At 44.9% G+C, this 72,089-nt stretch overlaps 2 protein-coding genes across 2 annotated transcripts; one reads left to right on the plus strand and one right to left on the minus strand.

The window, feature by feature from the left end:
- Positions 1 to 5,579: 5,579 nt before the first annotated feature.
- Positions 5,580 to 9,408, minus strand: LOC138674200 (uncharacterized). Its single transcript, XM_069762109.1, has 2 exons — positions 8,253 to 9,408; positions 5,580 to 5,791 (listed from the first exon to the last, which is right to left on the minus strand). The coding sequence occupies exons 1-2, from the start codon at positions 8,991 to 8,993 to the stop codon at positions 5,777 to 5,779; spliced, it is 756 nt and encodes a 251-aa protein (XP_069618210.1). The 5' UTR covers positions 8,994 to 9,408; the 3' UTR covers positions 5,580 to 5,776.
- A 2,969-nt stretch (positions 9,409 to 12,377) lies between these two features.
- LOC138674201 (uncharacterized) lies at positions 12,378 to 16,219 on the plus strand. The gene is made up of 2 exons (XM_069762110.1): positions 12,378 to 13,528; positions 15,991 to 16,219. The coding sequence occupies exons 1-2, from the start codon at positions 12,788 to 12,790 to the stop codon at positions 16,003 to 16,005; spliced, it is 756 nt and encodes a 251-aa protein (XP_069618211.1). The 5' UTR covers positions 12,378 to 12,787; the 3' UTR covers positions 16,006 to 16,219.
- The last annotated feature ends 55,870 nt before the right edge of the window (positions 16,220 to 72,089 follow it).

Below are 72,089 nucleotides of genomic sequence, written 5' to 3' on the forward strand. Positions count from 1 at the left end.
GCCTCTGATACTGGTGTCGGAGCTGTACTTTCCCAGGTGAGGGACGGAGTCGAACACCCGGTCCTCTATCTCAGTCGGAAACTGAATGTACATGAGCAGAGGTATGCGGTGGTTGAAAAAGAGTGCCTAGCCATTAAATGGGCTCTCGACTCCCTCAAGTATTACCTGGCTGGTAGGAAGTTTAGGCTGGTCACAGACCATGCCCCTCTCAAGTGGATGCACCTCCACAAGGACCGTAATAGTCGGGTAACCCGGTGGTTCCTTGCCCTGCAGGCTTACTCTTTTACGGTGGAGCACCGACCTGGGGTGCAGATGGGGAACGCCGATGCCCTATCCCGAGTGCACTGTTTCAAAAGTGTTGTTGCTCGACCGGAGTGGTCTGAGCAAGGGGGGGGGATATGTAAGACTCATGCTGGTGTGGTAGATGGAGGCAGGTATATCTCGCCCAGGTGTTTGTCCTATGTGAATTAGGCCACTCAGTATCTTCAGAGTGCTAATGGGTTAATGATTGCAGGAATAAAAGATGACCAGCTGGGTGTTTCCAGTGTCTGCCTGGGGCACACAGATTGCCTGCCTGTGTGGGACAAACGTGAGTGAAGAGCTCTGCTCAAGATCTGTGTGATGTTAGCTGGGTGGGAGAAGCCCCCCCAGTTGTTGAGATAGCAACGTATTTGTTTAGTTAGTGCCGGACAGGCTAGGATTTATTTTTATGTTTTGTTTTTTGTGTTGCTTTCACGTTAATAAATCTGACCTGAGGTCAGCCTGCTCAGAAACCTGCTGTACGCCTCAGATTCAATGCACAAACCACGTGTCCTTTGACCCCAGCAAAGGCGATCCCAGAGTGTTTTGTCACAGTATGTATGTAGTATGTATGTATGTAGTATGTATGTATGTATTTATTATGTATGTAGTATGTTGTATGTATGTATGTTTTATGTATGTAGTATGTTGTATGTATGTTTATGTATGTAGTATGTATGTAGTATGTATGTAGTATGTATGTAGTATGTATGTAGTATGTATGTTGTATGTGTGTAGTATGTATGTTATATGTATGTAGTATGTATGCATGTAGTATGTCTTATGTTGTATGTATGTAGTATGTATGTAGTATGTTGTATGTATGTATATATGTAGTATGTATGTTGTGTGTATGTAGTATGTTGTATGTAGTATGTAGTATGCATGCTTGTGTTTTTTTTTCATTCAACACATTAGCCGGATGATGGGACTACTACTGTCCCATCATTGGCTGATGTGTCAATCACTATCATTGCAGCAAGCATAGCCCGATGGGACTTGTAGTCCCATTGGACGATGCCTGCACACACACACAAAGACCCCCAAGAGGCCCGCACAGACCCCCGACAGGCCCCCACAGACCCCCGACTCGCCCACACAGACCCCCCGGCAGCCCGCACAGACCCCCGACAGGCCCGCACAGACCCACGGCAGGCATGCACAGACCCCCGGCAGACCCGCACAGACCTCCGGCAGCCCGCACAGACCCCCGACAGGCCCGCATAGACCCCCGACAGGCCCGCACAGACCCCCGGCAGGCCCGCACAGACCCCTGACAGGCCCGCACAGACCCCTGGCAGCCCGCACAGACCCCTGGCAGGCCCGAACAGACCCCCGGCAGGCCAGCACAGACTCCTGGCAGACCCGAACAGACCCCCGGGAGTACCTCACAGACCCCGGACAGGCACGCACAGACCCCCGGCAGCCTGAACAGACCCCCGGCAGGCCCGCACAGACTCCTGACAGGCCCGCACAGACCCCTGGCAGCCCGCACAGACCCCTGAGAGGCCCGCACAGACCCCCGACTGTCCCGCACAGACCCTGCCCGCACACACAGACATGCACAGTGTCCACCCACGCAGCGCCCTTACTCCGCCCACACTCTTCCCCCCTCCCAAACTGTAGTGTTTCTCCTCAGCTAAACCGCAGATCTTTTTTGCATTTGTGGTTTTGCTGCTGAAGTGCCCGACTCAATGCAAGTCAATGGGTGCAGAAACGCTGCAGTTACACATAAAGCATTGACATGCTGCAGAAAAAACAATGCTGCGTTTCCGCGCGTTTTTTTCGCAGCATATGCACAGTGGATTTGGTTTTCCATAGGTTTACATGGTACTGTAGACCGCATGGAAAACTGCTGCAGATCCGCAGCATCAAAAATGCTGCGGATCCGCGGTAAAAACCGCAACGTATAAACATGGCCTTATAGTGCCTGATCACAGCAAATCACAGTCATGCCAGTAGTTAAAATGCCTACTAGCATTTCAGGATGTACCCACACTTCACAGGCCCTTCATTGGGTGGTTCATGTGAAAATCACAACCATTGTGCAAAAAAAAAATACGCACTTCCGATTTCCGATCACATTCAAAGATCGGAATCGGGATTTGGAATTCCGATCATAGTGAAAATCGGTATATTTCTGATTTTACATGATTGAATCGAGCAACCCTAATGGGGACCTTAACTTCATGTGACAAATCAGGCAAACCAACGACCATTTTAAAAAGTTAAACACAGCTTTAGGTCTCCTTCACACATCCTTGTGATTCCTGTTCAGAAAAATCCAGTACGGGTGAAATCCATGGTTTGTGTCCAAGTGCAATCCGTAAGCACATATGTGAAATTCGTGTGTGACATCTGTGTATTCGCTTGCTGTCCGTGTTTCACAGCCATGTGCCGTTCGTGTGACACCTACCAACACTTGGGAAGAAGCAGTGCAGTTTGCGCTGTTCCCAGGCAATAGCTGCTGGGGCGCTCTTCTTTTCCGGCGGGACCCTTCCTCTGCATCCCTTGTAGGTGAGCTTGACCACAGTACCTGTTACCCATGGTATACTATGCGCTATATATATTATCTATGGCAAAGTGTCACTGGCTGTCATAATGCCTGTAGATAGGCTTAGCCACAGTGCTTGTTACCTTATTATGCACCATATATTACCTTTAGCTTAGTGCCACTATCTGCCATAATACCGCTTCAGATATATGTGTGTTGAGGCTTCCTAGTACTTGTTTATACGGGGTCCTTTTTTTACCCCCTGATTACTACCGATATATGCAGCATGGGATTTGCAGGGGATGGTTCTCCCCCCCGTGCTTGACTGGATTGCACTTTATATGGAATTGTTCCTGTATTTTATCTTTTTGTATTTAAATAAAGATATGTGTTTATAAAATAATACCTAGATTGTATGCTCCTCCTTTTTCTCCTTTTTGAAAATAGCTGCTGAAGGCAGTGATCATCATTGTCGACTGGACTATATTAGATCAATCCGATCAGGCTACAATGATGAGAGTTGTATTCATCACCAGCTCTGTACCTCCTGTGTAAAACACAAAATGATATTAAAAAAATGGAGCGGGCTCTCTCATAATTTTCATAGCCAGTAAAGGGAAAGTACACAGCTAATGTTAATAATCTAGGAAAAGGGACAATATCCCAAAAGGTTTACAGGCTATTAATAACAGCTCACAGCTGTTTGCTTAGCCTTTACTGGTGAATTCACAGAGGACCCCAGAAAAAAAGTTATGTAGGGTCCCACTATGAATTCAAACCAGCAAAGGCTGAACAGACAGATGTGGGTTGACATTAAAAGCCTGGGAAGGGGCCAGAGATATTGCTGCTCCTCCCAGGCTACCAACATCAGCTCTCAGCCACCCAAGAAATGCACATCCATAAGATGCACCAAATCTGGTGCTTAGTCTCGCTCTTCCCACTTGCCACCACCACAGGGCAGGCGAGAAGAGCAAGGCAAAGTACCAGTATTGGTACATCTAATAGTTGTGACTTTTCTGGAGCTGTGGTGGGCTGCTATTTTTAAGCCGTGAGGGCCAAAATCTATGAGAAAACCAGCCCCAGCTGGCTGGTTGTCAAATATGGGGGAGGGAACACACATCATTTTTTTAAGTTGTTTATTTAAATAATTAAAAAAACAGCATGGGACCCCTCCATTCTTGATTGCAGCCCAAAGCTGTCAGTTTTGTCTGCGCTACTTATCAAAAATAGAAAAGACCCCACGTAATTTTTTTAATCTATTTATTTATAAATTAATTCTTCCATCAGTGGCATCTGCTCTTGCTGTTATCAGCAACAGCAGGCATAGGCTGATGAGAGTAGTACTATCTCATCAACAGACGCCTGTGACCTGCGCTAAACTTTTTACTGCCGGTCACAGCTGCTGGCTCACGCTGTCATCTGACAGTGTGGGAGATGGAGCTCTGTGACCAGCGGAAATAATCTTACTGCTGATCAGAGCCACCGGTGTTTCTTGCACTGTCATGCAGATGACAGCATGGGAAACACCCAATGTTTTTAGTGCTGAACCCAATCTGTAACACGGAGTTCCTGGAGAAGTCCATGTTTGGTGTCTGTGCCCGATCACTAGCTGTTCGGTGTAGACCACCAACTTTACTGTTCAGGTTCACCAGTCTCTACCCATTATTAACCCAATAAGTAAGTTTTGAAATAAACACACAGCAAGAATAAAATCCTTTATTTTAATTAAAATGCAACAACCTGTTTTACAACTTTATTTAAAAATTTTGAAAAGTTAGTCTCATCTTTATGCATAAAAATCATTGGAACCCATGTCCCCTGAAAAAAACAAAAATAATAAACAACCATATCCTTCACCTGTCTAATGTAAAGATATCCTATACTCTTTATTTCATGCTGTAATCCATCTCTGTGACATCTAGTTTTCAAACTGAATAGTTAAATAGAACCCGGCACTCAACTTGAGTCAAACTGGTGGTATTTTATTTCGTAGTATGAAAAACGTTTCGGCCTGGTCTGGCCTTCGTCAGTTACTACAATATTATAAAGAAAAGGAATGATACATACATCCGTGACTACATCTGTAAATACATCCGTAAGTACATGCAGTGTGAAATAAATCAATTAACCAAACAGAAAAAAGAAAAAACAGAATAAACAACAAAAGTATATACAATGTGTCAATTGGTCATGATATGGCGATGTGAAAAACAAATATTGGTAAGAGCCATCTAGTATATCCCAGCCCCCCCAGATGGTGAGTAAAATGTGAAGAGCAAGATAACACCAACCGTACCGTACTAAGAAGCGTTTAGGAGAACCGCTGAGGAAATGCTACTGTAAGCGAGGTAAATCGCAGGGAAATCCCTGCAGGTAAAAGAAAAGGGCCTATAATATGGGTTACCAGCGAAAATCTGCTGTAGTAAAACAGTGCCAAAGGTGTAAGGGGCCCCACTAAGTGTTAATACCTTAGGAGATGTCTGTCTCCGATCAATGCCGCGGCTGCGGGCTGTGGAGGAAGAGGGGGTGATGTCAGCGTACATGCAGAATGGCATACTGGCCAGGCAATGTGTGATGCTAAGCGACGACATCGCTCCTAAGAGCGGGGGCTGAGAGGAGGGTAAGGCGGTTACCTGTAGTAGAGGCGGGTCAGGACGCGGTGTCCACCGCTGTCAAGGAGGATGCCCGAGTGAAGGGACGCCAGTGCGGCGTTCCTTATGTGTGCGCCCGCCAAACCGGATGTGACGTACCCGGAAGTGACCGCTTGTTGTGGCCTGTGATGGACAGGAGAGAGCCGGCCAATCGTATGACTCCCCTGAGGGGGGGGGCGGGACAAAACGAGGTGTGCACTGTGTTTACAAAACAGATGAGCGACCTCAGCTAGTATGGACACGGTGATGGTGGTGCTGAAAAGGTGGGGGTGATGGTAGTTCATATCCTAAGAGCTGTGACCCCGTGGATTGGCAGGAGAGTCCTGGTGGTTCAATATAGACGGCTCTAGGAAGACAGATAAATATATTAGAGACATAGACATGATGAGAATACAATGATGATTAAATGAAGTCATGATAAGTATACAGTTATTGCAATTAGCACCCTAGATAGAGAGTACATATAAATGCATAAATACCCACTAGAAATATTCTGAGGTGAGAGCCCATAAGATAGAAACGGACCCGTGGGATTTAAGTAAAGGAGACAAGGTCGTAGTCCCTATTTAGACCTTTGGGGTGTAAGGTATCCAAAGTATGGATCCAGAAAGCCTCCCTACGTTTTAGGGAGGCTAATCTATCACCCCCCCGTCTGGGCGCTGAGACCTGCTCAATTACTTGAAACATGAGCTGGGAAATGTTGTGGCCTTTAGATATAAAATGTTGTGGAATGGGTAGGAGCGTGTTGCCACACCTAATCGTGGACTTATGCTTAGAGATCCGTTCCCGAATGGATCGGGTTGTCTCTCCCACATAGAGCATGCCGCAGGGGCATTTGATGAGGTAAACCACATAGGCCGAGTCGCAGTTAAAGTAGTTCTTAATAGGAAAGGCCCTACCAGAACGTGGATGGTGAAATGAGCTGCCCTTGAGAACATTATTGCATTGGGTGCAGTGGAGACAGGGGAAGGTGCCGAGACGGGGATTCTGAAGGAACCGTTGGATGGGTGCCCTTTTGTCTGGTCCTATATCAGCTCTTACGAGTGTATCTCTTAAGTTACGTGGTCTCCTAAAGCACGGTAGAAAAGGTTCCCTGAACTCTGGTACGTCTGGATGGGCAGTACTGAGTAGATGCCAGTGTTGGCGTATATTTTTATGGAGGATATATGCAAAAGGGTGGAAGGAATGGACGAATGGAATACGATTCTTTGACTTCGATCTGTTGTTTGGGCCGGATGTCCGAGATTCTTGAAGGAACGAGCTAGGTTAACCTCGTGCCTGAAACTTGGCTTCCATTTCTAATACTCTCTGTGATCGTAACTCATTATCCGAGACTATGCGGGTTACCCGTTGTATTTGGGATTTAGGAATTGCTTTTTTGATGGCGTGGGGGTGTAAACTGTCAAAATGCAATAGGCTGTTCCGGTCGGTGTTCTTTATGTGGATATCGGTGCTTAATCTGCCAGTGTGGTCTTTAATGACCATAGTGTCCAGAAAATTCATTCTGTGTAGGTCATGAGTCATGGTAAAGGAGATACCAGGCCAAGCAGTGTTAAGAAAATCCACAAAGGACCGGAAGGACTCCAACGTGCCGCCCCAGACGCAGAAAATATCGTCTATGTAGCGTTTCCAGAGTAAAACGTTCTCTCTGAAACGCAAGTCAGGGTAGATGGCACTCTCTTCGAAATCCGCCATATAGCAATTGGCGTAGGGGGGCGCCACGTTGGAGCCCATAGCGGTCCCCCGTATCTGTAAGTAATATTGGTCCTGGAACAAGAAGTGATTTGAATCCAGAACCAGTGTGAGTAATTCCACCACCAAGTCGATTTGTAACTTGTGTGTCCCTGTGGTTGATAGGAGTTTCCTAATGGAATTGATACCTTCCCCATGTGGGATGGAAGTGTATAAATCTTTTACGTCCAGTGATGCCAATATGGCGTCAGCTGGTACTCTATCCAGGTCCCGTATTATGCCCAGGAAGGCCCCTGTATCCAGCAAGAATGATCTGGTGGACTGGATATGTGGGGTTAGAATTTTTTCTAGGAAAATAGCTATTGGGGACAATATAGAGTTAGTGGCTGCCACTATTGGTCGTCCAGGGGGATGTTCAAGGTTCTTATGGATTTTAGGAAGTGTGTAAAAAACTGGGGTAACCGGATGTTCATTGGTGAGGTAATTGCAAGTTTTGAGGTCTAGGACCCCTAGCGTCGTGTATTCCTGTAATATGCCCGAGATTCTACTTCTAATGGTATGGATGGGGTTGGAATCCAATTTCTGGTATATGGTGGTATTGTCCAGCTGTCTCCTAATTTCTTTTAAGTAATCACTCTTATCCATGATCACAATGGCGCCCCCCTTGTCTGCTGGTTTAATTATTATGCTGGAGTCAGATTGAAGTGATTGTAGCGACTGGCGTTCACTTACCGTTAAATTGGGGGGATAGTAAAGGTGTCCCATTTCAACCTCCCCCCGAAGTGACTGGAAAGAATTCTGGATGAACATTATAAATGTCTCTAGGGCGTGAGAGCCCCGTGGGGGTCTGAATGGGCTCTTATTGCGTAAACCTAAACTTTCTGCTGATAGAAGTTGAGGCGCTACGGGGGGTCGTAGAGTGTGTACCATGTTGTTCTGTGGATCAGAAAAATAGACTTTTAACCGTAAGGACCTGAAGAACCTTTGTAGGTCCATGTCCAGGTCGAAGGTCCGATAGCGGTAGGTGGGACAGAAGGAGAGTCCTTTCTGTAGGACGCTGCAGTCCGATGGGCCCAGGGTTCTGGAGGAAATGTTCACAATTAGAGACTCAGTACCTGAGAACGTGTGATCCGTGTGAGGTCTGTGTCTCTGCCGAAATCTCTGACTCCTCCGCGTCCTCTTTTTCTGCCTCGTTGGGTGCGTGGACCTAAAAAACGGGACGTGCTGGGAATGGAAGAGCTCCTGTCTTGCTCCGATCCTGAAGTGGAGTAGTCCGTGGAGGAGCGGTGTCCAGTTCTTACGTTGGAGCGAGAGGAGGAATAGTTGTCCTGCCATCTGTACACCCTTTTGGCCTCGTAGTCCTCGGTGTCTCGGGCGAATTTCAATCGCTTCCTGTTCTCGATATCTCTACGGTGTTGTTCAGTCTTCGTCTTGATTTCCGATTTCAGTTGGTTCAGCTCCTCTGGGGTACCTGTGGATGAAAGCTGGATCTCAATAGCCTTGACCCGTTCTGAGCTGGCCTCGATCTCTTTTTGTAAGTGTTCTATGGTGAGAGTGATTAGATCTAGGGAGCACTTATTTAAAATGTGTTCAAATTTAGTGCAGTATTCCGGAGAATCCCGGAAAAGTGTGGGGCGTAGTGGAACCCTCAGGCCCCTCGGAATACGTTGTACCCGTAGGTACTCGGACAGCGTGGCGCAGTGGAGTTCAATGTTAATATGGTGCCTTACTTCTCGTTCCAGATCTCGTCCCCTCGTCTCACGGGGTGCAGTTTTGAGAAAGTCACAAGGATATACAGAGTGGGATAGGATACTAGTGGTCTCCTCTACATTGTAGGAGAAGGTATTGGTGGACATGACCAGGTGTGCGTGCCAACACGTATGGGAATAGTTACAGAGAATCAAAAGACGTGGGCACAGCTACTTAGGTGCACGGGTAGGTTCCCAAGCCGTATACATATAGATAAATAGAACCCGGCACTCAACTTGAGTCAAACTGGTGGTATTTTATTTCGTAGTATGAAAAACGTTTCGGCCTGGTCTGGCCTTCGTCAGTTACTACAATATTATAAAGAAAAGGAATGATACATACATCCGTGACTACATCTGTAAATACATCCGTAAGTACATGCAGTGTGAAATAAATCAATTAACCAAACAGAAAAAAGAAAAAACAGAATAAACAACAAAAGTATATACAATGTGTCAATTGGTCATGATATGGCGATGTGAAAAACAAATATTGGTAAGAGCCATCTAGTATATCCCAGCCCTCCCAGATGGTGAGTAAAATGTGAAGAGCAAGATAACACCAACCGTACCGTACTAAGAAGCGTTTAGGAGAACCGCTGAGGAAATGCTACTGTAAGCGAGGTAAATCGCAGGGAAATCCCTGCAGGTAAAAGAAAAGGGCCTATAATATGGGTTACCAGCGAAAATCTGCTGTAGTAAAACAGTGCCAAAGGTGTAAGGGGCCCCACTAAGTGTTAATACCTTAGGAGATGTCTGTCTCCGATCAATGCCGCGGCTGCGGGCTGTGGAGGAAGAGGGGGTGATGTCAGCGTACATGCAGAATGGCATACTGGCCAGGCAATGTGTGATGCTAAGCGACGACATCGCTCCTAAGAGCGGGGGCTGAGAGGAGGGTAAGGCGGTTACCTGTAGTAGAGGCGGGTCAGGACGCGGTGTCCACCGCTGTCAAGGAGGATGCCCGAGTGAAGGGACGCCAGTGCGGCGTTCCTTATGTGTGCGCCCGCCAAACCGGATGTGACGTACCCGGAAGTGACCGCTTGTTGTGGCCTGTGATGGACAGGAGAGAGCCGGCCAATCGTATGACTCCCCTGAGGGGGGGGCGGGACAAAACGAGGTGTGCACTGTGTTTACAAAACAGATGAGCGACCTCAGCTAGTATGGACACGGTGATGGTGGTGCTGAAAAGGTGGGGGTGATGGTAGTTCATATCCTAAGAGCTGTGACCCCGTGGATTGGCAGGAGAGTCCTGGTGGTTCAATATAGACGGCTCTAGGAAGACAGATAAATATATTAGAGACATAGACATGATGAGAATACAATGATGATTAAATGAAGTCATGATAAGTATACAGTTATTGCAATTAGCACCCTAGATAGAGAGTACATATAAATGCATAAATACCCACTAGAAATATTCTGAGGTGAGAGCCCATAAGATAGAAATGGACCCGTGGGATTTAAGTAAAGGAGACAAGGTCGTAGTCCCTATTTAGACCTTTGGGGTGTAAGGTATCCAAAGTATGGATCCAGAAAGCCTCCCTACGTTTTAGGGAGGCTAATCTATCACCCCCCCCGTCTGGGCGCTGAGACCTGCTCAATTACTTGAAACATGAGCTGGGAAATGTTGTGGCCTTTAGATATAAAATGTTGTGGAATGGGTAGGAGCGTGTTGCCACACCTAATCGTGGACTTATGCTTAGAGATCCGTTCCCGAATGGATCGGGTTGTCTCTCCCACATAGAGCATGCCGCAGGGGCATTTGATGAGGTAAACCACATAGGCCGAGTCGCAGTTAAAGTAGTTCTTAATAGGAAAGGCCCTACCAGAACGTGGATGGTGAAATGAGCTGCCCTTGAGAACATTATTGCATTGGGTGCAGTGGAGACAGGGGAAGGTGCCGAGACGGGGATTCTGAAGGAACCGTTGGATGGGTGCCCTTTTGTCTGGTCCTATATCAGCTCTTACCAGTGTATCTCTTAAGTTACGTGGTCTCCTAAAGCACGGTAGAAAAGGTTCCCTGAACTCTGGTACGTCTGGATGGGCAGTACTGAGTAGATGCCAGTGTTGGCGTATATTTTTATGGAGGATATATGCAAAAGGGTGGAAGGAATGGACGAATGGAATACGATTCTTTGACTTCGATCTGTTGTTTGGGCCGGATGTCCGAGATTCTTGAAGGAACGAGCTAGGTTAACCTCGTGCCTGAAACTTGGCTTCCATTTCTAATACTCTCTGTGATCGTAACTCATTATCCGAGACTATGCGGGTTACCCGTTGTATTTGGGATTTAGGAATTGCTTTTTTGATGGCGTGGGGGTGTAAACTGTCAAAATGCAATAGGCTGTTCCGGTCGGTGTTCTTTATGTGGATATCGGTGCTTAATCTGCCAGTGTGGTCTTTAATGACCATAGTGTCCAGAAAATTCATTCTGTGTAGGTCATGAGTCATGGTAAAGGAGATACCAGGCCAAGCAGTGTTAAGAAAATCCACAAAGGACCGGAAGGACTCCAACGTGCCGCCCCAGACGCAGAAAATATCGTCTATGTAGCGTTTCCAGATTAAACGTTCTCTCTGAAACGCAAGTCAGGGTAGATGGCACTCTCTTCGAAATCCGCCATATAGCAATTGGCGTAGGGGGGCGCCACGTTGGAGCCCATAGCGGTCCCCCGTATCTGTAAGTAATATTGGTCCTGGAACAAGAAGTGATTTGAATCCAGAACCAGTGTGAGTAATTCCACCACCAAGTCGATTTGTAACTTGTGTGTCCCTGTGGTTGATAGGAGTTTCCTAATGGAATTGATACCTTCCCCATGTGGGATGGAAGTGTATAAATCTTTTACGTCCAGTGATGCCAATATGGCGTCAGCTGGTACTCTATCCAGGTCCCGTATTATGCCCAGGAAGGCCCCTGTATCCAGCAAGAATGATCTGGTGGACTGGATATGTGTCCATCACAGGCCACAACAAGCGGTCACTTCCGGGTACGTCACATCCGGTTTGGCGGGCGCACACATAAGGAACGCCGCACTGGCGTCCCTTCACTCGGGCACCCTCCTTGACAGCGGTGGACACCGCGTCCTGACCCGCCTCTACTACAGGTAACCGCCTTACCCTCCTCTCAGCCCCCGCTCTTAGGAGCGATGTCGTCGCTTAGCATCACACATTGCCTGGCCAGTATGCCATTCTGCATGTACGCTGACATCACCCCCTCTTCCTCCACAGCCCGCAGCCGCGGCATTGATCGAAGACAGACATCTCCTAAGGTATTAACACTTAGTGGGGCCCCTTACACCTTTGGCACTGTTTTACTACAGCAGATTTTCGCTGGTAACCCATATTATAGGCCCTTTTCTTTTACCTGCAGGGATTTCCCTGCGATTTACCTCGCTTACAGTAGCATTTCCTCAGCGGTTCTCCTAAACGCTTCTTAGTACGGTACGGTTGGTGTTATCTTGCTCTTCACATTTTACTCACCATCTGGGAGGGCTGGGATATACTAGATGGCTCTTACCAATATTTGTTTTTCACATCGCCATATCATGACCAATTGACACATTGTATATACTTTTGTTGTTTATTCTGTTTTTTCTTTTTTCTGTTTGGTTAATTGATTTATTTCACACTGCATGTACTTACGGATGTATTTACAGATGTAGTCACGGATGTATGTATCATTCCTTTTCTTTATAATATTGTAGTAACTGACGAAGGCCAGACCAGGCCGAAACGTTTTTCATACTACGAAATAAAATACCACCAGTTTGACTCAAGTTGAGTGCCGGGTTCTATTTATCTATATGTATACGGCTTGGGAACCTACCCGTGCACCTAAGTAGCTGTGCCCACGTCTTTTGATTCTCTGTAACTATTCCCATACGTGTTGGCACGCACACCTGGTCATGTCCACCAATACCTTCTCCTACAATGTAGAGGAGACCACTAGTATCCTATCCCACTCTGTATATCCTTGTGACTTTCTCAAAACTGCACCCCGTGAGACGAGGGGACGAGATCTGGAACGAGAAGTAAGGCACCATATTAACATTGAACTCCACTGCGCCACGCTGTCCGAGTACCTACGGGTACAACGTATTCCGAGGGGCCTGAGGGTTCCACTACGCCCCACACTTTTCCGGGATTCTCCGGAATACTGCACTAAATTTGAACACATTTTAAATAAGTGCTCCCTAGATCTAATCACTCTCACCATAGAACACTTACAAAAAGAGATCGAGGCCAGCTCAGAACGGGTCAAGGCTATTGAGATCCAGCTTTCATCCACAGGTACCCCAGAGGAGCTGAACCAACTGAAATCGGAAATCAAGACGAAGACTGAACAACACCGTAGAGATATCGAGAACAGGAAGCGATTGAAATTCGCCCGAGACACCGAGGACTACGAGGCCAAAAGGGTGTACAGATGGCAGGACAACTATTCCTCCTCTCGCTCCAACGTAAGAACTGGACACCGCTCCTCCACGGACTACTCCACTTCAGGATCGGAGCAAGACAGGAGCTCTTCCATTCCCAGCACGTCCCGTTTTTTAGGTCCACGCACCCAACGAGGCAGAAAAAGAGGACGCGGAGGAGTCAGAGATTTCGGCAGAGACACAGACCTCACACGGATCACACGTTCTCAGGTACTGAGTCTCTAATTGTGAACATTTCCTCCAGAACCCTGGGCCCATCGGACTGCAGCGTCCTACAGAAAGGACTCTCCTTCTGTCCCACCTACCGCTATCGGACCTTCGACCTGGACATGGACCTACAAAGGTTCTTCAGGTCCTTACGGTTAAAAGTCTATTTTTCTGATCCACAGAACAACATGGTACACACTCTACGACCCCCCGTAGCGCCTCAACTTCTATCAGCAGAAAGTTTAGGTTTACGCAATAAGAGCCCATTCAGACCCCCACGGGGCTCTCACACCCTAGAGACATTTATAATGTTCATCCAGAATTCTTTCCAGTCACTTCGGGGGGAGGTTGAAATGGGACACCTTTACTATCCCCCCAATTTAACGGTAAGTGAACGCCAGTCGCTACAATCACTTCAATCTGACTCCAGCATAATAATTAAACCAGCAGACAAGGGGGGCGCCATTGTGATCATGGATAAGAGTGATTACTTAAAAGAAATTAGGAGACAGCTGGACAATACCACCATATACCAGAAATTGGATTCCAACCCCATCCATACCATTAGAAGTAGAATCTCGGGCATATTACAGGAATACACGACGCTAGGGGTCCTAGACCTCAAAACTTGCAATTACCTCACCAATGAACATCCGGTTACCCCAGTTTTTTACACACTTCCTAAAATCCATAAGAACCTTGAACATCCCCCTGGACGACCAATAGTGGCAGCCACTAACTCTATATTGTCCCCAATAGCTATTTTCCTAGAAAAAATTCTAACCCCACATATCCAGTCCACCAGATCATTCTTGCTGGATACAGGGGCCTTCCTGGGCATAATACGGGACCTGGATAGAGTACCAGCTGACGCCATATTGGCATCACTGGACGTAAAAGATTTATACACTTCCATCCCACATGGGGAAGGTATCAATTCCATTAGGAAACTCCTATCAACCACAGGGACACACAAGTTACAAATCGACTTGGTGGTGGAATTACTCACACTGGTTCTGGATTCAAATCACTTCTTGTTCCAGGACCAATATTACTTACAGATACGGGGGACCGCTATGGGCTCCAACGTGGCGCCCCCCTACGTCAATTGCTATATGGCGGATTTCGAAGAGAGTGCCATCTACCCTGACTTGCGTTTCAGAGAGAACGTTTTACTCTGGAAACGCTACATAGACGATATTTTCTGCGTCTGGGGCGGCACGTTGGAGTCCTTCCGGTCCTTTGTGGATTTTCTTAACACTGCTTGGCCTGGTATCTCCTTTACCATGACTCATGACCTACACAGAATGAATTTTCTGGACACTATGGTCATTAAAGACCACACTGGCAGATTAAGCACCGATATCCACATAAAGAACACCGACCGGAACAGCCTATTGCATTTTGACAGTTTACACCCCCACGCCATCAAAAAAGCAATTCCTAAATCCCAAATACAACGGGTAACCCGCATAGTCTCGGATAATGAGTTACGATCACAGAGAGTATTAGAAATGGAAGCCAAGTTTCAGGCACGAGGTTACCCTAGCTCGTTCCTTCAAGAATCTCGGACATCCGGCCCAAACAACAGATCGAAGTCAAAGAATCGTATTCCATTCGTCCATTCCTTCCACCCTTTTGCATATATCCTCCATAAAAATATACGCCAACACTGGCATCTACTCAGTACTGCCCATCCAGACGTACCAGAGTTCAGGGAACCTTTTCTACCGTGCTTTAGGAGACCACGTAACTTAAGAGATACACTGGTAAGAGCTGATATAGGACCAGACAAAAGGGCACCCATCCAACGGTTCCTTCAGAATCCCCGTCTCGGCACCTTCCCCTGTCTCCACTGCACCCAATGCAATAATGTTCTCAAGGGCAGCTCATTTCACCATCCACGTTCTGGTAGGGCCTTTCCTACTAAGAACTACTTTAACTGCGACTCGGCCTATGTGGTTTACCTCATCAAATGCCCCTGCGGCATGCTCTATGTGGGAGAGACAACCCGATCCATTCGGGAACGGATCTCTAAGCATAAGTCCACGATTAGGTGTGGCAACACGCTCCTACCCATTCCACAACATTTTATATCTAAAGGCCACAACATTTCCCAGCTCATGTTTCAAGTAATTGAGCAGGTCTCAGCGCCCAGACGGGGGGGGTGATAGATTAGCCTCCCTAAAACGTAGGGAGGCTTTCTGGATCCATACTTTGGATACCTTACACCCCAAAGGTCTAAATAGGGACTACGACCTTGTCTCCTTTACTTAAATCCCACGGGTCCGTTTCTATCTTATGGGCTCTCACCTCAGAATATTTCTAGTGGGTATTTATGCATTTATATGTACTCTCTATCTAGGGTGCTAATTGCAATAACTGTATACTTATCATGACTTCATTTAATCATCATTGTATTCTCATCATGTCTATGTCTCTAATATATTTATCTGTCTTCCTAGAGCCGTCTATATTGAACCACCAGGACTCTCCTGCCAATCCACGGGGTCACAGCTCTTAGGATATGAACTACCATCACCCCCACCTTTTCAGCACCACCATCACCGTGTCCATACTAGCTGAGGTCGCTCATCTGTTTTGTAAACACAGTGCACACCTCGTTTTGTCCCGCCCCCCCCTCAGGGGAGTCATACGATTGGCCGGCTCTCTCCTGTCCATCACAGGCCACAACAAGCGGTCACTTCCGGGTACGTCACATCCGGTTTGGCGGGCGCACACATAAGGAACGCCGCACTGGCGTCCCTTCACTCGGGCATCCTCCTTGACAGCGGTGGACACCGCGTCCTGACCCGCCTCTACTACAGGTAACCGCCTTACCCTCCTCTCAGCCCCCGCTCTTAGGAGCGATGTCGTCGCTTAGCATCACACATTGCCTGGCCAGTATGCCATTCTGCATGTACGCTGACATCACCCCCTCTTCCTCCACAGCCCGCAGCCGCGGCATTGATCGGAGACAGACATCTCCTAAGGTATTAACACTTAGTGGGGCCCCTTACACCTTTGGCACTGTTTTACTACAGCAGATTTTCGCTGGTAACCCATATTATAGGCCCTTTTCTTTTACCTGCAGGGATTTCCCTGCGATTTCCCTCGCTTACAGTAGCATTTCCTCAGCGGTTCTCCTAAACGCTTCTTAGTACGGTACGGTTGGTGTTATCTTGCTCTTCACATTTTACTCACCATCTGGGAGGGCTGGGATATACTAGATGGCTCTTACCAATATTTGTTTTTCACATCGCCATATCATGACCAATTGACACATTGTATATACTTTTGTTGTTTATTCTGTTTTTTCTTTTTTCTGTTTGGTTAATTGATTTATTTCACACTGCATGTACTTACGGATGTATTTACAGATGTAGTCACGGATGTATGTATCATTCCTTTTCTTTATAATATTGTAGTAACTGACGAAGGCCAGACCAGGCCGAAACGTTTTTCATACTACGAAATAAAATACCACCAGTTTGACTCAAGTTGAGTGCAGGGTTCTATTTATCTATATGTATACGGCTTGGGAACCTACCCGTGCACCTAAGTAGCTGTGCCCACGTCTTTTGATTCTCTTTCAAACTGAATAGTGGCATGGCGTGTGGTTCACCGCTGTCTGCCAGCTTGGCGCATCAGAAAAGGGTCTATCAGACAGCTATGAACAGCGGGTCTCCAGATAGTCAAAAGAGCAGATCCAGGTGCACTTATACTGAACATGGGGGTATAGAGATAAATTAAGTATAGTATGATACTGCCAGCCGGAGGGGTTACTTGAATCTGGATGCAATAGTGTGATTGAAGCGCTTGATGCGAGAATACCAAATTGAGGTAACATTGAAACCTCTGGCTGTAAGTATAGTGCCTCTGTGTGTTAGGAGTCGAGTTTCCTCTGCTGCACAGGGGGAATCTCGATCCCTGTCTGCTGCGGTCTCCCATTCTGTACCGGCCGCAGTGGGGCCTGCTCAGCGGAGGCGTCGCTCCCAGCGTCTTGCTGGGACTGATTCTGTGCAAAGGATTACTGTTGCATTTTCTGGCTCTCCTGTTGTACCCTGCACTGATCCGCGGCGAGCGGGCTTCTCTGGGACTAAGTCCTTATTTGCACACACTGAGCATGCCCAGGGCAAGATCTCCCGTTGGAGATCGAGGGTCACATGCTCAGGTACTGCAGCACATTCCGTTGGTCCTCCAGGAAGGTCCTGAAAGGGCAAAACTTCAGTAGCAGCTTCCTGTGCTGCAACTATATAAACTGCGCATGACCGCACGGCCATGCGCTAGTATTGTCTTGATAATATGTGTGTGTGTTGTGAGTGAAAGTCGCTCTTTAAAATACCCTCCCTATTGGATGACTGTTCGCGGAAGGTGTATGTTTGCTATCTAGCGCCCGACTTATCCAACAGCACGTTACACACATAACAGCGTCTAGTTGCTGTGACCACCTGTACGGCGCCGTGCGCTTCCTCTGCGCTTTCCTTACCCAAGCCTGGGTGGTTAGTGGCGTCCGTCAGTGCGGCACTGCATGCACTCTCGTGCCTTTATATACTATTTTAATAGTTTACTTACACACCCAGTTGCGGTGTTGTGCCAGCAAGTGGACTAATCGGACTTCAATCCTGTGTTGGGGTTGTGTTCGCTGACTTCTTGTTCACGCTCTATGTGCGGTACCGCGGTCCTGTGACACAACATGATCGCTTCCTTCACGCAGGGTGAAGTTAACCCGTGCGTGTATACTTATAGTACCGCCATATAGTCCGTCTTACTAGCAGCAGGGTTTTTACCTGCATGGTGGACCTTGGACTGTGAACGCACCTAGTTTCATATCATCTATACTTGGTGCGTTCCGCCAGTCCTTAACACTGTGTGATTTCTGTGGTAAAATTTTGGCTTTCGTTATACCGGTAGTGGCGGTTTTGCCTGTTGCTACTTTGAAGGGCGCGGGAGCATGATGTCATTACTGATGAAGTAGGGAGTATGGATGTTAGAAACTGATGTTCTGGCTGCAAAGTACGACCCGGTGCAAGCAACACAATCATGTAATATCAACATTTTCAGCATGCTTCTGAGGATCTCCAAAATACTTAAAGTAACCTTTGGCTTATAGAAGCATTGGATGAGGCAGGAGTTATATTGCTCTTTGCTTTGCTATAGCTTGCAAAGATAATCATGTCCTGTGAAATAATAATAGCCTTCTTTTCAAGCTACCATTTTGTACCATTTATCTGGAAACAGACACACAGAAGAGGGCCCCGCTGCAGAAACAGTATATGGAACCCTTTTTTGTGTCTCTGACAATGATGTGTCGGCACCTTTTGCACTTCTGAAATGAGATGCAAGTTTTCCCTTCAACTAACAGGGCATATACCCTAGAACTTCTCTGCGGGAGTTTGCTTCTTCTCCTTTAAAGTTGTCCAATCAAAACATGGCTGTGCCCACAGAGATATTATGAGGAGCAAAACCAATTGGAGGAACTTAGCTTAAAGTGAGTGGTCCTCTTTAAATTTATAAAAAATGGTGCGATGTAAAATAATAAATGTTGTCATGTAAAATACAATGTGGTCAAACAGAGATGGTCATGTAGAACTCAATGTGAAGATAAAACACATTAATTCTACCATTAAATTGATTCCATGCATACAGCATTAATACTTTTTACATTCACATCCAGCACTTATTCCGAAAAAAGATTAAATTGAAAGTGCTGTATTAGTTTCTGAAGAAGGCTTTGTTTATGATTAAATCACAAAATGAACAGGAGACCCTTGAAGCTTGTAAATTTACGGTAACTAGAATGCAATCTGTACATACATCTTTGCCCTGCAATTGATTTAACAGCAAGTTACACATTTATTTTGCTCAGTAGGCTCAAACACTTCTTTGGAGTCTGAGTCTGTAGATGCTTGGTTTATGTAGATTTATTTTTTTTTCCTTATGTTACACAGGAATTAAAACATGTTGTAGAAAAAAATGTTGCTTTTTATTTGTCATTGATTGTAAAACATACAACTTTACTTGTTGTACTTGTACATAAGTCTAAATTCCTGATGAGGGCTAGTCTTAGCTATTTTGGACCTGAGCGTTCGCACGAGCCGCTGGCTAGCAGACATCAATGGGGGTGACTACCCACCTCCCTTTTGTGCCCTGTTCACTCCTGTCTGCTTGTCAGCCTACACCAGGGAGGGAGCACTGCACTGCCAAGCTCAAGAAAGTCAATGATACCAAGTAGCTACTCCTCTATACATTAAAGGGCTTCTACAGATCGGTGTAATGTGTATGTGTGTATTATTTGTTTCATGTATTAGAAGTCATATGTGTTGTGTATTTAGATCCAAGAGGAAAATAGTGTACAACAACAGGGAATAAGTATATTAACCTAATGTAAAGGGCTAATCTCTCCCTAGAAGAGCCCTAAGAAATTGCCCTACCTGTCAGCAGAGGTTGGCACCCTGGGTGTAGACGTGGCGCCCACGCTCAACGTTGGTAGCCCTGAAGGACCCAGTGCACCCTTAACATACTAGACACTGAAAATAACACAAACCACACACATACATAGAAAGTTCTTCATACAAGGTACCCCTATTATAGAGACCAAATGGACTCATAGGAGGGTGGATAAATATCACAAGATCTTATATTGCTATAGGTCATCTAAACGAGATGTAGCCAATGTGTGCAATCACATAAATAACAATTTGCTTTTATCATCAGTGATGTACCTAAAAAAAAAGGACTTAGGCAAATGTATAAATGGCCTAGATAGATAAATAAGTCTGATTTGTCTGAAGATTAGGGCTACGTCTAGCTGCTGAATATCAAATATCCGTTAGATTAACAGGGGAATAGATGTTTTGCAGATATCAATGTGGAAGCAATCCCATAACCCTATAGCAGAAGCACCACAAAATAGTTCCCTCTTTTAGAACAGCAAAAATGTGGGTACAATGATAGAAATAAACATCAAATAGCCATAAAGCGTTATCCCACAAAGTTGTGGTACTTATCATCCATTACCTCCCTATTGTTTCCAACGCGTTTCCTCCTTAAGTGATGCAAGGGTTCATCAGGGGATCCAGGGTCGAGGGCTTCAATGCCCGCCCTTGGCCGAGATCAATGCTGTGTGTGGCATACAGTGGGGCAAAAAAGTATTTAGTCAGTCAGCAATAGTGCAAGTTCCACCACTTAAAAAGATGAGAGGCGTCTGTAATTTACATCATAGGTAGACCTCAACTATGGGAGACAAACTGAGAAAAAAAAATCCAGAAAATCACATTGTCTGTTTTTTTAACATTTTATTTGCATATTATGGTGGAAAATAAGTATTTGGTCAGAAACAAAATTTCATCTCAATACTTTGTAATATATCCTTTGTTGGCAATGACAGAGGTCAAACATTTTCTGTAAGTCTTCACAAGGTTGCCACACACTGTTGTTGGTATGTTGGCCCATTCCTCCATGCAGATCTCCTCTAGAGCAGTGATGTTTTCGGCTTTTCGCTTGGCAACATGGACTTTCAACTCCCTCCAAAGGTTTTCTATAGGGTTGAGATTTGGAGACTGGCTAGGCCACTCCAGGACCTTGAAATGCTTCTTACGAAGCCACTCCTTCGTTGCCCTGGCGGTGTGTGTTATGATCAGGTAATTCAGAACCACAATGGACATTGAAGTTCAGAGCACACAAAGTGACCTGACAATTACCAAAAACAAAGGACGAGCTCTGAGACGTGGGAACTCTGCTGACCGCAATCCCTAATCCTAACACACCACACTAGAGGTAGCCGTGGATTGCGCCTAACGCTCCCTATGCAACTCGGCACAGCCTGAGAAACTAACTAGCCCTGAAGATAGAAAAATAAGCCTACCTTGCCTCAGAGAAATTCCCCAAAGGAAAAGGCAGCCCCCCACATATAATGACTGTGAGTAAGATGAAAATACAAACACAGAGATGAAATAGATTTAGCAAAGTGAGGCCCGACTTACTGAATAGACCGAGGATAGGAAAGATAGCTTTGCGGTCAACACAAAAACCTACAAACAACCACGCAGAGGGGCAAAAAGACCCTCCGCACCGACTAACGGTACGGAGGTGCTCCCTCTGCGTCTCAGAGCTTCCAACAAGCAAGAAAAACCAATAAAGCAAGCTGGACAGAAAAAATAGCAAGCAAAAATAACACAAGCAAAACTTAGCTTATGCAGGATAGACAGGCCACAGGAACGATCCAGGAGGAAGCAAGACCAATACTAGAACATTGACTGGAGGCCAGGATCAAAGCACCAGGTGGAGTTAAATAGAGCAGCACCTAACGACTTAACCTCATCACCTGAGAAAGGAAACTCAGAAGCCGCAGTACCACTCTCATCCACCAAAGGAAGCTCATAGACAGAACCAGCCGAAGTACCACTCTCGACCACAGGAGGGAGCTTGGCCACAGAATTCACAACAGTACCCCCCCTTGAGGAGGGGTCACTGAACCCTCACCAGAGCCCCCAGGCCGACCAGGATGAGCCACATGAAAGGCACGAACCAGATCCGCAGCATGGACATCAGAGGCAAAGACCCAGGAATTATCTTCCTGACCATAACCTTTCCACTTAACCAGATACTGGAGTTTCCGTCTCGAAACACGAGAATCCAAAATCTTCTCCACTATATACTCCAATTCCCCTTCAACCAAAACCGGAGCAGGAGGATCAATAGATGGAACCACAGGTGCCACGTATCTCCGCAACAATGACCTATGGAACACGTTATGGATGGAAAAAGAAGCAGGAAGAGTCAAACGAAAAGACACAGGATTAAGAACCTCAGAAATCCTATATGGACCAATGAAACGAGGCTTAAACTTAGGAGAGGAAACCTTCATAGGAATATAACGAGATGACAACCAAACCAAATCCCCAACACGAAGTCGGGGACCCACACAGCGCCTGCGGTTAGCAAAACGTTGAGCCTTCTCCTGGGACAAAGTCAGATTGTCCACTACATGAGTACAGATCTGCTGCAACCTATCCACCACAGTATCCACACCAGGGCAGTCCGAAGACTCAACCTGCCCTGAAGAGAAACGAGGGTGGAACCCAGAATTGCAGAAAAACGGCGAAACCAAAGTAGCCGAGCTGGCCCGATTATTAAGGGCGAACTCAGCCAAAGGCAAAAAGGACACCCAATCATCCTGATCAGCAGAAACAAAACATCTCAGATATGTTTCCAAGGTCTGATTGGTTCGTTCAGTCTGGCCATTTGTCTGAGGATGGAAAGCCGAGGAAAAAGACAAATCAATGCCCATCCTAGCACAAAAGGCTCGCCAAAACCTCAAAACAAACTGGGAACCTCTGTCAGAAACGATGTTCTCTGGAATGCCATGTAAACGAACCACATGCTGGAAAAACAACGGCACCAAATCAGAGGAGGAAGGCAATTTAGACAAGGGCACCAAATGGACCATCTTAGAGAAGCGATCACAAACCACCCAAATGACCGACATTCTCTGAGAGACGGGGAGATCCGAAATAAAATCCATAGAGATATGTATCCAAGGCCTCCTCGGGACCGGCAAGGGCAAAAGCAACCCACTGGCACGAGAACAGCAGGGCTTAGCCCGAGCACAATTCCCACAGGACTGCACAAAAGAACGCACATCCCGCGACAGAGACGGCCACCAAAAGTATCTAGCCACCAAATCTCTAGTACCAAAGATTCCAGGATGACCAGCCAACACCGAACAATGAACCTCAGAGATAACTTTATTCGTCCACCTATCAGGGACAAACAGTTTCTCCGCTGGGCAACGGTCAGGTCTATTAGCCTGAAATTTTTGCAGCACCCGCCGCAAATCAGGGGAGATGGCAGACAAAATTACCCCCTCTTTGAGAATACCCGCCGGCTCAGACAAACCCGGAGAATCGGGCACAAAACTCCTAGACAGGGCATCCGCCTTCACATTTTTAGAGCCCGGAAGGTACGAAACCACAAAGTCAAAACGGGAGAAAAACAGCGACCAACGAGCCTGTCTAGGATTCAACCGTTTGGCAGACTCGAGATAAGTCAAGTTTTTGTGATCAGTCAAGACCACCACGTGATGCTTAGCTCCTTCAAGCCAATGACGCCACTCCTCGAATGCCCACTTCATGGCTAGCAACTCTCGATTGCCAACATCATAATTTCGCTCAGCAGGCGAAAATTTCCTGGAAAAGAAGGCGCATGGTTTAATCACCGAGCAATCAGAACTTCTCTGCGACAAAACAGCCCCTGCTCCAATTTCGGAAGCATCAACCTTGACCTGGAACGGAAGCGAAACATCTGGTTGGCACAACAAAGGGGCAGAAGAAAAACAACGCTTCAACTCCTGAAAAGCTTCCACAGCAGCAGAAGACCAATTGACCACATCAGCACCCTTCTTGGTTAAATCAGTCAACGGTTTAGCAATGCTAGAAAAATTAGCGATGAAGCGACAATAAAAATTAGCAAAGCCCAGGAACTTCTGCAGACTCTTCAGAGATGTTGGCTGAGTCCAATCATAAATGGCCTGAACTTTAACAGGGTCCATCTCAATAGTAGAAGGAGAAAAAATGAACCCCAAAAATGAAATCTTCTGAACACCAAAGAGACACTTTGGCCCCTTCACAAACAAAGAATTAGCACGCAAGACCTGGAACACCATTCTGACCTGCTTCACATGAGACTCCCAATCATCCAAGAAGACGAAAATATCATCCAAGCGACAATAAAAATTAGCAAAGCCCAGGAACTTCTGCAGACTCTTCAGAGATGTTGGCTGAGTCCAATCATAAATGGCCTGAACTTTAACAGGGTCCATCTCAATAGTAGAAGGAGAAAAAATGAACCCCAAAAATGAAATCTTCTGAACACCAAAGAGACACTTTGGCCCCTTCACAAACAAAGAATTAGCACGCAAGACCTGGAACACCATTCTGACCTGCTTCACATGAGACTCCCAATCATCCAAGAAGACGAAAATATCATCCAAGTATACAATCAGGAATTTATCCAGGTACTCTCGGAAGATGTCATGCATAAAGGACTGAAACACTGATGGAGCATTAGAAAGTCCGAATGGCATAACCAGGTACTCAAAATGGCCTTCGGGCGTATTAAATGCTGTTTTCCATTCATCGCCCCGTTTAATACGCACAAGATTATACGCACCACGAAGATCTATCTTGGTGAACCAACTAGCCCCCTTAATCCGAGCAAACAAATCAGACAGCAGCGGCAAGGGGTACTGAAATTTGACCGAAATTTTATTTAGAAGGCGGTAATCAATACAAGGTCTCAGCGAACCATACTTCTTGGCCACAAAAAAGAACCCTGCTCCCAATGGCGACGATGACGGGCGAATATGACCCTTCTCCAAAGACTCCTTCACGTAACTCCACATAGCGGCGTGCTCAGGTACAGATAAATTAAACAGTCGACCCTTAGGAAACTTACTACCAGGAATCAAATCGATAGCACAATCACAATCCCTATGCGGAGGTAGGGCATTGGACTTGGGCTCATCGAATACATCCCGGTAATCAGACAAGAACTCTGGGACCTCAGAAGGGGTGGAAGATGAGATAGACAGAGATGGAACATCACCATGTACCCCCTGACAACCCCAGCTGGACACAGACATTGATTTCCAATCTAATACTGGGTTATGGACTTGTAGCCATGGCAACCCCAACACGACCACATCATGCAGATTATGCAACACCAGAAAGCGAATATCCTCCTGGTGCGCAGGAGCCATGCACATGGTCAGCTGGGTCCAATACTGAGGCTTATTCTTGGCCAAAGGCGTAGCATCAATTCCTCTCAATGGAATAGGACACTGCAAGGGCTCCAAGACAAACCCACAGCGCCTAGCAAACTCCAAGTCCATCAAATTCAGGGCAGCGCCTGAATCCACAAATGCCATGACAGAATAGGAAGACAAAGAGCAGATCAAAGTAACGGACAAAAGAAATTTCGACTGTACCGTACCAATGGTGGCAGACCTAGCGAACCGCTTAGTGCGCTTAGGACAATCGGAGATAGCATGAGTGGAATCACCACAGTAGAAACACAGCCCATTCTGACGTCTGTGTTCTTGCCTTTCAGCTCTGGTCAAAGTCCTATCGCACTGCATAGGCTCAGGTTCATGCTCAGATACTACCGCCAAATGGTGCACAGATTTACGCTCGCGCAAGCGTCTACCGATCTGAATGGCCAAAGACATAGACTCATTCAGACCAGCAGGCATAGGAAATCCCACCATGACATCCTTAAGGGCTTCAGAGAGACCCTTTCTGAAAATAGCTGCCAGCGCACCTTCATTCCATTGAGTGAGCACGGACCACTTTCTAAACTTCTGACAATAAATCTCTATCTCATCCTGACCCTGACACAGAGCCAGCAAATTTTTCTCTGCCTGATCCACTGAATTAGGTTCGTCATACAGCAATCCGAGCGCCAGAAAAAACGCATCAATATTACATAATGCAGGATCTCCTGGCGCAAGGGAAAATGCCCAGTCTTGAGTGTCGCCACGTAATAAAGAAATAATGATCTTAACTTGTTGTACTGGGTCACCAGAGGAGCGGGGTTTCAAAGCCAGAAATAGTTTACAATTATTTTTAAAATTCAAAAACTTTGCTCTATCTCCAGAAAATAACTCAGGAATAGGAATCTTAGGTTCTAACATAGGATTCTGAACCACTAAATCTTGAATATTCTGTACATTTATAGCGAGATTATCCATCAAAGAGAACAGACCTTGAATGTCCATGTCCACACCTGTGTTCTGAACCACCCTGATGTAAAGGGGAAAAGAAAGACAGAACACAGTGCAAAGAAAAGAAAATGGTAAAAATGGTCTCAGAACTTCTCTTTTCCCTCTATTGAGAAGCATTAGTACTTTGGGCCTCCAGTACTGTTATGATCAGGTAATTCAGAACCACAATGGACATTGAAGTTCAGAGCACACAAAGTGACCTGACAATTACCAAAAACAAAGGACGAGCTCTGAGACGTGGGAACTCTGCTGACCGCAATCCCTAATCCTAACACACCACACTAGAGGTAGCCGTGGATTGCGCCTAACGCTCCCTATGCAACTCGGCACAGCCTGAGAAACTAACTAGCCCTGAAGATAGAAAAATAAGCCTACCTTGCCTCAGAGAAATTCCCCAAAGGAAAAGGCAGCCCCCCACATATAATGACTGTGAGTAAGATGAAAATACAAACACAGAGATGAAATAGATTTAGCAAAGTGAGGCCCGACTTACTGAATAGACCGAGGATAGGAAAGATAGCTTTGCGGTCAACACAAAAACCTACAAACAACCACGCAGAGGGGCAAAAAGACCCTCCGCACCGACTAACGGTACGGAGGTGCTCCCTCTGCGTCTCAGAGCTTCCAACAAGCAAGAAAAACCAATAAAGCAAGCTGGACAGAAAAAATAGCAAGCAAAAATAACACACGCAAAACTTAGCTTATGCAGGATAGACAGGCCACAGGAACGATCCAGGAGGAAGCAAGACCAATACTAGAACATTGACTGGAGGCCAGGATCAAAGCACCAGGTGGAGTTAAATAGAGCAGCACCTAACGACTTAACCTCATCACCTGAGGAAGGAAACTCAGAAGCCGCAGTACCACTCTCATCCACCAAAGGAAGCTCATAGACAGAACCAGCCGAAGTACCACTCTCGACCACAGGAGGGAGCTTGGCCACAGAATTCACAACAGGTGTGCTTTGGATCATTGTCATGTTGAAAGACCCAGCCACGTTTCATCTTCAATGCCCTTGCTGATGGAAGGAGGTTTGCACTCAAAATCTCACGATACATGGCCCCATTCATTCTTTCATGTACCCGGATCAGTCGTCCTGGCCCCTTTGCAGAGAAACAGCCCCAAAGCATGATGTTTCCACCACCATGCTTTACAGTAGGTATGGTGTTTGATGGATGCAACTCAGTATTCTTTTTCCTCCAAACACGACAAGTTGTGTTTCTACCAAACAGTTCCAGTTTGGTTTCATCAGACCATAGGACATTCTCCCAAAACTCCTCTGGATCATCCAAATGCTCTCTAGCAAACTTCAGACGGGCCCGGACATGTACTGGCTTAAGCAGTGGGACACGTCTGGCACTGCAGGATCTGAGTCCATGGTGGCGTAGTGTGTTACTTATGGTAGGCCTTGTTACATTGGTCCCAGCTCTCTGCAGTTCATTCACTAGGTCCCCCCGTGTGGTTCTGGGATTTTTGCTCACCGTTCTTGTGATCATTCTGACCCCACGGGGTGGGATTTTGCGTGGAGCCCCAGATCGAGGGAGATTATCAGTGGTCTTGTATGTCTTCCATTTTCTCATTATTGCTCCCACTGTTGATTTCTTCACTCCAAGCTGGTTGGCTATTGCAGATTCAGTCTTCCCAGCCTGGTGCAGGGCTAAAATTTTGTTTCTGGTGTCCTTTGACAGCTCTTTGGTCTTCACCATAGTGGAGTTTGGAGTCAGACTGTTTGAGGGTGTGCACAGGTGTCTTTTTATACTGATAACAAGTTTAAACAGGTGCCATTGCTACAGGTAATGAGTGGAGGAAAGAGGAGACTCTTAAAGAAGAAGTTACAGGTCTGTGAGAGCCAGAAATCTTGATTGTTTGTTTCTGACCAAATACTTATTTTCCACCATAATATGCAAATAAAATGTTAAAAAAACAGACAATGTGATTTTCTGGATTTTTTTTTCTCAGTTTGTCTCCAATAGTTGAGGTCTACCTATGATGTAAATTACAGACACCTCTCATCTTTTTAAGTGGTGGAACTTGCACTATTGCTGACTGACTAAATACTTTTTTGCCCCACTGTATGTGTCGAGTACCGTGGATAATATATCTATGTCATGAATTATATATAATACATACAGTAGTGTATGTACAGTACAGTACAGAAGTGTGCAAAAGTTTTAGGCTGATGTTAGAAAAAATGCTGCAAAGTAAGAATGTGTCTAAAAAGAGAAGTGGCAATAGTTTATTTCTATCAATTAACAAAATGTTAAGTGAATTAACAAAAGGAAAATTGAAATCAAATCATTATTTGGTTTGACCACCCTTTTCAAACCAGCATCCATTATTCCAGGTATACTTGCACAGAGTTAGCATAGACAGATTATAATTAGGGCAATCTCGGCTACTGCCAAGGGCCCAAGTATCTGGGAACCAGATTGCCTTCATTATAATGTTTTGTATGCCACCATCAGCGGCACATATCTAGTACCAGGACACTTTCCTGAAGCTAAGCTGCCAGCAGGATACAATGGTTGCACAGCTCTAGGGAAAATCACGTCAACGCTTTTGTGACGTGCCTTAGCCGGCACCATCATGCCATCATGTACATGAGGTAAAGTTGAGCTGCAAGAGATTGTAAGGAGAGGTAAGTATTAAAATATTTTTTTCTTTTCCAAACAATTTTATTGGGATTTTTAACTTTAACAGGAAAGGGTAAGTAAGGAAGGGATGGAAAGGAAGGGTGGGATATGGAGAAAATAGCATAAGTAATGCTTTGTGGAGGGTCGCTAAGTAAACACCTATTACTGTCATAAAACAGAATGACGCAGTAAACCATAAAACTGATATGAGTAATGCTATGTGCGGGTTCACATACTAAACTAAATGTTTGAGGGTAGGCTATAAAAATGACATACATAGTGCTTTATGTAGATTGACTAAGTAAGCAGTTAGAAATCAGTAATTAGTAGAATATGAATATGAGTGCCCGTCATGGACTCTAAGCCTAATATAACGTAGATAGTAGCTTATTGTGTGCGGGATTACCTCCTGATGATCCCGTGGCAGTGTGGGCAGAAAGTCTGACTGAGTATCAAGGCTAATTGTTGGGAAGAAAAATAAATGTGACTTATAAGCGTAGTAATGATTAATGATTTTATATATAGGACAGGACCCCAAGTCAAGTAGGACAAGAGGGGACTCTAGGAGGATTCAGACCATGTCGCTGCAGATAGATCATACCCTCCTCTGGAGTTGCAATATGTTCAGTTCCAGACAGAAATTTCACCAAAATAGTGGAGGAGGGCGACCAAGAATACGCAAAATGGGACCTCCGGAGCTCCCGTGTGATGGATGAAAAATCACGTCGCTTCTTCAAGGTATCCTTAGACAAGTCTCTGAAGAATGTTAGGTGGCCATATGGGGAGAGCAGAAAACTTTTTTCGGAGGAGAGGTCAAACAGTTTACCCCTGACCCAGGCTGGAAAAAAGGAGACAATAATGTCTCTTGGCACATCTGATGGGAGGTACACAGGTCTTTTAATTCTATAGACTTTTTCTATAATATTGGGATCGTTGAGGTCAGGAAAGAATTTAGAGATCATTTTGTGAACGTAATTTTTCAAGTGAGGGGTTTAAGGGATACCGGGACGCCCCTAATCTTCACGTTGCATCTACGTCTATGATCCTCGAGAGTCGCCAAGTTACATTTGAGTGAGTCTATGTCTCTTTGCAGATTTTCTAGTAGGGCTGAGGTCACAGAAGGGGTTGGTAGAAGATCCGACTGAGGAGAGTCACAGCCCCCAGAGGAAAAATCCTCCATACTACTGTCTGAAGAAGAATGCACAGAAGAATCGCATGAATCATGTGTTGGTGAAGAATGATCACAGCGGGAAGATCTAGAGGAAGATAAGGACGAGGAGGACTCCAGGCTTTCCGCAATGGATGACAACGCTTCCTTTATGTATGACTCTGATGCTGTCTCCGCACAAGGTGACCCAGTGCTTGGCGGATTAAAAGAGAGTAAGATTTTATCTTGTAATAGAAATTGTTCCTTCATTGTTTTGTTGATACGGACGCAGAAATCTGTCATTAATTTGTCTATAAATAACACAGTGGGAATTAATTCTGTAGCTTTCATCTTCTCTGCATTGGAGAAAGAGCGTGTTGTTTCTATGGTGGAGTTCTCATCCCCCTGACTGGGACAGACACTGGGTTTCCTCAATGGTGCCACTTGTGAGTGGCTATTTATTAGTGAAGTGTCATCAGATATATTTTTAGCAGTTTCAGCCCTGTGCCTCTTTGTCATCTGGTGTCTGGGCTGGGGCACAAACTCTGGGGCATCATAGTTTAGTATGCGTCTGGCAGCCTGCTTCATTGCCTCCCTGTCTGCAGTGTTACTGTGGGAAGTGTGTGGAGCAGTGGGCGGGGTTTCTTCCTTTCCTCTGCTCCCCGTCCCCGCTGGCATAAACACAGCTGGCGTTATGTCTTTAGGGGTTGCGCCAGTCTGCAGGGCAGAGGCAGAGGATTCCAGGGATTTTAGAGTGGGGGCCAACGGTGGTGGTGGATCACCTGAAGATTTCCTTGCAGCTGGGACCATGCTCCTTCCTCTGGGAGCGGCGCCGCCGTGAGTTGTGGGCGGAACTGTAGGCGGGGCTTCAGCCCCTCTCTTGCTTCCCGACCTCGCCTGTACAAGCGAGGCCGTGACTTTGTGTCCACTCCCCGCAGTGGCTGCGGCAAGCTTGGGAGCAGCATAGGGTCCCGGGAGCTTAAGGGTGGGGGCCGCTTGTGGCAAGAGCTCACCCGAAGCTGGTCTCGCCGCAGGGTCCGGGATCCTCTTCCTGAGAGCGGAGTTGCCGCGATCCGTGGGTGGGGTTATGGGCGGGGTTGTAGGCGGGGCTCTATTCCCTCCTCTTCTCCCCGGCTCCGTCGGCTCCTGTGAGATTGCGGCTCCCGGTCTGGATCTGGAAGTCGTGCCGCCTCAGAGGCGCGGATGCAAGGGTCCCGGGGATCTTGTGGTAGGGGTCTGCAGCGCTTGCTTACCCGATGCCTTCCCTGCAGTCGCGCCGCGGCTCCGTCCTCCAGGAGCAGCGTCGCCTCTAGCCACAGCTGTGGGCGGATCCATGGGCGGGGCTTCCTCCCCTCTCCTGCTTCTCGGCCTCGCTGGCTCAGGCGAGGCCGCTGCTTTGGGCCTACCCACGCAAGTCACTCCGATTCTTGTGGGGATACCGGAGGGCCTTGTAGTTTTCAGTGCGGGAGCCGCTGTGGTCGGGGGTCTGTCCAGGGCTCCTCCCATGGGTGAGATTGGTCCGGAGCTTGAAAGCACCGATGAGTGCAGATCTTGTCCTCCCGACTGTGCAGGCCTGCAGCATGGCCACGGCTGGGGACCACATGTCCCTGGGTTGCTTGTGCCTTCTTTAAGTCCGCTTTTTTCATTATGTGTCCTAGTCCTGAACACATTAATTAAGGTTCTAAGCACTTTCTTCCCAAAATGCTTGAGAATTGCCGCTAATTATAAGGGATTTAGCAGGAGCTCCTGTGACACAGGTCAGCTCCCAATCCCTAGCAAGCCACGCCCCCCATTAAAATATTTTTTTGGGGTTGGAAGAGTAATTATACTGAATTCAGGATGGAAGAGGGAGAGACGAAGTTATAATTAATTGACGTGCGAGAGATGATATTATATCATAATGTATTGTGGGTGTGGGGTGGGAGACATGAAATTATAATGAATTGAGGGTGTTAGGACTGGCGGAACGCACCAAGAAAGATTTAATAGATGCGTTCGCAGTCCGGGGTCCACCGTGCAGGTGAAAACCTGCTGCTAGTAAATGGCAGCGTAATATGGCGGTGGAAGCGAACCCGGTAAAGCCACAGGTCCGCAATACCGCACTAAAGAGTGCAAGCAAGGAGTCAGCGGACACAACCCCAAGACTCAGGATTGAAGTCCGATTAGACCACTTGCTGACACAACACCGCAACTGGGTGTGTTAGGTAACTATTATTATTAGAGCACCGAAGTGCGAACTGTGCCGTGCTGACAAACACCACTAAGCACCCAGACGTGGGTCAGGAAGCGCACTACTGGCGCATGGCGCCGCACTGGCGGACACAGCAATAGACGCTGATACGTGTGTGACACGTTGAGTGGTTAGTCGGGCGCTAGATAGCAGCCATACTCCATACGCGAACAGTCATACAATAGGGTAGGGGTATTTAATGAACGACTTGCACTCACAACAAACACACGTATACAATTGTACACTAGCGCATGGCCGTGCGGTCATGCGCAGTTTATATAGTTGCAGCACAGGAAGTAGCTACAGAAGTTTTGCCCTTTCAGGACCTGCCAAGAGGACCAATGGGATGTGCTACAGTGCCTGAGCATGTGACCCTCGATCTCCAACGGGAGATCTTGCCCTGGGCATGCTCAGTGTTTGCAAATAAGGACTTAGTCCCAGAGAAGCCCGCTCGCTGCTGCCCAGCACTGGCTTTAATGGCAAAAGCTGGAGAAGCAACAGCAAGCCTAAGCACCGAGTGAGACTGAGCCAGACGCAAGGACCGTCGTCTCTGCTGAGCAGGTTTACCTGCGGCAGGAGAGGAATGGGAGACCGCAGCAGAAGCGGCCTGAGATTCCCCCTGTGCAGAAGCGGGAACCTCGACCCCTAACACCACCCCCCCCCCAGGCCCCCCCCCCCTTGGGCCTCGCTACGTTCGAAGGCAGCAATGAGCTGCAGAGCCCGAATGTGCTCAGCAGGCTCCCAGGATCTATCCTCAGGACCGTAACCCCTCCAGTCCACCAAATAAAATTTTTTGCCACGAACCACCTTATACCCCAAGATAGCGTTCACCTCGTAATCGTCCGTAGACGAACCCGACGTCCCAGTAGATGACTCAGAAAACCGGGACATGTACACGGGCTTAAGGAGGGACACATTAAAGGTGTCGGTGATACCTAGGCGTGGAGGAAGGGCCAGGCGGTAAACCACAGGATTAACCTGTTCGAGGACCTTAAAAGGACCTAAGTAGCGAGGTGCAAACTTGGTAGACTCAACTCGCAGCCTGATGTTACGGGCGGAGAGCCACACTAAGTCGCCAGGAGCAAAGTTTGGAGCGGGGCGCCGATGTGCGTCGGCGGAGGACCTCATTCTCTCCTTGGAAGCTCGAATGGCATCCTGAGTGCGATCCCAAATGTCCCGTGCCTCCACAGCCCAGTCTGCCACCCTGGAATCGGTGGAAGACACGGGCATGGGCACAGGTACCCGCGGATGCTGACCATAGTTAAGGAGGAATGGGGTCTGTCCAGTGGAGTCAGCTACAGTATTGTTAAGAGCAAACTCCGCCCACGGTAGCAAAGATGCCCAGTCATCTTGCCTAGCAGAGACAAAATGTCGCAGATATGTGACCAAGGTCTGGTTGGCTCTCTCCACCAACCCATTCGTCTCGGGATGATATGCTGAAGAGAGATTTAACTCGATACTGAGAAGATGACAAAGCTCTCTCCAGAACCGAGACGCAAACTGGGGACCCCGGTCACTGACAATTTTGTCTGGCATACCGTGAAGGCGGAAGATGTGTTTAATAAACAACGCTGCCAAGGCCCGTGCAGAAGGTAGCCGAGGAAGCGGCACCAAATGCACCATTTTAGAAAAATGGTCGGTGATTACCCAAATGATGGTACAGCCACGAGACTTGGGCAAACCCACCACAAAGTCCATCCCGACCATCTCCCAGGGCCTGTCTGCCACCGGCAGAGGGTATAACAAACCAGCTGGCCGTTGACGGAGAGACTTATTTTTGGCACAAGAGACACATGCCCGAACGTAGTCTCCGACGTCACGAACCATATGTGGCTACCAGTACATTCTCGCCAGCAACTCAGATGTCCTCTTTGCCCCAAAGTGTCCACCCACTCTGGACGAATGAGCCCAAGAGAGAACCTCCGGTCGCAAATTGATGGGAACAAAAGTCTTGCCCGGAGGCACAGACTCAAGCGAAACCGGAGCTACGGTTCTCAGACTCTCCGAAGGGACAATAAGCCGAGGCTCCTCCTCCTCCTCCTCAGTTGACACAAGGGAGCGAGAGAGAGCGTCAGCACGAATGTTCTTCTCCCCGGCGAGATAATGTAGAGTGAAGTGGAACCGGGAGAAAAACAAGGACCATCTGGCCTGACGAGAATTCAGCCGCTAGGCTGTACGCAAATAGACCAAATTTTTGTGGTCCGTGAAGACTTGGAATGGAAACCGAGCACCCTCCAAAAGATGTCTCCACTCCGAAAAGGCCAACTTCATTGCTAGCAACTCCCTATCCCCGATGGAGTAATTTCTCTCCGCTGGTGTGAAGGTCTTTGAGAAGAAGAAGCATGGATGCTTCCGACCTTGAGCATCCTTTTGATAGAGAACTGCTCCAGCACCAACGGATGAGGCATCCACCTCCATAAGGAATGGCTTATCCACATCAGGACGATGTAAGATGGGAGCGCTAGCAAAATGGGACTTTATAGAAGTGAAGGCCTTGGAGACCTCTTCCGACCACAATTTGGGATTCGCTCCCTTCTTGGTGAGGGATACCAAGGGAGCTACCAAAGTGGAGAAGTGGGGGATGAACTGGCGATAGTAATTTATGAACCCCATAAAGCGCTGCACCGCTTTAAGAGAATGGGGTTCTTGCCAGTCCATCACAGCCTGTAGTTTGGCAGGATCCATAGCCAATCCCTGGGCCGAGATGATATATCCCAGGAAAGGTAAAGACTCCTGCTCAAACACACACTTCTCCAACTTTGCATAAAGAGAATTCGCCCGTAAGAGTTCGAAGACTCTGCCAACATCTCTCCGGTGGGAGTCAATATCTGGAGAGAAGATGCGAATATCATCCAGATAGACTACAACCGAGGTGGAAAGGATATCCCGGAAGATATCGTTGACAAAGTCCTGAAAAACGGCTGGGGCATTACAGAGCCCGAAGGGAATCACCAGGTACTCATAGTGCCTGTCCCTGGTATTGAAAGCCATTTTCCATTCGTCCCCCTCACGGATGCGAATCAGGTTGTAGGCACCCCGCAGATTTAGTTTGGTGAATATCTTAGCTCCCCTTAGCCTGTCAAAGAGCTTCGATATCAGGGGCAACGGGTACTTATTTTTAATGGTGATAGCATTGAGACCCCTGTAATCGATGCAAGGACGTAATTCCCCGTTCTTCTTCTGTACGAAGAAGAATCCCGCCCCTGCAGGAGACACTGACTTCCTAATGAACCCTCTTGCCAAATTCTCCTGAATGTATTGAGACATAGCCTCCGTCTCTGGGAGAGAGAGGGGATATACCCTTCCCCGAGGACGTTCAGCTCCAGGCAAGAGATCAATAGGACAGTCGTAGGGGCGATGAGGCGGTAGAGTCTCAGCAGCCTTTTTAGAGAATACGTCAGCATAGCACCAATAGCACTTGGGAAGACAAGAAAGGTCTGCGGGTACCTCGGTAGTAGAAACCTGTACACACTCACTCACACACCTGCCCATACAAGACTTACTCCAACCCAATATTCTCCCTGAGGACCACTCAATATGTGGGGAGTGGAAACGGAGCCAGGGTATTCCCAGCAAAATCTCATCCATTCCCTCGGGAAGAACAAGAAGGGAAATAATCTCCTGATGGGAAGGGGACATGGACAGCGAGAATGGAACTGTCTGGTGTGTGATTTGCAGTGGAAGTGTCGCCCCATTCACAACAATAACTGTTACAGGCTTGGCGAGCATGACCAGTGGTATAGCATGGCGCAGAGCAAAAGCAGAGGACATGAAGTTTCCCTCTGCTCCTGAATCCACACAAAGCTCGACTGTTAGAGTGGAGGAGCCTAACAGGATTGTCCCTTTAAAGGACAGTATGGAGGAAAATGCAGCTGTGTCTAGTGAACCTCCCCCAATGGTTACTAGACGCGATCGTTTCCCGACCGCCGCGGACATTTATTGGCGTAATGTCCTAGTTGATGACAGTTTTTACAAACCACGGGTACTCGAGCGGCCTGAGACTTAGGTCCCGCTCGAGAAACCTCCATGGCCTCATGGGAGTCAGACGCCAAGACAGGAGATTCAAGAGGTCTGGCGAAGGTGGGAGCCAGCCGAAACCTCTGCCTACACTGGGTCCGCTCCAACCTCCGCTCGTGAAAACGGAGGTCGATGCGGATAGATACAGAAATAAGTTCCTCCAGTGTGGCGGGTATCTCCTTGGTGGCCAAGGCATCCTTCACATGGTCTGCCAGTCCCCTCCAGAACACCGGAATAAGAACTTTGTCTGGCCACTCTAACTCTGATGCTAGAGTCCGGAACTGGATGGCAAACTGGCTGACCACGGACGAGCCCTGAGTAATAGACAACAACTGGAGCGCGGTATCGTGGGTAACACGAGGTCCTAAAAAGACCTGCTTCAGAGTGTCCAGGAAGAGAGGAGCACTCTGTACCACACGATCATCTCGCTCCCAAAGTGGCGCTGCCCACTCCAACGCCCTGCCCGACAAGAGAGATAGAATAAATCCCACTCTCGCCCGTTCCGTAGGGAAACGTGACGCCAGGAGCTCAAGGTGTATGGAGCACTGGCTCACGAATCCGCGACATTGTTTACTGTCGCCAGCAAACTTGTCAGGAAGCGGGAGACGGGATAAAGTCGGAGCAGGGGTGGCAGCGGACAAACTGGCTGTGGCTACACTTGCAGCCTGAACAGCGACAGCAGTGACATCCACAGCTGAGGTTGAACGCTCTAGAGCCGCCAACCTTCCCTCCAGCTGCTGGATGTACCGCTGTAAGCGCTGATCGTCCGCCATTTACTAGCCAGTCCCTGGCGCTAGTGTTCTGTTAGGACTGGCGGAACGCACCAAGAAAGATGTAATAGATGCGTTCGCAGTCCGGGGTCCACCGTGCAGGTGAAAACCTGCTGCTAGTAAATGGCAGCGTAATATGGCGGTGGAAGCGAACCCGGTAAAGCCACAGGTCCGCAATACCGCACTAAAGAGTGCAAGCAAGGAGTCAGCGGACACAACCCCAAGACTCAGGATTGAAGTCCGATTAGACCACTTGCTGACACAACACCGCAACTGGGTGTGTTAGGTAACTATTATTATTAGAGCACCGAAGTGCGAACTGTGCCGTGCTGGCAAACACCACTAAGCACCCAGACGTGGGTCAGGAAGCGCACTACTGGCGCGTGGCGCCGCACTGGCGGACACAGCAATAGACGCTGATACGTGTGTGACACGTTGAGTGGTTAGTCGGGCGCTAGATAGCAGCCATACTCCATACGCGAACAGTCATACAATAGGGTAGGGGTATTTAATGAACGACTTGCACTCACAACAAACACACGTATACAATTGTACACTAGCGCATGGCCGTGCGGTCATGCGCAGTTTATATAGTTGCAGCACAGGAAGTAGCTACAGAAGTTTTGCCCTTTCAGGACCTGCCAAGAGGACCAATGGGATGTGCTGCAGTGCCTGAGCATGTGACCCTCGATCTCCAACGGGAGATCTTGCCCTGGGCATGCTCAGTGTTTGCAAATAAGGACTTAGTCCCAGAGAAGCCCGCTCGCTGCTGCCCAGCACTGGCTTTAATGGCAAAAGCTGGAGAAGCAACAGCAAGCCTAAGCACCGAGTGACACTGAGCCAGACATAAGGACCGTCATCTCTGCTGAGCAGGTTTACCTGTGGCAGGAGAGGAATGGGAGACCGCAGCAGAAGCGGCCCGAGATTCCCCCTGTACAGAAGTGGGAACTCGACCCCTAACAGAGGGGATGGGAGAGAGGACATGACAATTAATTGGGGGAAGAGGGCATGTATGTATAATGAATTGGAGGGGCATGTAGTTATAATGATTCAGGGAAGCAGGAGATGCACATTGGTGGGGGTTTGAGGACGCAGAACAGTGACTAATAATGAATTGGGAGAAAGCGTAATTTATACATTTATTTTGTGGGGAAGAAATGATTGGAATTTTCTGAATGCGATGATACCACATATGTGTATTTTTTATTTAATATTTTTTATGTTTATACATACTGTATTTATATATATATATACATATATTATTTTTACTTTTCACTGTTCCTAATAACTAGAGATGAGTGAACTTGTTCAGAAAAGGTTCACCAATCTCAAATTCGGCACGAACCTTGCATATTCCGATTCGTGATAGGATTCCTGAGTATTTTTCTCAAACTCGGCCAAAATTTTGTAAATGATCGAGTTTCCACTAATGCTTTTATTAGGACTTTGGCTAGAATGGTGTGTTGGGGGTCGAGTTCCCGCCTCTGCACAGGGGGAATCTCAGGCCATCTCTGCTGCGGTCCCCCATTCTTCTCCTGCCGCAGTGGAGCCTGCTCAGCAGAGACATCGGTCCCAGCATCTCGCTCAGTCTGACTCTGTGCAAAGGGTTACTGCTGCTTTTCCAGCTTCTGCCATTGAAGCCAGTAATAGGCAGTGGCGAGCAGATGCTTTTGGGACTAAGTCCTGCTTCTCCCCTTCTGAGCATGCCCAGGGTAAGATCTCTCATTGGAGATCGAGGGTCATATGCTTATATACTGCAGCAAAACCCATTGGTTCTCCAAGAAGGTCCTGAAGTTGCTCAGGCTCTGTGGCAGACCCTCATTGGTCCTTCTAGGAAGGTCCTGTACTTGCTGCCACTATAAAAGGTTTGCATGGCCGTACGGCCATGCGCTAGTATCAAATCTAACTTTTTGAAATTTGCATTTACTAGCCTTCTGACTGAGCACTCCGCCTCTTAGCCACAGACAGGTGTTTTAATCGCAGCAGGTCCATTACCTCTCCACAGAGAGAGAGAAATTTAGTCTAAGAAGAGGTTTCACAGGTACCCATTCAGATGAAGACATTTGTTCTCAACAGGGAAAGCGTAGGACCTGGTATACAAGAGATGCCGTAAAGTGGCTACCAGGTACACGTAAATTGGCCAAGTTATGTGGTAAACGCTCTAATTTTTTTGTGTTTCTAGTGCAGTAATGCAGTCTAACTTTCATATTTTATGTTTGCATGTTTTGGCGCTACAGTGTGCTGCCTTGTTTGTTTGACTGTGTACGAGTTGGTGACTCTATGTTCAGCACCTGTTCACACTTGATCTATGTTTGGATGTGACGGTCAGTTTTTTGAAATTTGTATTTACTAGCCTTCTGACCGAGCACTCCGCCTCTTAGCCACAGACAGGTGTTTTAATCGCAGCAGGTCCATTACCCCTCCACAGAGAGAGAGAAATTTAGTCTAAGAAGAGGTTTCACAGGTACCCATTCAGATGAAGACGTTTGTTCTCAACAGGGAAAGCATAGGACCTGGTATATGAGAGATGCCGTAAAGTGGCTACCAGGTACACGTAAATTGGCCAATTTATGCGCTAAACGCTCTCATTTTCTCATGTTTCTAGTGTAGTAATGCAGTCTAACTTTCATATTTTATGTTTGCATGTTTTGGTGCTACAGTGTGCTGCCTTGTTTGACTGTGTATGAGTTGGTGACTCTAGGTTCAGAACCTGCTCACACTTGATCTATGTTTGGATGTGACGGTCAGTTTTTTTAAAATTAGTATCAAATCTAAGTTATGTGCTTTGTGCCAGTGTGGTTACGTGTATATGTGTTCAGGGCCCCAGCTGAAATAAGCCTCTAGAATACCGGCACCTCTGGTGAGGAGATTGTGTGTATGGATTCAGGGCCCAGGCTGAAATATGCCCCTAGAATACCGATTCCTCCGGTGAGGAGATTGTATGATTGCCTCTTTGATTGCATAACCACAAACTGCTATCTGCTCGGCAGTTGCTGTGTACTCCTGTGAGTTTAACAGGACACAGTGCTTTCTTTAGGCGACTCTGTGAAGTAACAGAGTTCGCTTCTACCGCCATATAGGGCTGCCATTTGCCAGCAGCAGGTTCTCTCCTGCACGGTGGACCCCGGGCTGCGAAGGCACCAAATAACATCTCTCTATTTGCTCGGTGCGTTCCGCCAGCCCTAACATAGTGGTGCTGTATGATGAACGGAAGGGACATGTTTGATGAGGGAGGAAGTCAGAGTAGCCGTGGACTGTTATTCTTTTTTGTGTATTAGTATGTGGAGATCCCGGCAGCCAATCAGGAAGCAGAAACCATCCACAACGTCCAAACACAAGTGCATGTGTCCTTGACTACCAAAGTCACATGTCCCTCTCCATATAAAAAGCGGACAAATGGCTTTTGTGAGTGTAACAGAATGGTGAGGCTGCTGCTGCAAGTAGTCAGATAGTTAGCTAGGTGGTTTATTCTCGGCTTGTTGAGATAGATAGGATTCAATGTCAAATCAACCATTCAACATATAGATCTGGATTGCTAATTCTATTGTGCAGCCACAAGTCGCATCCACAGTGCTGCTGATTCTGAGCTACAGCGACCAGTCGCCGCTTCAGCATATAAATCCTTTGTGCTAATTGTGTAGTCCAGCCACCAGTCCACATTTCAACATATAAATCCTTTATGTTAATTGTGTGGTCCATCTACCAATCCACATTTTCAACATATAAAATCATATGAGCTAATTGTGTGGTCCAGCCACCAGTCCACATTTCAGCATATCAATCCTTTGTCCTAATTGTGTGGTCTAGCCACAAGTCCATATTTCAGCATCTAAATACTTTTTGTTAATTGTCACCGTTCCAAATTTCAATATATAAATCTTTTTTGCTAATTCTGAGGTCCAGCCACACTATCTCAGCAAATAAATTCTGATTGTTAATTTAGTGACAGGAGACTGACAGGGTTATGAAACAGGGTTCTGAAACAGCTGGTTAAAAGGGGGGAAGGGTACATCCAACATGAATGGGAAAAAGCAAGGTCATGGTAGAATGGGTAATACTGTAGGTGAGATGTTTGTTTGTACGTGAGGTAGATGGAAATGTTACTGAAAGCTCTAAGCAAAAACCACCTCATCCTTTCCAAAGACAACTGACAATTTGTGTTACTAGATGGGCTACCAGACTTCCTTTCTCTAGCAGCAGCACAGCGGTACGCCTTTTAGATCATTTTTTGAAATGTTGAGACTCCAAGTTGGGTCTCCATCTGGTGGGTTGCCTGTAGTGGAAGGGGTCTCAGTGCACCATTATACTATTTTTACTCTGGGGAAATTGATGCCACTTTAGTGATGTGTACCAATATTTTTTTGAAATGTGAAGACTCCAAGTTGGGTCTCCATCTGGTGGGTTGCATGTAGTGAAAAGGGTCTCTGGCACCAGGCCTACACCTGTCTTTCATCCACCTCTTACTGATCAATGTGTAAGCTTGGCCCTGTCCCATCCATCTGTGCTGCGCCATTATAAAATGTATACTATGAGTTAATTAATGCCACTTTTCCTGGTGTTTGACCTTCATTTTTTATGTATTTGGACTCAAAGTTGAGTCTCATTCATGTGTGATGCCTGACTTTGGGAGGGCTCCTTGCACAGCAGGCCTACACTGATCCCTTACCCACCTCTTAATTTCAACTTAATTTCAAAGCTTTTAATGATGGCCCAGACCCTAACTCATGCACGGCCTATGCCTGACTGTTGTGCCATTATAACATTTCTACTGTGGGTCAGTAAATGCCACTTTTCCTGGTGTCTGCCTCTAATCTTTGGAAATTTGTGGACTCCAAGTTGGGTCTCCTTCATGTGTGTTGCCTGAATTTGGCGGGGCTCTCAGAGCACCAGGCCTTCATCTGTCACTTATCCACCTGTCGTATGCATCCATGCTTCACAATTGTACTACTTGTACTCTAGTACTCTGAGTCCACTTTCCTGGTTTCTTCCCCTAATTTGAGCTGTTTTGGCAGCTTTCTGAAGGTGTGGTGTTTGGTTTTCTGTCCCTATGAATTCAATGGGGTTCAGATAAGTTTCACGAATTGTTCGACGAACATCAGGAAGGTCGCCGATCCGAGCCAAACCAAACCTTAAAACTTTAAACATTTTGCTCATCTCTACTAATAGCCCATTTAGGGGACTTAAAGATACAATCATCTCATCCCTTGTGCCTTTTTACAGCCTAGCCACAGGGAGAATTTCAAAGGAGTTTAGTAATGACAAGCATGGAGGTCTTCAATAGACCCCCCCGGTTGTCATAGCAACCCATTGGCGACTTGCCATTATGCATAAGAGCTATATATTAATGGTGGGTGCATGCCTGTATTCAATAAAGCAGTGTGGGGGATTTTCTATTCAGGAAACATATGTGTACATGTTTGTGACCTTTTTTTATTTTCAGGTGTGTGATGATCAGTGCGGTAAATGCGGAGGAAGTCATCATGAAAGTTTGAGAAAAGATGACGAAGAATAAGGCTGTAATAGGGAAGATATGTTTCTTGGTAACTTACTGGAGGATGTAAAAATGTGCTATGTGCAGGGGTACTGTATAGGAATACTGTATAGGGGTATGTTTACATGGACTGACCAGTGGCACTAAACGACCATCAATCTGTAAACAAATAAGAATCAGCAGTAGCTTACTGCAGTCTATCTGTTTAAATAGGCTATTATATTATGTTCACTGAGCTATGCCATATTACATAGTATCCCCTGTTGTTATATATAGCATTGTCCCTAATTACACAGCATTCTCTTTTGTTATATATAGCTCTGTCACGTATTAAATAAAGTCCTCTAGTAATATGTAGCGCAGTTTCGTTTTACATGGTATCCTCTATCATGTACATAAGGGAACAAAAATTTGTGCGATATGTGCGCCATTGTCTTTGTCCTTCTGCGAAGAGTCCCCCCGGAAGAAGCTAACGCGAAATGCGTGTTCAGGCTCAGGACTACATGTGCAGGTTATGTATTGCCTCCATTTCCCTGATGGTTTTATGTACGATGCTTGGGGTATGGCTTCTTGGTGAGCCCTCAGTGCGCTAATATATTCTGACCATTATTAACTGCTCTGTGGTTGCTACTCAGGACCTTTAACTATACTTTCTACCCATGTGATGTTTTGATTATAATCAGTTCCAGGACTTATCTTTGCGGTGGACATAAAGTACTGTGCACTTTGCAAAGACATAGCACTTAGCACCTTTCTTACTTCCACCTCTGGATTAGACTTATGTACCGGGTATTGGGTGTAGAAACTCTCACTAGGAGTGTTATTAGTTTAACAGCAAACATACTATTTACCCATTTGGATGGTCATTTTACCCCTATGTGTGTTAGGAGTCGAGTTTCCTCTGCTGCACAGGGGGAATCTCGATCCATGTCTGCTGTGGTCTCCCATTCGGTATCGGCCGCAGTGGGCTCTACTCAGCGGAGACGTCGCTCCCAGCGTCTCGCTGGGGCTGATTCGGTGCATAGGGTCACTACTGCCTTTTCTGGCTTTCCTATGGTACCCTGCACTGATCTGCGGCGAGCGAGCCTCTCTGGGACTAATTCCTTGTTTACTCACACTGAGCATGCCCAGGGCAGGGTCTACCATTGGAGGTCGAGGGCCACATGTTCGGTCACATGCTCAGGTGCTGCAGTACATTCCATTGGTCCTTCTGGAAGGTCCTGAAAGGGCAAAACATGCTCAGGTACTGCAGCACTTTCCATTGGTCCTTCTGGAAGGTCCTGAAAGGGCAAAAACTTCAGTAGCAGCTTCCTGTGCTGCAACTATATAAACTGCGCATGACCGCACGGCCATGCGCTAGTATTGTCTTATGTTATGTGCTTTGCGCCAGTGTGGTCACATGTATGTGTGTTCAGGGACCCGGCTGAAATAAGCCCCTAGAATGCTGGCTCCTCCGGCGAGGAGATTGAATCTGAGTGTATTCAGGGACCCGGCTGAAATAAGCCCCTAGAATGCTGGCTCCTCCGGTGAGGAGTTTTGTGTGTTTGTGTGACCACTGACTGCTCTCTGTTTGGGCAGTTAGCCTGTGCCTCTGTGGAGTCTAACAGGGCACAGTGCTTTCCTTTCACAGCTACTCAGTGAATTAACTGAGTTAGTCTATACCGCCATATAGCTCCGCCGTTTGCTAGCAGCAGGTACTCCTGCACGGTGGACCCCGGGCTGCGAACGCACCAATATCAATAAACATCTCTATTTACTCGGTGCGTTCCGCTAGCCCTAACAGAATACTAGCGCCAGGGTCTGGCTAGTAAATGGCGGACATTCAGCAATCTTTGCGGTATATCCAGCAGCTGGAGGGTAGGTTGGCGGCTCTCGAGAGCTCAACCTCAGCTGTGGATGTTACCGCAGTTGCTGTACAGGCTGCTAGCGTGGCTGCAGCAACCTTGTCCACTGCCACCCCTGTTCCGACGTTATCTCGCCTCCCGCTGCCAGAAAAATTTTCTGGAAATAGCAAAACTTGTAGGGGATTCGTGAGTCAGTGCTCTATTCACCTCGAGCTCCTGGCTGCACGTTTTCCTACAGAGCGGGCTAAGGTGGGATTTATTGTGTCTGTTTTGTCGGACAGGGCGTTGGAGTGGGCTACGCCACTGTGGGAGCGTGGTGATCATGTGGTGCAGAGTGCTCCGTTGTTCCTGAGCACTCTGAAAAAGGTCTTTTTAGGACCTCAAGTCACCCATGACACAGCGCTCCAACTACTGGCATTAACTCAGGGTGAGTCCTTGGTCAGCCATTTTTCCGTCCGCTTCCGTACTTTAGCTTCCGAGCTGGAGTGGTCGGATAAAGCCCTTATCCCCATATTTTGGAGGGGCCTGGCTGACCACATTAAGGACGCTCTGGCCACTAGGGAGATTCCTGCCACACTGGAGGAGTTAATAACTGTCTCTACTCGTATTGACCTCCGTTTTAACGAGCGGAGGTTGGAGCGAGCCCAGTGTAGGCAGAGATTTCGGCTGGCTCCCACCTTCGCCAAACCTTTGGAATCTCCAGTCCAGGCATCCGAGTCACATGAGGCCTTAGAGGTGACACGAGCGGGAACCAAGTCTCAGTCTGCCCATGCACATAAGGTCCGTCATGTTTGCCAGCAGTCAGGACACCTTGCCTCCAAGGGTCCTCTGCGGTCGGGGAAACGTCAGCGTCTAGTGGCAGTTGGAGTTGTCCTTCAAGGGGACAATTACCATAGGCCCATCCACTCTTATGGTCGAGCTATGCATGGATTCTGGGGCAGAGGGTAACTTTATGTCTTCCGCTTTTGCCCAGCGTCACGCAATACCCTTGGTGATGCTCGCCAAGCCGGTAACCGTTCGAGTGGTAAATGGGTCAACACTACCTTCACAGATTACCCACCAAACCATTCCTTTCACGCTATCTGTGTCTCCATCACATCAGGAGATAATCTCCCTATTAGTCATTCCTGAGGGAATTGATGAGGTCCTGTTGGGGATACCATGGCTTCGCTACCATTCTCTTCATATTGAGTGGTCCTCTGGGAGAATTTTGGGATGGAGTAAATCTTGCGAGGGTAGATGTCTGAGGGAGTGCGTTCAGGTTGCTACTACACAGGTACCCGCAGATCTTTCCTCTCCCCCCAAGCACTATTGGCCCTATGCAGACGTGTTCTCCAAAAGAGCTGCGGAGACCCTTCCGCCTCACCGCCCCTATAACTGTCCTATTGACCTCTTGCCTGGTGCTGAGCCTCCCCGGGGTCGAGTCTATCCGTTATCTCTCCCGGAGACGGAGGCAATGTACCAGTACATCCAGGAGAATCTGGCAAGAGGATTCATTAGGAAGTCAGTGTCACCGGCAGGGGCAGGGTTCTTCTTCGTACAGAAGAAGACTGGAGACTTACGTCCATGCATAGACTACAGGGGTCTTAACGCCATCACCGTTAAGAACAAGTACCCATTACCGCTGATATCTGAGCTGTTTGATAGGCTACGGGGAGCGAGGGTATTTACGAAGTTAGATCTGCGGGGTGCCTACAACCTGATTCGCATCCGTGAGGGGGATGAATGGAAGACGGCTTTTAACACCAGGGATGGGCACTATGAATATCTGGTGATGCCCTTTGGGCTCTGTAATGCCCCAGCCGTTTTCCAAGACTTTGTGAACGATATCTTCCGGGATATGCTCACCACCTCGGTCGTAGTCTATCTGGATGATATTCTCATCTTCTCTCCAGATATTGACTCCCATCGGAGAGATGTTCGCAAAGTCTTCGACCTCTTACGGGCAAACTCCCTCTACGCCAAGTTGGAGAAGTGTGTGTTTGAGCAGGAGTCCTTGCCTTTCCTTGGTTATATCATGTCTGCCCAGGGTTTGGCTATGGATCCTGCCAAGCTACAGGCTGTAATGGACTGGCAGGAACCCCATTCTCTTAAAGCGGTGCAGCACTTTATGGGGTTCATTAATTACTATCGCCAGTTCATTCCACACTTCTCAACTTTGGTAGCTCCCTTGGTTGCCCTCATCAAGAAGGGAGCAAATACCAAGTTGTGGTCAGAGGAGGTCTCCAAAGCCTTTCTCTCGATCAAGTCACACTTTGCTAGCGCTCCCATCCTACATCGCCCCGATGTTGATAAGCCATTTATCTTGGAGGTGGATGCCTCATCCGTTGGTGCTGGAGCAGTCCTTTTCCAAAAGGATGCTCAAGGTCAGAAGCATCCTTGCTTCTTCTTCTCCAAGACCTTCACACCAGCGGTGAGGAATTATTCCATCGGGGACAGGGAGTTGCTGGCCATGAAGTTGGCTTTTTCGGAGTGGAGCCATCTCTTGGAGGGAGCTCGCTTTCCCTTCCAAGTCTTCACTGACCACAAGAACTTGGTGTATCTGCAAACGGCCCAGCGGCTGAATTCTCGCCAGGCTAGATGGTCCCTGTTCTTCTCCCGGTTCTATTTTACTCTCCATTTCCTCTCCAGGGAGATGAATGTTCGTGCTGACGCTCTCTCCCGCTCCGTGGTGTCATCGGAGGAGGAGGAGGAGCCTCGGCTTATTGTCCCTTCTGAGAGCCTGAGAACTGTAGCTCCGGTTTCGCTAGAGTCTGTGCCCCCGGGCAAGACTTTCGTACCAGCTAACTTGCAACCGGAGGTTCTCTCTTGGGCTCACTCCTCCAGAGTGGGTGGGCATTTTGGGACCAAGAGGACATCTGAGCTTCTGGCGAGAACATACTGGTGGCCGCATATGGCCCGAGATGTCAAGGACTATATTCAGGTGTGTGTTTCTTGCGCCCAGAATCGGTCTCCTCGGCAACGGCCTGCTGGGTTGCTTTACCCTCTACCGGTGGCAGACAGGCCCTGGGAGATGGTCGGGATGGACTTTGTGGTGGGTCTACCCAAGTCGCGTGGCTGCTCCATTATTTGGGTTGTCACCGACCATTTCTCCAAGATGGTGCATTTGGTGCCGCTTCCTCGGTTACCCTCAGCACGGGCCTTGGCGGTGTTGTTCATTAAACACGTTTTCCGTTTGCATGGTATGCCTGATAAGATTGTCAGCGATCGGGGTCCCCAGTTCGCATCTCGGTTTTGGAGAGAGCTCTGCCGTTTACTCAGCATAGAGTTAAACCTCTCCTCTGCATACCATCACGATACGAATGGGTTGGTGGAGAGAACCAACCAGACTCTGGTGACATATTTGCGACATTTCGTCTCTGCTAGGCAGGATGACTGGGCATCTTTGCTACCTTGGGCGGAATTTGCCCTGAACAATGCCGTAGCCGATTCCACTGGTCAAACTCCTTTTCTCCTTAATTACGGCCAGCATCCGTGTGTCCCTGTGCCCATGCCCGTGTCATCCACCGATTCTAGGGTGGCAGACTGAGCGGTGGAGGCACGTGACATCTGGGACTGCACACAGGATGCCATCCGGGCCTCCAAGGAGAAAATGAGGGTTTCGGCTGATACACACCGGCGCCCCGCTCCGGTCTTTGCTCCTGGCGACTTAGTGTGGCTCTCCGCCCGTAACATCAGGCTGCGAGTTGAGTCCACTAAGTTTGCTCCTCGCTACATTGGCCCGTTTAAGGTTCTGGAACAGGTCAACCCTGTGGTCTACCGTTTGGCTATTCCTCCACGCCTTGGTGTCACCGATACTTTCCACGTTTCCCTCTTAAAGCCCGTTCATTTGTCCCGGTTTTCCGAGTCATCTGCTGGGACATCGGGTTCATCCACGGATGAGTTTGAGGTGAATGCTATTGTGGGGTGCAAGGTGGTACGTGGCAAGAAATTTTATCTGGTGGACTGGAAGGGTCACGGCCCAGAGGATAGAACCTGGGAGCCTGTGGAGCACATTCGGGCTCCACTGCTTATCGCAGCTTTTGAGCGTAGTGAGGCTCAAGGAGGGGGGGGGCCCTAAGAGGGGGTGTAATGTTAGGAGTCGAGTTTCCTCTGCTGCACAGGGGGAATCTCGATCCGTGTCTGCTGCGGTCTCCCATTCGGTATCGGCCGCAGTGGGCTCTGCGCAGTGGAGACGTCGCTCCCAGCGTCTCGCTGGGGATGATTCAGTGCATAGGGTCACTACTGCCTTTTCTGGCTTTCCTATGGTACCCTGCACTGATCTGCGGTGAGCGAGCCTCTCTGGGACTAAGTCCTTGTTTACTCACACTGAGCATGCCCAGGGCAGGGTCTCCCATTGGAGGTCGAGGGCCACATGTTCGGTCACATGCTCAGGTGCTGCAGTACATTCCATTGGTCCTTCTGGAAGGTCCTGAAAGGGCAAAACATGCTCAGGTACTGCAGCACTTTCCATTGGTCCTTCTGGAAGGTCCTGAAAGGGCAAAAACTTCAGAAGCAGCTTCCTGTGCTGCAACTATATAAACTGCGCATGACCGCACGGCCATGCGCTAGTATTGTCTTATGTTATGTGCTTTGCGCCAGTGTGGTCACATGTATGTGTGTTCAGGGACCCGGCTGAAATAAGCCCCTAGAATGCTGGCTCCTCCGGCGAGGAGATTGAGTCTGAGTGTATTCAGGGACCCGGCTGAAATAAGCCCCTAGAATGCTGGCTCCTCCGGCGAGGAGTTTTGTGTGTTTGTGTGACCACTGACTGCTCTCTGTTTGGGCAGTTAGCCTGTGCCTCTGTGGAGTCTAACAAGGCACAGTGCTTGCCTTTCACGGCTACTCAGTGAATTAACTGAGTTAGTCTATACCGCCATATAGCTCCGCCATTTGCTAGCAGCAGGTACTCCTGCACGGTGGACCCCGGGCTGCGAACGCACCAATATCAATAAACATCTCTATTTACTCGGTGCGTTCCGCTAGCCCTAACAATGTGTATCAGAGTTTGTGGCTATATAAATGGCATGTGATACTTGATCTGCACCTTGTAGTCTATTTGCATGTGGATCTCCATTGGGGATATAAGAAAGAGAGTTTTCTCTTTTTAAAATTGTTTTAAATAATGATTTAATAAAGCTCTTTTGTAATTTGTACTTATGACATTGGCTTCCATTCTATTTTTGGATTTCTTCTATGGCTTTTGGAAGTGTCATACATATAGGCCAGTTTCTTGCTATATGATTGTTTAAAATAGAGGTTTTAGAGGTAATGTTTCTCCTTGTGTAGGATGACATATTAAGCCTGGCATTTGACAGTGAGTAGACATAAAAGGCATGCATGATCCTCTAGGAAATTACATATGCAAATTGTCGCTTCAGACAGGAAGAATACTTGAACTCTAGCACCACTTCTTGGAAGTACCAATCTTAAAAGTCAATATCCACCCTTTAAAGGGAACCTGTCACCCCGTTTTTTCAGATTGAGATAAAAATACTGTTAAATAGGGCCTGCGCTGTGCGATACAATAGTGTATGTAGTGTACCCTGATTCCCCACCTATGCTGCGAAATACATTACCAAAGTTGCCGTTTTCGCCTGTCAATCAGGCTGGTCAGGTCGGGTGGGCGTGGTGACATCACTGTTTCTTCCCCAGCTTTCCATTGGTGGCGTAGTTGTGTGCGCATGTCCAAGTGCCGATTCCACTGCGCGCAGGTAAAGAAAAAGTGCGTGATCTGCGCTATTACCCTTGTCATCTGTGGGGGCGGCCATCTTCCTGAGGCCGCGCGTGCGCAGATGGAGTGCTCTGCTGCACGGGGCTTCAGGAAAATGGCCGCGGGATGCCACGCGTGCGCAGATAGAGATCGCGGAGGCCATTTTCCTGAAGCCGAGATGCAAACTGTAGTTCAAATAAATGTGGTATTTTATATTTATTTTTTGGAGTTGCTGGATTTTCTCTTTTTCAATACTTTAGCGTTATGGGCGCCTCTAGAAATAAAAACATGGTGGGAGGGCGGAGGAGGACAAATTGAGCCTTTTTTGATTTCTGTCTGTCTTGACTTGGCCAACTGAGCAAGTGATGTTGCTTCATGTTTTGATGGAGAACCATACTTCCTAATTTATATAAGACAAAACATCCACAGCTTATTTTCTTCTTTAATTTACTGATCGGCTGCAGTGGTTGCTTGACATTGTCTTTATCATGAGACCAGCAGGGAACACAAGGCTTTGAGTTAAGGAGTGGTGGAGAGTGTAGATTTTGTTTATTTTATTTTATTTTTTGCAGCAAGTACACCAAACATTTTCTATTAGAATGTAGCCAAGGCATACTCTACAAAAACATGACATTTTGAGAATAATGCACAATATGCATACTTGTGGTTAAAGTCTGATCAAGTAGAGCCTGGAAAACGTGAAAAACACAAGAAGACACGATTATACAATTTCTTCTTCTTTCTCAAAGATATGCCTGACCCTTGCTGAGGTCTTGTAGGTTGTCTCTCCTTTTTATAGGAAGAGTCGACATGTTTTGACAACTTATCCTCCAATAACAGTGTATAAGTCTGTCACATAAATTACAAAATGGCCGCCCCACCTATATACCCTTTCCTTTCTATGTTTATACCCTAATTATGGATCATTTTGTTTTCTGTCCATTCTTTAATTAATCTGGTATTGCTTCTAATAGGGCAGACTTTTATAGCCTAGGAGTACCAATATCGAGCTTCAGCTGTAATATTGTAGATGGTGTCTATAATAATGGAGTCCTTGCCAGTGCATAATGCATGGAGTGGTGTCAGATAAAACAAGGAGCACATATCATTGTTTTAAGCAAACATGACAGCAATTTTAGACATGGCTCGGTGTTTGCTGGTAGCAGGTCTTTGGCATCTTTCCCTCCATCTCTACCTTTTTGTTTCCTTGGTAACATCTAAGCTGAAAGGGAACTTGACAATTACTTCTCTGCTCTGTGCTGGGAGCTTCCTTTTCCAGCCGCCTTGTCTTCTATGCGTATTTTTCTCATTAGATGACATTTCCTCACTTTGTCCTTCTTCATCAAGCTAAAATAAATCTTTTTGACTGACTGTCATTGTGCATACTGTATGTGTCTTTCCAGAAGTCGGAAATACAATATAACACTGATATTTATAAATTCTGAGACTTATACAGCTTTATTAGTAAGTACTCAGCAATTTTCCTAAATAGATAGAACAGAAAAATTAACAAGTCCAACACTGTTAAGAAATGATAAATAGTCACTGAATTTAGTATGTATGCGTAGTCTGGCTCCGGGAACCTGGAAGTTGCTAACATTCTGTAATGTATCAGTTCATATCACCTGGGTTGATGCTTATAAAATTTAATAGCAAGTAGGTTATGGGTTATACCATTGGCTGCAATTAGATATGAGAGGATCGATCCGCGAAGGGTCAAGTTCAAATTTCCTAAAATTCGTGGTTTCATGCAAATTCGAACACTTTGAGATTCAATTCACAGTTCGCAAATCTCTGACGCATCGGAGACTGGAATAATGTCATTTTAGGTTGCTGTGCCAAATTATTATACCTTGTACAGTACAGAGGTGCTCAATACATGAGCCATCACAGATCGCTGGTTCCCAACTGAGAACAGTTTTCCATCTCCAAAGTCACTGGGTGAGTCTCTCTCTTCAGTAGGGTGTAAGAGCTTATGTCAGCAAGGTTCTCACTCTCTCTCCTCTTCCTCAAATGTATTTTTAAAGCTTTTACAAGCTTTCCAGTATTACGATTTTCCCAAATTTTTTTGCCACAAATCAAATTTTAAGGGAAAATTCACAAAATCATCGAAATCGACCTTCAAAAGATTAGCTCATATCTGGCTTCTATGAGAAAAAATACCAACTTTTTTTTTGTTTGTATGTTGAAGGTAGCAATTATCAGTTTAATAAATCCCATTTTCTGAAAAAATTAACATAACTTAATACGCCAGAAGGACCAGACAAAATATTAATGACCTTGAGATAATTACACCCTTAAGGGGAGTTGTATGATCACATGATATTGATGACCTATCCATCTATATGAGATTATTGAAGGTATGACAACCAGCATTACCTCAGGTCAGCTGCTGTTTGCTCTGGCAGCTCATAGATATAAACAATATGGGACTAATCCATCAAGACTGGTACAGCGCACAATCACGCTACGCCTGTCTGACTGAAATTGAAGGTGCCAAATTTATTATGAGGCTCATGCCACATAATACATTTGGTGCCCCTTCTCAGTGGGTTGAGCCTCCATTTGCTGTTCTAGAAATGTTACTTGAATCATAGACTGGAGTACCATTTCTGGCGTACAGAACACCAGCATTTTTATTTAAACTGATGGGCTGATGTTGTCACATCCCTTCCTTCCTTACTCCACCAAATCTCTTCCCATTTTAGTGGAGTTCAGTCAAACTGACAAAAACTGACAAAAGTAGAAAAAATTGCACAACTTCTTGTGAAGCAAAAAATTGTGGACTTTCAAAGCTTTTATGACAGTTTTTTAGTGTAAACGCTTTGATAAATCGGCTCGTTTGATTGGAGCTGCAAAGCGAAGCCCTATTCAAAGTGTAGCGCTCACTACTGGGCACTGCAGAACAGCTCCTATTGTATGAAGGAGTAGAACCATTTCAAGGAGGATCAGAAGGAAATGGACAGCATGTGACTGACGTATGAGTGTCTGGGCAAAGGGTCTGAATGCTTATGTCCATGTTTTTTCAGTTTTTCTTTTTTAATAAATTTGCAAAAATTTCTACATTTCTGTTTTATTCAGTCAAGATGGGGTGCAGAGTGCACATTAATGAGAAAAAAAATTAACTTTTTTTGAATTTACCAAATGGCTGCAATGAAACAAAGAGTGAAAAATGTAAAGGGGTCTGAATACTTTCTATAACCACTGTAGAAACTGTAGATACGTTGTAAATGTTTTTCCCAGCAATATGCGCTCCTGAAGGATGATGATGGAATTCGATATTCTGATTCAAGGATGATTTTTTTTTCAAACCAAAATACAACTGGTTTCGACTTCTTAGAGTCTTCCTAAGGTATAATGTCATGCATATAAACAGATCTATCTGAACGCATTTTATAGCAGATATCCCTGCATGTCAATTTGGGTGGGGGCTGAAAGACCTGTTTGTCAGACACATCCAGATACTCAGTTATGCATGATTTTGCACTCTGAGGAATGTAACAAAATTCATATACCAAATAAATTTTATACACAAGTTTTTTCACACAAGGAAAAAAAGTGTTAAAAAATTTCACACAAAAAAACATTTTTTTACATAAATTTTTCACTAAAATAATATTTTTGCTTCCAAAAACAGTATAAGTATAACTAAACTACCGGTATATATAAAATTTCTTTTAAAATGTTATTAAACATACTAAAGTGTGATTTCATGCTAAAATGTAAAATCCTGCAAAAAATACATTATAGCAGCAAAAAAAAACACTTCCTTTTTTCATATTGTGACTATTTCCAAATGCCAAATAGATACAGGAAAGATATATATCTTTGTTCCATGTTAGCCAGTAGATAGAAAAATATTTAGAGTTGAGATGATACCTTTTAATGGCTAACTGAAAAGATGGTAGCAAATTGCAAGCTTCCAAGACGACTCAGGCCTTTTCATCAGGTATAGACTAATACAAATTCTGAAGAATCACATATTTATACACAACACAGCACAGAGCTATCATTATGGAAGAGTGATAAACAGTTGTGTCCATAAATATTGGAACAGTTCATAGATAAGGAGTACAGGAAAGATATATATCTTGGTACCGTGTTAGCCAGTAGATAGAAAAATATTTAATTTAATAATATTTAATATTCAATTCTAAATATTTTTCTAGATAAGGAGTGAATGTTTTATTGTCCTCTGATTGGGGTCTGGGTCTGTGTTATGATGCCCCATAAGGTCTGAAGTGCAAATTCCTTAATTGATGTAAAAAGACATAAATCCATGTGATACATTCATTCCTGCACTAAGTGTGTCAAAGGTTGTCATAAATTTGTATTCCCAGATTCTCCTGTCTCTCTGAGATTTGAAGTTACCTTTCAATATAAGTAATCTCATGTCCATGGTGCTGTGATCTGGGATACAAAAATGTTTGGCCACAGGTGGATTCATTCTTTTTTCTCTTATTATGTGGCGGTGAGAATTTATCCTTGTTCTGAGTTTCTGCCCTATATCCCTTACATATAGACCCCCAGTTGGACATTTAGTACAGATAATTAAGTACACCACATTAGATGTGATACATCTGAAGTTACCTGGTATCTTTTAGTCCTGATGTGAATTGAGGATCTTTATCTTGTCCGTGGTCATTATAAATGGACAAGTTTTACATTTTTTCTGGTTGCAAGGAAAGGTTCCTGCAGCTGTTGGAGAATACAGGGAGCTTCTGACAATGATGCTTCTTAGATTTGGGGGCTGCCTAAAACACAGTAGTGGGGGGTCTGGAAAAATGGATTGTAATCGGGCATCTTTTTGTAATTAAGGTTGTAATTTCCATGTAGCTCCCTTTAGCACCTCCAGATTTGGATTGTAGGTGACTACTAGAGGCACCCGGTTATTTTCTTCTTTAGCTTTATAATGTAGCAGGTGATTCCTTGATCTTCTGGTGGCTCTTGTAATCTGGTTTTCAATTGTTCTTGGATGGTAGCCCTGATTCAAAAACGCCTCTCTAAGGCAACCAAGGTGTTCATCCCTATCCATAGGGTTGGAACATATATGATTGTATCTGATGGCTTGGCTGTAGACAATAGAGTTTTTTATGTGTTTTGGATGGAAACTGTCCCATTTAAGGTATGTTGGATGGTCGATTGGCTTCTGATACAGGGATGTCTCTATTTTAATGTTCTGCAGCTTAAGACCGTCAATACGTATTTTAACTGACCTGAGATATAACAGAATAGCCTCCCCATACAGGTTACAATCCAGCAGCTGTCGGCTGTCCATTATAGCTGACTACTTGCTGCATCAGCCACGATTAGTGTTGTCACTGTCCATATTTGTTTAACCCCTTAGATGCCGCTGTCAATAATGACTATATGATATAAATGTTTAAAAGAGTGTGGAGGCTTCCTCTTCATCCCAGTTGGTGTCCTCAGATCATGATTGTGTTGTCCTGATGTTTGCCATGGCAATTCATGGCCAAATAGCGGCCTTAGAGTCTGACGTCTGTTGTAACCTGTTCAGAAGTTAGCGGCATTTTGGTGGTAAAAATACACATTTTCATTTCTGTCATGTCACTTTGCATTCATTCCTGAAAAGCACCTGAAGGGTTAGTAAACTACCTGACTGCAGTTTTCAATATGTCAGGGGGTGCTGTTTTTAAAAATGGTATCACGTTTGGGGGGTTTCCAATATATAGGACCCCTAAAGGCACGTTAAACATGGATAGGTCCCTAAAAAAATAAATTTTTTAAATTTCCTTGAAAAAATGAAAAGTTACTGCTACATTTTTAAACCTCCTAAAACAATAACAAAATGAATGAACATTTTACAAATAGTGCTGATGTAAAGCAGGCATGTTGGAAATATTATTTATTAATGTTTTGCTGTGGTATAACTCTCTGGATTAAAGGGATAATCATTAAAAGTTGAAAATTGCAATTTTTTTATCTTTTTTCTCAAATTTCTGATATTTTTTATAAATAAACACAAAACATATCGATCTAAATTTACCATTATCATAAAGTATAATGTGTCACGAAAAAACAAGCTCAAAATCACTGGGATTTGTAGAAGCTTTACAGAGTTATTACCACATAAAATGACACTGGTCAGATTTTAAAAATTTGGCTCGTCACTAAGGGGTTAGTGATGGTGTCCAAAAAGTTAATTTCAGTACAGGAGTAGTTGACAGTCAAGTTGATGGTGGGATGAAATTGATTAAACTGTTCATGGAACATCTTTAGCTGTGGCTCAGACTCCGTCCAGATGATTAAAATATCATCAATGTACCAGTAGTAGGCCAGCGGCCTGATGGGACATGAGGACTAAAAGTCGCCTTCAAGCTTGGCCATGAAAAGATTTGCATATTGTGGGGCCATTTTACTTCCCATTGCTGTGCCAGTCTCCTGTAGATATATCTTGGTGTCAAATTCAAAGTAATTGTGGGTGAGGATGAATTTTATAAGTTTCACCACAGAATCTGCATCAGACCCTGAGTTTTCCATGAAGAATTTGCAGGCATTTAATGTTAGGGCTAGCGGAACGCACCAAATATTTAGAGAAAAGGACTAAGGTGCGTTTTGCAGCTCGGGGTTCACCGTGCAGAGATGGAACCTGCTGCTAAGCAATGATGGACTATATTGTGGTACAATAAGGATACACACACACGGGTTAGCTTCACTCTGTGTGAAAGAAATGAACTCTGTTGTGTCACAGAGCCGCAGTACCGCACGTAACAGAAATAATAATTAAGTAGCACGAGAGTGCATGCGGTGCTGCACTGGCAGACGCCACTAACTACCCAGACTTGGGTTTGTAAAGAGCGGTGATCGCTTGGTGGTCACAGTAATAGACGCAGTTTGTGTAACAGTGTTGGAAACAAGTCGGGCGCTAGATTACAATCATCCTCCTTACACAAGCATTCAAATACAAGGGAGGTGATGATTAAAGAGCGACTTTCACTCACAACACACAAACGTAAACAAGTGTATACTTGCGCATGGCCGTGCGGCCATGCGAACCTTTTATAGCTGCAGCAAGTTCAGGACCTTCCTAGAGGACCAATGAGAACTGCTACAGTAAATGAGCAACTTCAGAACCTTCCTAGAGGACCAATAGGAGCTAGTGCAGTACCTGAGCATGTGACCCCAGACCTCCACTGAGAGGTCTTCCTTTGGGCATTCTCAGAAGGGGAAAAGCAGGACTTAGTCCCAGAGACATCTGCGCGCCACTGATCAGTACAATGGCCGAGCCTGGAAAGGCAGCAGTAACCCTTTACCCAGAATCAGACTGAGCGAGACGCTGGGACTGATGTCTCCACTGAGCAGGCTCCACTGTGGCTGATGCAGAATGAGAGACCGCAGAAGACATGGTTCGAGATTCCCCCTGTGCAGCGGCGGGAACTCGACTCAACATTTAATCCATCCTGGTGTGGAATATTAGAGTACAAAGATTCCACATCCATAGTGGCCAGGATGGTTCCTTCTGGTAGAGGACCTATTGCTGCTAGTATATTCAATAGGTCAGTTGTGTCCTGAATGTAGCTGGGTGTATTCTTTACCATTTGTTTAAGAATACCCTCTACCCATCCATATACCTGCTCAGTAAAGGTGAAGACACAAAAGAGAATAGTAAAACCAAAAACACTCAGTTTGAAAAAATGTTGCAGTAATCCGCAAGTGCTAGTAAAAGATGTAAAAAACAGGGTATTTGGTTGATACGTTTTTTGCAAAAAATGTATACTAAGCTGCTCTACCAATCTTCACGGTATACCCTTATCAGAGCAGTCCTAACTAATGTATGCAATCCCTATCTGATGTATTTAAAAACCTGATCATCTGTATATAACCTGTGTGAACAGGGTTCAGAGAGGAAAAATCCATGTGTGCATACAGGGTAGAACAGCTTTTGTGCAGATAGCCCAAGAGGAGTGGTGGAACTCCCCAGTCTTGTAGACACAAGAGAACAATTATGGAAACAGGAACACATGGGCTACTTGCACAGTGAACAAGTCTGTATGATCATGTTCACACACCACCAAGAAACCTGAAGACACAAAAGAGAATAGTAAAACCAAAAACACTCAGTTTGAAAAAATGTTGCAGTAATCCGCAAGTGCTAGTAAAAGATGTAAAAAACAGGGTATTTGGTTGATACGTTTTTTGCAAAAAATGTATACTAAGCTGCTCTACCAATCTTCACGGTATACCCTTATCAGAGCAGTCCTAACTAATGTATGCAATCCCTATCTGATGTATTTAAAAACCTGATCATCTGTATATAACCTGTGTGAACAGGGTTCAGAGAGGAAAAATCCATGTGTGCATACAGGGTAGAACAGCTTTTGTGCAGATAGCCCAAGAGGAGTGGTGGAACTCCCCAGTCTTGTAGACACAAGAGAACAATTATGGAAACAGGAACACATGGGCTACTTGCACAGTGAACAAGTCTGTATGATCATGTTCACACACCACCAAGAAACCTGAAGACACAAAAGAGAATAGTAAAACCAAAAACACTCAGTTTGAAAAAATGTTGCAGTGATCCGCAAGTGCTAGTAAAAGATGTAAAAAACAGGGTATTTGGTTGATACGTTTTTTGCAAAAAATGTATACTAAGCTGCTCTACCAATCTTCACGGTATACCCTTATCAGAGCAGTCCTAACTAATGTATGCAATCCCTATCTGATGTATTTAAAAACCTGATCATCTGTATATAACCTGTGTGAACAGGGTTCAGAGAGGAAAAATCCATGTGTGCATACAGGGTAGAACAGCTTTTGTGCAGATAGCCCAAGAGGAGTGGTGGAACTCCCCAATCTTGTAGACACAAGAGAACAATTATGGAAACAGGAACACATGGGCTACTTGCACAGTGAACAAGTCTGTATGATCATGTTCACACACCACCAAGAAACCTGAAGACACAAAAGAGAATAGTAAAACCAAAAACACTCAGTTTGAAAAAATGTTGCAGTAATCCGCAAGTGCTAGTAAAAGATGTAAAAAACAGGGTATTTGGTTGATACGTTTTTTGCAAAAAATGTATACTAAGCTGCTCTACCAATCTTCACGGTATACCCTTATCAGAGCAGTCCTAACTAATGTATGCAATCCCTATCTGATGTATTTAAAAACCTGATCATCTGTATATAACCTGTGTGAACAGGGTTCAGAGAGGAAAAATCCATGTGTGCATACAGGGTAGAACAGCTTTTGTGCAGATAGCCCAAGAGGAGTGGTGGAACTCCCCAGTCTTGTAGACACAAGAGAACAATTATGGAAACAGGAACACATGGGCTACTTGCACAGTGAACAAGTCTGTATGATCATGTTCACACACCACCAAGAAACCTGAAGACACAAAAGAGAATAGTAAAACCAAAAACACTCAGTTTGAAAAAATGTTGCAGTGATCCGCAAGTGCTAGTAAAAGATGTAAAAAACAGGGTATTTGGTTGATACGTTTTTTGCAAAAAATGTATACTAAGCTGCTCTACCAATCTTCACGGTATACCCTTATCAGAGCAGTCCTAACTAATGTATGCAATCCCTATCTGATGTATTTAAAAACCTGATCATCTGTATATAACCTGTGGGAACAGGGTTCAGAGAGGAAAAATCCATGTGTGCATACAGGGTAGAACAGCTTTTGTGCAGATAGCCCAAGAGGAGTGGTGGAACTCCCCAGTCTTGTAGACACAAGAGAACAATTATGGAAACAGGAACACATGGGCTACTTGCACAGTGAACAAGTCTGTATGATCATGTTCACACACCACCAAGAAACCTGAAGACACAAAAGAGAATAGTAAAACCAAAAACACTCAGTTTGAAAAAATGTTGCAGTAATCCGCAAGTGCTAGTAAAAGATGTAAAAAACAGGGTATTTGGTTGATACTTTTTTGCAAAAAATGTATACTAAGCTGCTCTACCAATCTTCACGGTATACCCTTATCAGAGCAGTCCTAACTAATGTATGCAATCCCTATCTGATGTATTTAAAAACCTGATCATCTGTATATAACCTGTGTGAACAGGGTTCAGAGAGGAAAAATCCATGTGTGCATACAGGGTAGAACAGCTTTTGTGCAGATAGCCCAAGAGGAGTGGTGGAACTCCCCAGTCTTGTAGACACAAGAGAACAATTATGGAAACAGGAACACATGGGCTACTTGCACAGTGAACAAGTCTGTATGATCATGTTCACACACCACCAAGAAACCTGAAGACACAAAAGAGAATAGTAAAACCAAAAACACTCAGTTTGAAAAAATGTTGCAGTAATCCGCAAGTGCTAGTAAAAGATGTAAAAAACAGGGTATTTGGTTGATACGTTTTTTGCAAAAAATGTATACTAAGCTGCTCTACCAATCTTCACGGTATACCCTTATCAGAGCAGTCCTAACTAATGTATGCAATCCCTATCTGATGTATTTAAAAACCTGATCATCTGTATATAACCTGTGTGAACAGGGTTCAGAGAGGAAAAATCCATGTGTGCATACAGGGTAGAACAGCTTTTGTGCAGATAGCCCAAGAGGAGTGGTGGAACTCCCCAGTCTTGTAGACACAAGAGAACAATTATGGAAACAGGAACACATGGGCTACTTGCACAGTGAACAAGTCTGTATGATCATGTTCACACACCACCAAGAAACCTGAAGACACAAAAGAGAATAGTAAAACCAAAAACACTCAGTTTGAAAAAATGTTGCAGTAATCCGCAAGTGCTAGTAAAAGATGTAAAAAACAGGGTATTTGGTTGATACGTTTTTTGCAAAAAATGTATACTAAGCTGCTCTACCAATCTTCACGGTATACCCTTATCAGAGCAGTCCTAACTAATGTATGCAATCCCTATCTGATGTATTTAAAAACCTGATCATCTGTATATAACCTGTGTGAACAGGGTTCAGAGAGGAAAAATCCATGTGTGCATACAGGGAAGAACAGCTTTTGTGCAGATAGCCCAAGAGGAGTGGTGGAACTCCCCAGTCTTGTAGACACAAGAGAACAATTATGGAAACAGGAACACATGGGCTACTTGCACAGTGAACAAGTCTGTATGATCATGTTCACACACCACCAAGAAACCTGAAGACACAAAAGAGAATAGTAAAACCAAAAACACTCAGTTTGAAAAAATGTTGCAGTAATCCGCAAGTGCTAGTAAAAGATGTAAAAAACAGGGTATTTGGTTGATACGTTTTTTGCAAAAAATGTATACTAAGCTGCTCTACCAATCTTCACGGTATACCCTTATCAGAGCAGTCCTAACTAATGTATGCAATCCCTATCTGATGTATTTAAAAACCTGATCATCTGTATATAACCTGTGTGAACAGGGTTCAGAGAGGAAAAATCCATGTGTGCATACAGGGTAGAACAGCTTTTGTGCAGATAGCCCAAGAGGAGTGGTGGAACTCCCCAGTCTTGTAGACACAAGAGAACAATTATGGAAACAGGAACACATGGGCTACTTGCACAGTGAACAAGTCTGTATGATCATGTTCACACACCACCAAGAAACCTGAAGACACAAAAGAGAATAGTAAAACCAAAAACACTCAGTTTGAAAAAATGTTGCAGTAATCCGCAAGTGCTAGTAAAAGATGTAAAAAACAGGGTATTTGGTTGATACGTAATGTATACTAAGCTGCTCTACCAATCTTCACGGTATACCCTTATCAGAGCAGTCCTAACTAATGTATGCAATCCCTATCTGATGTATTTAAAAACCTGATGGCAAGTAGCCCATGTGTTCCTGTTCCTGCTCAGTAAAGGTGCCCACACATGAAATAATTGGTCTTCCTAGATTTCCAGACTTGTGGATTTGGGGAAGCATGTAGAATGTCCCTATTCTTGGATTTTATGGTATCAGGTCATCGGCTCTTGTGGATTCGTCAGGCAGACAAGATACCAACTTGTTTAGCTCTTTGTAATAGTCCTGTGTAGGATCCGACTCCAATTTTTTGTAGTAGTGTGTGTTCATATGTTGTCTGTTGGCTTTCTTCATATAGTCTGATGTGTTCATCATGACTATTGCACCTCTCTTGTCAGCAGGTTTTATAATGATTTCTTTGTTGGTTTTCAAAGACTGTATGGCCTTTCTCTCCTGGGCACTGATGCTTGTCTCCTGTTGGTGTCTATGATTTGTATCCCAGATCACAGCACCATGGACATGAGATTACTTGTATTGAAAGGTAACTTCAAATCTCAGAGAGACAGGAAAATCTGGGAGTATAAATTTATGACAACCTTTGACACACTTAGTGCAGGAATGAATGTGTCGCATGGATTTATGTCTTTTTGCATCAATTAAGGAATTTGCAATTCAGACCTTATGGGGCATCATAACACAGAACCAGACCCCAATCAAAGGACATGCAAAACATTCACTCCTTATCTAGGAACTGTTCCAATATTTATGGACACAACTGTTTATCACTCTCCCATAATGACAGTTCTGTGCTGTGTTGTGTATAAATTTGTGATTATTTAGATTTTGTATTAGTCTATGCCTGATGAAGAGGTCTGAGTAGTCTCAAAGCTTGCAATTTGTTACCATCTTTTCAGTTAGCCATTAAAAGGTATCAACCACTGAGGACTCTCAATTCTAAATATTTTTCAAATGCCAAATAGAATTTTTCGATATGTTATTCATGTCAAAACTAAAACAAACAAAAAAAAAAATAATATGCAATTTTGTACCTGTCAATTTAATTGTTTTGTACATCATATACCCCCTGTAACATAATTTAATCCATCTGGGTATAATGTACCCAGACGGAAGATCCAATATGGTTCTTTTAGGTTTAACTTTTGTACTCTATTAGTACAATTCTCAGGTATTTGCTCCAACGGGGTCATGGAAATATTAAATGTTTTATTATGCTTCAAACATAAATGCCGGGATAAGCTCTGTTTTAAAAAGCCATTTTTAGTATTGTGTCTGTGGCAATTCATACGGGATCGTAAGGACTGAATAGTCCGACCCACGTATTGCAGGCCACAGGCACAGGTAATACATACATAGTAACATAGTAACATAGTTATTAAGGTTCAAGGAAGACTTTAAGTCCATCTTGTTCAACCCATAGCCTAACCTACTGTAACATGCCCTAACATGTTGATCCAAAGGAAGGCATATATCACAAAATCACTATCACAGTTTAGTTTTTGTATGATCGCTATGGTTTCACCCGTACTATACGACGTGATGTGATGAGTCATATGGGTGATAATTTTGCAGATACAACATTTTCGGGAACCACATTAATAAATACCCGGTTTGGAAGCATCTGTTTTGTTTATCCTAATTTTTTCTTTTCTCTTTATATATTCCCGTTTCCCCATCTTTGGTCATTCTGAGATTACTAGGGGCAATTATACCCTTTACTGTTTGGCCCCTGCGAAAAGTGATATTGGGTTTATCTGGTAAAAGGTTTTTCAAAAATGTATTTTTTTTCAATAAGTACCAATATTTATTTAAAATTTTTCTTATCTCTGTATTACTACGACTAAAAGCAGTGATAAAATTATACTGCCACCCATCTTTTTTTCTACCCTTATTCTTATTTTTGTATGTACTAGTTATCTGCTCAGGTTTTTCTCGTCCTTCCTTAGTTATCCCCTCTTCCACTTCCTTATTTTTTTTATTCTCTCTGGATAAGCACTCCTGCTGAGTTCTTTCTAAATTGGTTCTATATACTGCCATAATTAATCTGGATATTTCATATCCGTAAACCTATCAATCAAAATTTTCGATTGTTCCACATAATCTTTCTTATTTGTTTTATTTCTCCTGATTCAACGGAATTGACTATAAGGAATGTTTTGCTTCCATTTTTGATGGTGTGCGCTCCAACAGTCGAGGAAACCATTGGTGACAGTTTTCTCGAAGTACGTTTTAGTGCTAATTTTTTTATTTTTCTGAGATATTTCTAGATCAAGAAAATTTATTTTTTCCTTATTAACCTCTGCAGAAAAAGTAATACCCCAGTCATTCCTGTTTAATGCCACAATAAATTCTTGAACTTCAACTTCAGTGCCTTTCCAGAATATAATTAAATCGTCAATGAAGCGACGGTAATATAATATATTGTTACAATAAGATAGCTGACATAAGGGGGATGAGGACTCGAAGCACCCCATGAAAAGATTTGCAAAACTTGCGGCTACCCGAATTCCCATCGCGGTACCAAGCTGCTGTATATACAATTGCCCTTGGAAAGTAAAAAGGTTGTGTTCCAATATGAATTTTAGATCCATTATTAAGAATTGTCTGTGATGTTCTGCCATATCAACTACCTCATTCAAATAATGTGAAACTGAATTTATTCCCAATCTATGATCAATATTGGAGTAAAGAGCATGTACGTCTAAAGTTATGAACATGTAATCGTCTTCCAAAACAAAATTTTCACATTCTTTTATTAATTGACTGGAGTCTAGGAGGAAAGAAGGCAATTTTCTAACTAGATCCTGCAGGTACAGATCACTAGTTAGTGACCTTGTAACCGAAATGATCGGTCGTCTGGGAGGTTTCACAGGATTTTTATGCACCTTTGGCAGATGATAAAATAGGGCTGTATTTGGATTTTTGCTGGTTAGGAACCGTTTTTCCCTTTTATTCAGATGCTTTGATTAAAGGCAATGTCTATCAACATATGATATTCTTCAATATGATTTTTGGAAGGGTCAACATCTAATTTTTCATAGTATTTTGTATCCGATAATATATTATATGCTTCCTTCAAATAGTCCTCTCGGTCCTGAATGACAATACCCCCTCCTTTATCTGCCCCTCTAATCACAATTGTTGCATTGTTCTTTATTTCTTTTAAAGCTTCTTTTTCTTCCTTTGAAACATTCATTTTTTGAATCGGTCTTTTAATTCTTAGTCTGTTCCTACCTACAGAACTCGTATTTTCTATTTTTCCTTTTTGTATAGTTTTTCCAGTCTTATTTAATCCCCGAAATTCCTCGGATACTAAAATATAAAAAGTGTCCAAATGACTGCCTTGATGGTGAGTGGGGTTAAAATTAGATTTGGGACAGACATTTTTATGTATACTTTTACTGGATAGTATGGTATCTGCTTTTTCAATAGTTTTTACTTCATCCTTGTCTTTACACCCTGCTGTTCGATCCATTATAGCAAAATGTCTAATAAGTGTTAATTTGCGGACATTTTTATTTAGATCTAGAAATAAATTAAAAGGCCTGGCTCTTTGTGTGGGACAGAAGCCCAGACCTTTAGATATAATTGCTTCTTCAGCCTTAGAGAGTTGATGTTTTCATAAATTGAATAATTTAATCGTACTATTCTCTAAATTCCGTACAATATTCTTTTTTAAAATCCTCCTTCTTTTAGAGAGACCATTTCTTTCCTCCCTCCTCTAGAGCCTCTGGTCCTTTTTTCTTTTTGAGGATTGCAACGGTGTTGGAGGAAAATACTTTGTGATCAAATTCTTCTTTTGTGCCTTTATTGGAGGTTCTACTAACGAGACTGTCTCCAGACTGGGAAAAATTACCTCTGTGGGTGGTACTTTTATTCTTGGTACATTCTCTAAAAAAGATATATTGGAATTTGCTGGAGAAGGAGATTGTGCTTGTACATCTGTGTTGTAAAGATTAGGTGCTTGAGTACTGTCGTGAATTGTAAAAATACTATAATTATGGCAAAGTTCCGATATATGATTCTGAGGTTGTATTGTTTCCTGTAATTTTGTATTAGACTTTACTGAGTTGGGGGAAAGAAAGGAGAAGAGTGCATTGTTAAATTCCTCTTCCTCCCTGCTTGACATATCCCCCTCAGAATTATGTGGATCCCATATGAATGGCCACAGACACAATACTAAAAATGGATTTTTAAAACAGAGCTTATCTCGGCATTTTTATTGGAAGCAGAATAAAGCATTCAATATTTCCGTAACCCCGTTGGAGCAAATACCTGAGAATTGTACTAATAGGGCACAAAAGTTAAACCGGAAAGAATCATATTGGATCTTCCGTCTGAGTACATTATACCCAGATGGATTAAATAATGTTATAGAGAGCAGTGGTGTCAAACTGCATTCCTCAAGGGCTGCAAACAGGTCATGTTTTCAGGATTTCCTTGTACTGCACAGGTGATAATTTAATCACCTACACACATAATGATTACAGCACCTTGTGCAAAGCTAAGGAAATCTTGAAAACACGCATGGTTTGCGGCCCTCGAGGAATGCAGTTTGACACCCCTGATAGAGAGTATATGATGTACAAAATAAATAAATTGACAGGTACAAAATTGCATATTAGTTTTTTTTGTTTGTTTGTATTAGTTTTGACATGAATAAAATATGAAAACATGAAAAAAGGAAGTGTTTTTTTGTTTTTTTGTTATAATGTGTATGTTTGTAGGATTTTACATTTTAGTATTAAATCACACTTTAGTATGTTTAAAAACATTTTGAAATAATTTTTATATATATAGTTTAATTATATTTATAGTGTTTTTAGAAAAGAAAAAAATATTTTAGTGAAAAATTTGTGTGTAAAAAATGTTTTTTGTGTGAAATTTTTAAACACTTTTTTTTCCTTGTGTGAAAAAAACTTGTGTATAAAATTTATATGGCATATGAATTTTGTTAGATTCCTCCGAGTGCAAAATCCTGCATATCTGAGTATCTGGATGTGTCTGACAAACAGATGTTTCAGCCCCCACCCAAAGTGACATGCAGGGATATCTATATATATAATTGTCTAAGGGGCACTACCCCCTGTTTGTCTGTCTTTCTGTCTGTTTTTCTGTCTGTCACGGAAATCTCGCGTCGCTGACTGGTCGCAGCCGGCAGGCCGTGACCAATCAGCGACGGGCACAGTCCGGCACGGGCACAGTCCGGCCGCAAATTCGCCCCTTCCTACTCTCTGTCAGTGCCCCCTCCATACTCCCCTCCAGTCAGCGCTCACACAGGGTTAATGGCTGCGTTACACCGTGTTATGCAGCATCAATAGTAAAAAGATCTAATGTTAAAAATAATTTAAAAAAAAAATCATTATATACTCACCCTCCGGTGCCTTTCTCACTCCTCGAGATGCTCCGGGCCATGCATTGCATTCTCGTGAGACTGCTATGTCATCAACTCGCGAAACCGCAATGCATTCTTGGGACCGGAGCGTCGAGAGGAGCATCATTAAACGCCTCGCCTGGATCCGGGGGCTGCCGGAAGGTGAGTAAATAACTATTTTTTATTTTAATTCATTTTTTTTAACAGGGATATGGTGCCCACATTGCTATATACTATGTGGGCTGTGTTATATACTGCGTGGGCTGTGTTATATAATACATCTCTGTGCTATATACTACGTGGGCTGTGCTATATACTACATCGCTGTGCTATATACTATGTGGGCTGTGTTATATACTGTGTGAGATGTGTTATGTACTGCGTCTCTGTGCTATATACTACGTGGGCTGTGCAATATATTATGTGGCTGGGCAATATACTACGTGGCTGTGTTATATACTATGTGCGCTGTGCTATACACTACGTGAGCTGTGCTATATACTATGTAGCTGTGCAATATACAGTGGGGCAAAAAAGTATTTAGTCAGTCAGCAATAGTGCAAGTTCCACCACTTAAAAAGATGAGAGGCGTGCGTAATTTACATCATAGGTAGACCTCAACAATGAGAGACAAACTGAGAAAAAAAAATCCAGAAAATCACATTGTCTGTTTTTTTAACATTTTATTTGCATATTATGGTGGAAAATAAGTATTTGGTCAGAAACAAACAATCAAGATTTCTGGCTCTGACAGACCTGTAACTTCTTCTTTAAGAGTCTCCTCTTTCCTCCACTCATTACCTGTAGTAATGGCACCTGTTTAAACTTGTTATCAGTATAAAAAGACACCTGTGCACACCCTCAAACAGTCTGACTCCAAACTCCACTATGGTGAAGACCAAAGAGCTGTCAAAGGACACCAGAAACAAAATTGTAGCCCTGCACCAGGCTGGGAAGACTGAATCTGCAATAGCCAACCAGCTTGGAGTGAAGAAATCAACAGTGGGAGCAATAATTAGAAAATGGAAGACATACAAGACCACTGATAATCTCCCTCGATCTGGGGCTCCACGCAAAATCCCACCCCGTGGGGTCAGAATGATCACAAGAACGGTGAGCAAAAATCCCAGAACCACGCGGGGGGACCTATTGAATGAACTGCAGAGAGCTAGGACCAATGTAACAAGGCCTACCATAAGTAACACACTACGCCACCATGGACTCAGATCCTGCAGTGCCAGACGTGTCCCACTGCTTCAGCCAGTACATGTCCGGGCCCGTCTGAAGTTTGCTAGAGAGCATTTGGATGATCCAGAGGAGTTTTGGGAGAATGTCCTATGGTCTGATGAAACGAAACTGGAACTGTTTGGTAGAAACACAACTTGTCGTGTTTGGAGGAAAAAGAATACTGAGTTGCATCCATCAAACACCATACCTACTGTAAAGCATGGTGGTGGAAACATCATGCTTTGGGGCTGTTTCTCTGCAAAGGGGCCAGGACGACTGATCCGGGTACATGAAAGAATGAATGGGGCCATGTATCGTGAGATTTTGAGTGCAAACCTCCTTCCATCAGCAAGGGCATTAAAGATGAAACGCGGCTGGGTCTTTCAACATGACAATGATCCAAAGCACACCGCCAGGGCAATGAAGGAGTGGCTTCGTAAGAAGCATTTCAAGGTCCTGGAGTGGCCTAGCCAGTCTCCAGATCTCAACCCTATAGAAAACTTTTGGAGGGAGTTGAAAGTCCGTGTTGCCAAGCGAAAAGCCAAAAACATCACTGCTCTAGAGGAGATCTGCATGGAGGAATGGGCCAACATACCAACAACAGTGTGTGGCAACCTTGTGAAGACTTACAGAAAACGTTTGACCTCTGTCATTGCCAACAAAGGATATATTACAAAGTATTGAGATGAAATTTTGTTTCTGACCAAATACTTATTTTCCACCATAATATGCAAATAAAATGTTAAAAAAACCAGACAATGTGATTTTCTGGATTTTTTTTTCTCAGTTTGTCTCCCATAGTTGAGGTCTACCTATGATGTAAATTACAGACGCCTCTCATCTTTTTAAGTGGTGGAACTTGCACTATTGCTGACTGACTAAATACTTTTTTGCCCCACTGTATTATGTGGCTAGGCAATATACTACGTGGCTGTGTTATATACTGCGTGAGCTGTGCTATATACTACGTAGCAGTGCAATATACATAGCTGGGCAATATACTACGTGGCTGTGCTATATGCTACGTGGTTGTGTTATATACTATGTGGGCTGTGTTATATACTACGTGGGCTGTGCTATATACTGCATGGGCTGTGTTATACACTGTGTGGGCTGTGCTATATACTATGTGGGCTGTTATGCACTGCGTGGGCTGTGTTATATACTACATGGGCTATGCTATATACTGTGTGAGCTGTGTGATACACTGCATGGGCTGTGCTATAAACTACGTGGGCTGTGTTATACACTGCTTGGGCTGTGCTATATATTGCATGGGTTGTGCTATATACTACATGGGCTGTGCTATATACTATATGGCTGTGCTATATGCTACATGGACTGTGCTATATGCTACGTGGTCTGTGCTATGTCCTACATGGGCTGTGTTATATACTACGTGGCCTGTGCTATATACTATGTGGCCTGTGCTATATGCTACGTGGCTGTGCTATATGCTATGTGGGCTGTGTTATATGCTACATGGGCTGTGTTATATGCTACTTGGCTGTGGTATATTTCTCTGCTGTATCTGTGCATCATGAATCGTGGTATGTGTTAAAGAGGGGGGCCCACCGAGACTCTTTTGCCCGAGGCTCTCAAAAACCTGGAGCCAGCCCTGGCTTCACTGATTGTTCATGCCCGGCTGGCCACGAACAATCAGCAACAGGTGCAGTTCGGCCGCGAATTGGTGTGGAGTTTGAACCACGCTTCGCTAATTGGTCACGCCCGGCCGGCCGAATCCTGTGTATAAATTGCATTATTCTGAAAACTTCATAAATAAACCACATACATATTCTAGAATACCCAATGCGTTAGAATCGGGCCACCATCTAGTCTGCTTTAAAATGTGTTCAGATAGATCTCTTTATATGCATGACATTATACCTGAGGAAGACTCCAAGAAGTCGAAACAGGTTGTATTTTAGTTTGAAATTAAAATCATCCTTGAATCAGAATATCAAGTTCCATCATCATCCTTCAGGAGTGCATATTGCTGGGAAAAACATTTACAAAGTGTTATCGCCTATGAAAGCACTCTTCAGTGCGCTCATCGGTTCCCAGATCTCTGCAGCAAACTGAATGGAAAGAGGAATGGAGTGATCCGTGGATTGGATCTATACACAGTATATCAAGACACCAAAAAGGTGAGTGGATTCACACTGAGTATACACTTTTGGAAACTAACTGCTCCACTCAGAAGTCAGCGCTTCCCATTTCTCTCCCTATAATCCCCTCTTGATTTATATATACTGTAGATACATAGATAGATAGATAGATAGATAGATAGATAGAAGAAGAAATGCCGTCAATTCATCTGCCATGTACAGTAAAATCACACTGACAGGTTAGACTAGGGTAGAGAAATTAGTTATATACACATATACACTTGTCTGTATAAGTCCCCTCTATAATTTGTAAAGCGCTGCGGAATATGTTGGCGCTATATAAATAAAATTATTATTATTATTATTATTATTATTACGCATAGAATACATAAATATATAGTTGTCAGTGACACACACACACAACTTTGCTACATCTAGATGGCAGGCTGCATGGATGCATGATGCGTCCATACAGCCTGTCATCCAGTCGAAACACTGAGCACTGTGTTCTTAGTGTCTCTCTGTGAACTGCTATCCACTGTCTGATGGCACCGTGAGAAAGTTCTCCTGCTCGCGGTGCCGTCTGACAGGTTCTGCATGTTCAAAGCCAATGATTTCACTTTACCTATGTGATGTTGTCCCGAGCGCCATGGGAAATTTTCCCATGCCACTCGCACTGACATCAGAAATGTGAAGTGAGTTCACTGGCTGTGAACTCCCAGGACCTGTTCACAGACGGCACCGCGAGCAGGAGAATTTTCCCACGCTTGCGGTGCCGTCAGATAGGTAACAGGAGTTCACAGAGAGACACTGAGTACACGGTACTCAGTGTCAACTGGATGACCAGCTGTATGGACACATCATGCATCCATGCAGCCTGCCATCTAGATGTAGCAGAGCTGGACCAGTTGTGGGGCAAATGGATTAAAAGCATCTCTGTGGAAAGTGAGGAATACTGTTGTTTGTTTTTTTAACTCTTTTGCAGATGACAAGGGCATCGGGGGAATGGGCTAGGTTGTAAGTATGGTTTAATTTAGAATATTAATGGCGTCTATGTCATTCTTTCAATCAAAGGACTTTTTCTGGGTGTCTGGGTATCTGTGTTTTCTTACAATGTGACTATGGGGTTAGTAATGGGGGTGTCTTATTGACATCTCTCCGTTACTAACCTCTGGGCTTGAGGTCACCTGACAATACAAAGGTGACATCAACCCCTCAACTATCACCCTACTTGCCACCGCTACAGGGCAAGTGGGAAGAGCGAGGCTAACTGCCAGAATTGGCACATCTTAGAGATGTGCCTTTTATGGAGCAGCTGAGAGCTGATGTTTTTAGCCTGATGGGGCAGTATCCATGGCCCCTTCCTAGGCTATTAATATCAGCCTGCAGCTGTTTGCATAGCATTTGCTGGTAATTAATTATAGGGGGACCCTACATTATTTTTTTAGGGTCCCCCATTGTAATAGCCAGTAAAAGCTAATTATACAGCATTGAGGTGATATTAATAGCCTGTGAAGGTCCATGGGTATTACTCCCTTCCCAGGCTATAAACATCGGCCCCCAGCCATC

The sequence above is a fragment of the Ranitomeya imitator genome, chromosome 4, assembly GCF_032444005.1.
Source record: "Ranitomeya imitator isolate aRanImi1 chromosome 4, aRanImi1.pri, whole genome shotgun sequence".
Taxonomy (NCBI): domain Eukaryota; kingdom Metazoa; phylum Chordata; class Amphibia; order Anura; family Dendrobatidae; genus Ranitomeya; species Ranitomeya imitator.

Excerpts from the sequence above, each read along its gene's own strand:
- LOC138674200 (XM_069762109.1), bottom strand. The coding sequence starts at position 8,993 with ATGTCCACCAATACCTTCTCCTACAATGTAGAGGAGACCACTAGTATC.
- LOC138674201 (XM_069762110.1), top strand. The coding sequence starts at position 12,788 with ATGTCCACCAATACCTTCTCCTACAATGTAGAGGAGACCACTAGTATC.